Here is a 72,089-nt window from a genome sequence, read left to right as displayed (position 1 = left end):
CATCGACAGATGAATGGATAAAGAAGATGTGGCACATATATACAATGCGATATTACTCAGCCATAAAAAGGAACAAAATTGAGTTATTTGTAGTGAGGTGGATGGACCTAGAGTCTGTCATACAGAGTGAAGTAAGTCTGAAAGAGAAAGACAAATACCATATGCTAACACATATATATGGAATTTAAGAAAAAAAATTGCTTCTGAAGAACCTAGGGGCAGGACAGGAATAAAGACGCAGATGTAGAGAATGGACTTGAGGACACGAAGAGGGGGAAGGGTAAGCTGGGACAAAGTGACAGAGTGGCATGGACATATATACACTACCAAACGTAAAATATATAGCTAGTGGGAAGCAGCTGCATAGCGGGAGATTAGCTCCGTGCTTTGTGACCACCTAGAGGGGTGGGATAGGGAGGGTGGGAGGGAGACGCAAGAGGGAAGAGATATGGGGATATATGTATATGTATAGCTGATTCACTTTGTTATAAAGCAGAAACTAACACACCATTGTAAAGCAATTATACTCCAATAAAGATGTTAAAAAAAATATATATATATATATATATATATATAGAAACAAACTTTCACTGGTTAAATAAACGGTGTTCCAGATTTATGGACTGACACTTTTGTCTGCCCGTGCATGAACGGGGCCGAAAACACTGGTGATCCCAGAGTGGCATTCTAGGTCTAGGAATCCATTGGGTCCTGCCTCCTGATACTTAATGGATGAGTCTGTTGCCTGATCTGACCAGAAGTTTAGGTAAAATGCTACTGCTGGAGAATTGTTAAATGTGCTTCAGGTGAACCTTTCCTGCGTGGGGCTTCATGGATCTTATGAGGACAGGCGGCAGGACTATGTCTAACTGCTAATAAATGTGTGCTTGGCAGAATTGGGCCAAAGTCCTGTTTTCAGTGGAACATACCACCTGGTATGGAGATTGTGAGGGATGAGAACTACAACCCACGGCTATCTCTAGTCATTGGAATCTACTGATATTCACTGAAAAGTACCTGACGGTGTGAGAGACTAAACTGACTCAGATCAGTTTGCAACAGAATTAAACGGCGGCACGTATGGAGGCAGGGAGATGAGTTAGGAGGAGACTGTGGCAAGTGGTTCCATCAATAGAGGATGAACATCTAAACTAGGGCAGTGACAGTGAGGAAGAAGAAAAGGGAATGGAGACAAGACATATTCCAGAAGTAAAATCAGCCGGCCTTGGTGATCCATTGGATGGTAAGGTCCAGCAGCAGTTTGTGATAACCTGCAGGTTTCTTGTTTGAGTAACTGGGTAGACATTGGTGACATTCACTGATGTAGGGGCAGTATAATAACCAGACGAAAAGAAAGTTTGGGGTAGGGGCAGGAGGAAGCATTTTAATTATGCTTTGGATACTCTGGGATTAACACCCACACGGAGATGTCCAGCAAGCATTTGGGTAATATAAGCCTGAAGCTCAGGGGAAAGCCAGGGCTGGAAATGTAGATGGGAAGTCATCAGCACACAAGGGCTGCAGAATACTTCAAAAGTGGATGGATCCTCAGCTACCATAATACAAAGTCAGTAGATGATGTTTAAAAAGTGTTTGACAAGAAATAGTAGAATGTGGAAAACGGCATGGAGGTTCCTCAAAAAAAGCAAACACAGAATTACCATATGATCCAGCAATTCCATTTCTGGGCATATACGCAAAAGAAATGACAGCAGAGACTCAAACAGATATTATACACTTGTGTTCATAGCAGCATGTTTGTAATAGCCAAAGATGGAAATAGCTCAAATGTCCATCAATGAATGAATGGATAAACAAAATATGATGTTGTGTGTGTGTGTATAAAATACAATATCATTCATCCTTAAAAAGGAATGAAATTGTGATATATATATATATAACAACTCAGACAACCCTTGAAGACGTTTGCTAAGTGAAATAAGCCAGACACCAGAGGACAAATATTGTTCGATTCCATTTATATGATGTACCTCGAATAGTCAAGCTCATAGTGACAAGACCTAGAACAGTGGTTACCAGGGGCAGGCGAGGAAGGGAATGAGAAGTTATTGCTTAATGGATACAGAATTTCAGTCTGAGATGATGAAAAACTTCTGTAGATGGACAATGCTGATGATCGTATAACCATGTGAATGTACTTAATGCCACTGTACACTTAAAATTACTTAAAATGGTAAATCTTGTGCAATGTATATTTTACCAAAAGAAGAAGAAATAGCAGGGGCTTCCCTGGTGGCGCGGTGGTTGAGAGTCTGCCTGCCGATGCAGGGGACACAGGTTGGTGGCCCGGTCCGGGAAGATCCCACATGCCGCGGAGCGGCTGGGCCCGTGAGCCATGGCCGCTGAGCCTGCGCGTCCGGAGCCTGTGCTCCGCGATGGGAGAGGTCACAACAGTGAGAGGCCCGCGTACCGCAAAAAAAAAAAAAAAAAAAAAGAAATAGCAGGATAAGCCTATTCTTTTAAATGACTGATGTAAACACCTTAAGAAACACTTCAAAGAGTGACTGCTGGAAAGGGGTGGGCATAGGGTCTTCTACTTATCACTATAAGCCTTTGGTACGCTTTTATTTCTTAACTGCATGCATGTATTACATTGAATAAAAACATTTTAAACTAAAAAGAAGAAGTGGATGAGATCACTGAGGGTGAGGTTGGGGAGTTCGTGGAAGAAGAGGTACCTTAGGGTAAAGGTTGCAAGAAACAATAACCCATTAAAATAAGGTAAGGAAAAGAGAGGGTTATTACAGGGATACGGGGAATCACGCAGAAACGTAGTCCAGTAAGCACAGCAGCACCTCACAGAAACTCCAAAGTCGTCTGGGTGCCGCCTCCTGTGCTCGCTCTCATCACTCCCCTGTCTCCCTCGTATTCCTCTCACGACTCTTCCCCTCTCTCTCCTCCTCTGTCTGCTACACCGCATCTCTCTCCGGCTCATGATCTCTTCCTTGGTTCTCGGGGAGTGTTGCTTTTATCTCCCACACCTGCTCCTCTGCCTGGCAGTATCTTCTAGTCACTCATCCACTCCCACAGCCACAACTGTAGCATCAGCCCCTGAGCCTGTGCGACCTCTCAGCCTGGTTCCCTGCGGTCCGCTTCCTCCATCTCACCGCATTCCTGGGGGAGAGAATGGACTCCCGCAGATACGGTGTCCACTTCCCATTAGATAGCCATCCCTAGGCCCATTGGCTGTGTCCCCGGCTTTACCATCCCTTCCTGAGAGATGACAGGTTGGGAAGTATTGCAGTAGAGGAGATTTAAGCTGGGTGTGAACCCAAGATATAACTACTATCAACTAAGATCCTTGAGGAACAGAGGAGTAGGAGAACCTGGAGAAGAAAAACCAGGGAAAAGAGAGTTTCAAGCAGGTGGATGGTTGAGCTGTGTTAAATGCTGCAGAGCCAGAGCCCTTAAAGACCAAAAGGTGTCCGCTGAGTTTGGCATTGGGGTGAACAAAAAGGAAGGATTGAGAACATCAAGTACGGACCATTCTTTCAAGAGGCTTGGCTGACAAGGGAATAGCTGAGGGGGGGACACAGGTTGAAAAGATTTTTCTTTTTATCAAAACGAAACAGAGGTTTTGTTGTGGTTACAAATGCAGCCGGGCAGAAGGGAAGAGCAAAGAATTGTGAAGAGAGGAACAGGTGAAAAGGCGGGTGTTGAACTGAAGAAGGGATACATTATCTGCTGAGATAGGTAGAACATCCTGAGAACTGCAGTTGTAGCTTTTCAATTCTGAGTCAGTCCTCTATTTGCCATACAGACCAACCCTAACCGTGGAGCTACTCTGAAGAGAAGAAAAGAGGGCCAAGGGCAGAACCCAGAATGCCAACACTTAATGCAAGCGAGGGTCGACTCCAGATCTGATCATCCAGGGTGAAGACTTAGTTTGGGTCTAGCTTTTCCTACTACTGTACGGCTCTGGATCCCTTCTTAACACCTAATTGGCTTCATGCCCCAGGAATGCAACTAATAACTTTTACAAATCATAATTCAAAAGGAAAGTATATAGCAATAAAGTCACATATCACATTCTGGAAAGAGGACAGGAATGGGAATCATGAGAGCTGCTACCTTCCCTCTCTGGGTCTCTGTCTCCCTGTGCGTAAAAGTGAAGGGCCTCAGCTGTTTCTATGGCTCCTCCGGTTGGAACACTCTGATTCTTTGACTTCCGGCTTATCTCTACTTCTCTTGTAGCTGTATTAATGCTCTCCTACATTAACACAAATGGGTGGAAGCTGACCACATTCTTCTTCAAGCTCGTGATAACAGGAAAAAAATCTGAAGAACGTGGACAATCACAAAATATGATAAGTAAAAGAAAAGGAGAGTCAAAAGGAAAAAATATGATTGGCATCTTGCTACTAATGCCAGTGCCCAGGGACTTCCCTGGTGGCGCAGTGGTTAAGAATCTGCCTGCCAGTGCAGGGTACACGGGTTCAAGCCCTGGTCCGGGAAGATCCCATATGCCGTGGACCAACTAAGCCTGTGCGCCACAGCTACTGAGCCTACACTCTAGAGCCTGCGAGCCACAACTACTGAGCCCGTGCACCACAACTACTGAAGCCCGCATGCCCTAGAGCCTGCACACCGCAACTACTGAGCCCACGTGCTCTAGGGCCCTCGTGCTGCAACCACTGAGGCCGCATGCTGCAACTACTGAAGCCTACGCACCTAGAGCCCGTGCTCCGCAACAAGAGAAGCCACCGCAATGAGAAGCCCGCACGCCGCAACGAAGAGTAGCCCCCACTTGCCGCAAGTAGAGAAAGCCCGCTCACAGCAATGAAGACCCAACGCAGCCAAAAATAAATTAAAAAAAAAAAGAATTCACAGTCACTTAAAAATAGATAAATAAAAAATAATGTCAGCACCCAGCTGTGCAACAGTTAAGTCTGTGTTCCCTTGAGATCAAATCAATGGCTCAGAAGTGGAAAACTCAAACCACTTTTTTTCTCTGGTCAAATCAAGATTTCCTACTCCATATAAGATAAAAATTGGAAAATAAAGAAGAAAAAATCAAAATCTACTCCCTATCCCTGTTAACTTTTCAGGAGATAGTGAATATTTTCCTCTCTTCATAACACCCCTCACAGTTGTCATAAGCATTAAGAATATTTTAATACACGTAAAAGAAAGGGTGTTTACTGTTTTCAATTCACCAACTATTCCTACCAAACTTTCAGAACTTCGTGGGGGGGAAATTAGACTAGGGACAGTGTGCCCTGCCCACCTTCTCCCACACTGCCAGCTAGGAACAATTTACCAGTGTCAACGCCTAGGTTCCTCACTCCTATTCTGAAGTTTAAAAATACTTTAAGAGTGGGATTGTGAGGAGAGAGCATGCTGTCGTTTCTACAAAAAGATGGTAGAACTGATTTGTGTGTAAATCATATCCTTTCAGTTCTTTTTCCAGGGTCGAGGATGGGATTATTCATTCTCGTCTACACCCTCTCACCCTCTTGTGACCAAATGGCTTTCATTTGTGCCCAAGTGGCCAGGGATAGAGGTAAAAGCAATGGCCAAGAAAGTAACCTGTTCATTTATATCAGACCCAGGACCATGAATCAATCACACACGCCCGGAACCTCACCACCATGAGATAATTAGCATGCAGCCCCACAGGCGGGCAGGGTATAGAGAATGAACAACGGAAGTGGAAAATCAGACGAACAGAAACGTAGGGGAGGTTGAAAATGTTCATGCCTCAACATGAAAGTCTCCGATTGCACCAGCTCTAAAAGATGCATTTCTTTCCCATTCGCATTCGAGTCTCAAACATTTAACTAGCTTCCTAGGTGCACTTTATTCCTGTTATTTCTCAGAAAGCACTTCCTCTGTGACTATTACTTTGCCAAGGTTTGGACTATCTTACTGCTCAGTTCTCCCACTCCCTGGGCCACACCTCAGCACACCTGCTTGGAGCATGGGGGCCGTGGCCAGAAGCCCTCAGGAAGGCCACTGCGCCTGCCCCAGTGCCTCTGCGGTCCATCTGTTGCTCCCCTTACTTAACCACGGGCTGCTGTCATTATATGGTTTGAATCTGTTACAAACCACGATGATAAACTGCACTTTAGATTATTCCTTTGCTGTTTTAAACATCCTTTTGATGCACTAAGAGCCACTTACATATACATAAAATAAGCTGCTGTCTCTTTTATGAACCATCAGATTGAAAATGCGTCAACTCAAGCACAGTCTACCAATTTACTAATTGTTGGCCTATGGCTAATTAACAGAAATGAGCTATGTTACTGGCAGACACACCGGCCGTTACTTCATTAATTGTACATGTCTGTGTGTGGCGGGAAGCTGTAAAATAACACTGGTGAAGAAGACCAGGGCCCTGGTTCACCCCGGGGCAGAAGGGGCGTTCGCTTCCTAAATGCAGTGTGCAAGGGTTGTCCTACTGCCCTCAGTGCCAGGGTAAGCCCAGCCACTGAGACTGACTCCCCTCCCTCACAGGAACCGGACTCGATTCACCCACCACCTGAAGTCTCCGGTACTTGGCAGTCAAGTTCCCTTTACAGGTAGGACTTCAAGAGTGGCCTGCCTTTGGGGAGAAGGATAAAAGGCTATAAACACAAAAGAAGGGGAAACTGAATAAAAAAGAAAGCTCTCCTTCGATCAGAAGGTGCATTTCTCCTTAGTTAAGTACACTGGATTCATAAACACTTTTATTGAATTGGGTTTCAGAGCTTTTACTTAGTGTTGACTTACTAGGTAGATAAGACAGCAACAAACAAGGCATCCTTAAAACGTTACCTTCTAGGCAATTGTACTCATTCCTGTGCATGGGACTGGTTCTAGAATCACACGGAAGTTCCTGGGCAAGAAGCATATGTCTAGAAGTCCACTGGCCACTGCTGTCCTGGTAGTTTCTCAAGTGGTGAGAGAAGTGATCTGGGAACAGTTCAGGCAGTCAGGGGTGCTGCTTTCTGGTTTCAGACCTCTATGATGCTTGTTTAGAAATTATTACTTACTTCTTGCCTCTCTACTTTTTTTTTTCACCAGAAGAAACAGATTAAGAACTGGATAAGAGAAACATTAATAACTGTCAGTCATTTGACCGAAGGTGATTTCATTGCCCACAGATTACACTGTTGCTACACTATTACAAAGCCTGCTTAGAGAACTAATCAACAAAATCGGAGAGCAATTCTTAAGCAAAAAGGGATCTTAAAATGAACTACCGAGAGATACAACAATGTGATGAATCGCAAAGACAAGATGCTGAGTGAGAGAAGCCAGTTTCAAAGTTACCTACCGTATGATTCCATTTCTACGACTTTCTCAAAAAGACCAAACTACAGTGATGGAGAACACATCAGTGGTTGCCAGGGTTTGGGGGCGGGGGTTGTGTGTGTACCTACAAAGGGGCAGCATGAGGGAGTTTGGGGGGATGAATCCAGATACAGTCTGTATCCTGACTGTGGTGGTGATTACATGAAACTATACATGTGTTAAAATTCATAGAACTGTATACCAATAAAATCAGTTTTTCTATATATTAACTTAAAAACTAGTATTAAGGGAAAATGCACTTTTCCCATTGTTTGTTTAGCCCTCTGTGAAATCAAGTTTCGCCTCTCTAAAATCAAGTGATAAGTTCAAGATGCTCCAGGTCTGAAGAACAGGCATGAAAAGGCCTCTTCGGAAAAGATCATAAAAACCCTCTGAGCTCCTCCTAAGGAAGGTGTTGAATCTAAGAAGGCGGCGGAGCATATGTTTGGAGGTGTTGGCCGAGCAATGGAATGGGGTTTGCAGCCCATCACCCACAGCTTCTCATTCCCCCTCAGAGCTCCTCTTGGGGTTTGAGCCCACTGGCTGACTGACCAGGGTTAGGGGTGGCGACTGTTCACCATACTGAGTTAACAGGCCCATTCAGCCCTCACATATTGGCTCCGTGAACAATCATCAGGCCAGTGATTCCTACTTTAGAAGGGCTAGGGTGGGGACAGGTTGGAGATACCCTATTTTGATTTCCTGGTGTGGCCCTCTGATGTGAAGACATATAGCAAATGCTTGCTTTTTCATGGAAGTGATTTGCAATTAAATTTGGTTACTGAGAATTTCCAGAAGGTGAACAATACCTGTTTGGATTATCAGAGGCTCCCGGAGGGGCTGCATCCCCAGGTTGGGGGAGTCACTGTTCTTTATAACTATCTAGTCTGTAGCCAGATGGCCAACTAGTTCCATGCCCGCGCAACGAGCCACATTCCTTAGCCCAGCTTCTGGCAAAATGTTCAAGGGCTCAATTTTTTGTCTTCATCTTTTTTTTAATTGAACTTTTTATTTTGAGATCATTGTAGAGTCACATGCAATTGTAGGAAATAATGCGGCGAGATACCACATACTCTTTAATCCAGTTTCCCGAAGGGGTAACATCTTGTCAAACTGTAGTATAATATCACAATCAAGGTACTGACACTGCTGTGAACTGTTGATCTTGCCCAGAGTCCCCCAGCTTTACTTTGTAAACATTTGTTTGTATGTGTCTGTGTATTTAGTCGTACGCGATTTTATCGCATGTGTAGGTTCACGTATCCACCAACTCAATCAGAACTGTGCTATCACCAAAAGGATCCTTCCTCTGCAGCCACACCCACCTTCCATCTGCCCCATTCCCTAACCACCGGCACCCCCTAACCTGTTCCCCATCGCTGTGTTTTTTGTCATTTCAATAGTATTATATAAATAATCATATAGTATTGTAACCTTTTAAGACTGGCTTTTTCTCACTCAGGAGGATTCCTGGGAGATTTATTCAAGTTATTACATGAACCGATACCCCATTTCTTTTTCTTGCTGAGTAGCATTCCATGGCACGGATGTCCTACAGTTTATTTAACCATTAATCTGTTGAAGAATACATGTGTGAGTGATTCAGTTTCTCTGCATCCTCACCAGCACTTGGTGTCACCATTTTTTATTTTAGCTATTCTGAGAGGTGTGTAGTAATACCTCACTGTGGTTTTGATTTGCACTTTCCTGATGACTTACGGTGTTGAGCATCCTTTCATGCGTTATTTGCCATCTGTATATCCTCTTTAGTGAAATGTCTGTTCATATCTTTTGCCCATTTTCGAACAGGATTGTTTGAGTTTCCAGAGCTCTTTATGTATTCTAGATAAAAATCTTTTCTCAGATATGTAGTTTGCAAATATTTTCTCCATTCTGTAGCTCATATTAATAGGATCTTTCATAGAACAAAACTTTGTAATTTTGATGAAATCCAAATAATAGTTTTTCCTTTTATGGATCATGCTTATGGTGTCAAGCCTAAGAACACTTTGCTGAGCCCTAGACCATGAAGATTTTCTCCTGTGGGCTTTTTTTCTACAAGTTTTATAGTTTTACACTTTAAGTCTGTGATCCATTTTGAGTTAATCTTTGTATACGGTGTGATGTTTAGGTCAACGTTCACTTATTTTGCCTATGGATGTCAATTGCTCCTGCACTACCTGTTGAAAAGGCTACCCTTCCTCCACTGAACTGCTTTTACACCTTTGTCAAAAATCAGTTGAACAAATTTGTGTGAGTTTATTTCCGGGTTCTCTATTCTGTTCCATTTATCAGTGTGTCTCCCTTCCACTACTACCATACTAGCTTGATTACTGTCGCTATATAGTAAGCCTTTACACTGGTTTATTCTTTTAAAAAGTTTATTCTTTATAAAAATCATTTTAACTAGGTCCTTTGCCTTTCCATATACAAAAATTTGGGGGGTGGGGGGAGCTACACCACGTGGCTTGCGGGATCTCAGTTCCCCGACCAGGGATGAACCCAGGCCATAGCAGGGTCCTAACCACTAGGCCACCAGGGAACTCCCTCCATAGAAATTTTATAAGAAGCCTATCTATATCTACAAAAATCCTTGCTTGGGTTTTGATAGAGATTTCATTAACCTATAAATCAACTTGGGGAGAACTGACATCTTAGTATGTTGATTGAGTTTTCCAGTCTATGAACATGGTCAGTCTCTCAAATTACTAATGTCTTAAGTTCTTTCATCGGTGTTTTGTAATTTTTAGCATACAAATCCTGTACCTGTTTCGTTAAGTTTATACCTAAATATTTCATTTTCTTTGGAGCACTTATAAAAGGTGTTATTGTTTTTTTTAGATTTCCAGTTACTATATAGAAATGTAATGGATTTTTGTGTGTTGCTCTTGTATCACACGGCCTTGCTGAATTCCATTATTAGTTCTAGAAGGGTTTTTTTAAAAAAGATTTCTTGTGATTTTTGTATGCAGATGATCAAGTTTTCTGCAAACAGAGACAGTTTTACTTTGTTCTTTCTAATCTGTATATTTTAAAGTATCTTTTTCTTGCCTTGTTTCACTGTCTAGAACTTCCAGTAAAATGTTGAATAGAAGTGATAAGAGCAGACAAGCTTGCCTTGTTCCAATCTTAAGAGCGAAAGCATTCAGTCTTTCACCATTAAGTATAATGTTAGCTGTATGTTTTTTGTAGGTGTTCTTTACATAGTTAAGGAAGTTCCCCTCTAATTCCTAGTGTACTGAGAGTTTTTATCACGAATAAATGTTGAATTTTATCAAATGTGTTCTTCTGTGCCAATCGATACGGGCATATGATTTTTGTTTAGTCTTTTGATATGGCAGACTATCTTGACTGATTTTTAAAATATTGAACCAGGCTTGTATACCTTGAATAAATCCCACTTGGTCATGGTGTATAATTCTTTCATACATTGTTGGTTTCATTTTGCTAATGTTTTGTTGAAGATTTTTCTAAGTTCATGAGATACTTGTCTATAGTTTTCTCCCTTTTCTGCACTGCCTTTGTCTGGTTTTGCTATCTTTCTGGGACTCTGATATGAATGTTGGATCTTTTGTTATTTCCCACAGGTTTCTGAGGCTCTATTTTTTTCCAGTCTATTTTCTCTCTGCTGCTCAGATTGAGTAAGTTCTATTGGTTTATCCTCAAGCTCACTGATTCTATCATCTGTCATCTCCACTATACTACTGAACCTATATAGCAAGTTTTGAATTTCTATTATTGTATTCTTCAGTTCGATAATTTCTGTTTGGTTCTTCTGTATAACTTGTTTTTCCTTTGCTCAGATTTTCTTTTTCATTTGTTTCAAGAGATGTTGCAATTGCTTACTGAAGCATTTTTGTGATGCTGCATTAAAATCCTTGTCAGATAATTCTAACAACGGATTCATCTCGTTACTAATGTCAGTCGATTGTCTTTTCTCATTCAAGTTGTGATCTTCTGGTTCGTGGTATGATGGGTGATTTTTCATTGTATTCTGGACATTTCGGCTACTATGTTAGGAGACTATTTAAATCTTTTATTTTAGCAGGCAGTCAATGTTTAGGTTTAGCACACAAGTCCTAGCCTACTTTTGTGGGCTGCGATTTCAGTGACGATTTAGTTTTCAGAGCCTCTGTGGTGCAGTTTTGGTCTGATTGGTTAACGTGGTGCTGATGGGGCCCTCACTGGTCCCTGCTGGTGTTGCCTGAGGGAGCAGAAGGTGCTTTACCAGGCTGCGTTGCCTGGATTTCTCTAGGTGGAGGAAGTGAGTCTCTAGTCTGTGGAAACAACAAATCTTCCCTGGCTTTGCTTACTCTGGTGGAACCTCACACACACACTTGCCAGTGCTGTATGCCCTCCTGGTATCTCTTTTGGGGAGAAGGGATCCTTAAGACCATGGGGACAAAGGCTTCCTGAGCCAGACTGCTTGTTGTAGTGGGATTTCCGCTTGGTGGTGCCCTGGCTGCACAGTATCTTTTGGTGGGGTCATGCTCACTTGGTGTTGTCAGCAGGACTCCCATTCAAACCAGAGGGAGAAGGAGCCTATCTGAGCCACTGTTGCTAGGTTGGCAGCTGGGAAATGCTGGGCCTGGGTCGCCTTCTTCTGTTGGGTAGTAAGTCATAAGGCTACCATAGCGTTCCTCCAGTCCTGGAATTCCTAACCATTCTGCCGTCCTCTTTACATCTTCTAGAATTCTCCTTTGGTTGCCTCTTGAATTATTTCTAGGATTCACAATTATACTTAGCTGCGAGGAGCAAGGAGAAATGAGTCTATGCCATCTTGTCCAGACTGGAAGTAGGAGACCAATTTTGCACTGGTTTCTGCTGCTGCTTCTCCTGGGAATGACTCAGGCTTTCATCTGCCACCCTTTCCTTGGCAAAGAGAAGCTCAGGAGGCTTTGCTTTGGTTAATATAACAAGCTCCCAGTTTGGGGGGGTTTGTTTGTGTGTATGTGTGTGTGTTGTTTGTTTTTAAGGAAGGTTGGCAGAGATCAGCCATGAAGGAGCAACTGTGTTACAGTGGGGCAAACACTCTTGATAGGACGCTGAGTCAGCTGTGGATCTGCCTTGCCTATAAGATACTCCTTTGCCACTGTACTCACAGGATCATATTTTGAGGAGTCAGAACAACCAAAGTTTGGTATTTCCAGACAGGATGGAGGCAGAAAATAAGATTTTAAAGTATTCTCCTTCCTTCGCATAAAACCTTGGCGTATCAGTGTGTGGCATACTCTGTGCAGCACTGGTCCTCAAGGAAAACAAGATGCCACTGGAGAACACTGCCTGTTATGGTAGGCTGACTCATGATTCCCCAAAGACGTCCACATCCTAACCCCTGGGATCTGTGGAAATGTTACCTTACATGGTAAAAGGGACTTTGCAGGTGTGATTAAGTTAAGGATTTAAGAGGGGGACATTATCGTGGATTATCCAGGTGGGCCTATTCTAATTACAGAGTCCATATAAGAGACAGACAGGAGGGTCAGAGTTAGAGAAGGCAATGTGAAGCAGAGGTCAGACAGTGAGAGAGAGGTTTGAAGATGCTACGTGCTGGCTTTGAAGATGGAGGAAGGGGCCAGGAGCCAAGGAATGCAGGTGGCTTCTGGAAGCTAAAATACGGCTGATTTTTTTAAGATAAATTTATTTATTTATTTATGGCTGCCTTGGGTTTTTGTTGCTGTGCGCGGGCTTTCTCCAACTGCCTTGAGCAGGGCCTACTCTTTGCTGCAGTGCGCGGGCTTCTCACTGCAGTGGCTTCTCTTGTTGCGGAACGCGGGCTCCATGTGTGCGGGCTTCAGTAGTTGTGGCTCGTGGGCTCTAGAGCGCAGGCTCAGTAGTTGTGGTGCGCGGCCTTAGTTGCTCCGCGGCACGTGGGATCTTCCTGGACCAGGGCTCGAACCTGTGTCCCCTGCACTGGCGGGCGGATTCTTAACCACTGCGCCACCAGGGAAGTCCCAAAATGGCTTATTTTAAACTTCTGATCTCCACAACTGTAAGATACTAAATTTGTGTTGTATTAAGCCATGAAGTTTGTGGTAATTTGTTATAGCAGCAACAGGAACTAATACACTGACAGAGGGCAAGTGACATGATCAGGGTAGGAGGCCAGGGGGTATCGCAGAGTAGTAGGAACATGGCCACTGCACAAGGACATGCTGAAAACATGCGACTTCAATCTGGAAAGGGGAAACCCGAGAGGAGACTGATTTGAAGTCTAGACCACTGCTGAAAAATAGAACTTTCTGTGATGATGGGAATGTGCACCTGCATTCTCCAGTACGGTAGCCACTAGCCACACGTGACTACTGAGAAGTTGAAATGCGGCTAGTACTACTGATTTACTCAATTAATTTCTATTTAAATTGTAAAAGCTTCATGTACCTATTGGCTACTTGTATTGGACAGAGCAGGTCTCTACCATTAAAAAGAGTGTGGATAAGGTAAATACAAACTTATTCATTAAATCCTTCAATGCTAGAAAACTAGCCCCAAATAGCTATATTATATTAAAGAAGCACCGACACTTCTCTGGAGATCAGATTTCTCATAACCTCTGCCATAATATAACCACAAACTGAGAAAAGAAAAAAACACCTAAACAGCATGTCAAATTGCCAACATAAAATCCATGAACTTCACAGGAGGTGTATGGGGTTAGTCCTTGGTCAGACACCTGTACATTAGAAGAACCTAGAATACGCTGATCTCAGCCTCTGACACCAAAAAGAGTAAAGCTGGAAACTAAACGAGATATAGTTTCAAAAGCACAGAAATCTGGGACCCATTTAATAGGGAAAGACATATTCCTACATGCCTCAAAGGTCCAGGGCAAAAGCAGATGGTCATAATGGCCATTCTGAGTCACAAAGGAAGGTTATATTATGTTCTGAATTATCTGTTAAAGAAGACAAACAGTGAATGATGTAATCTTTTTTTTAACATCTATATGGGAGTATAATTGCTTCACAATGGTGTGTTAGTTGCTGCTGTATAACAAAGTGAATCAGCTATACAAATACATATATCCCCATATTCCCTCCCTCTTGCGTCTCCCTCCCACCCTCCCTATCCCACCCCTCTAGGTGGTCACAAAGCACCGAGCTGATCTCCTTGTGCTAGGCAGCTGCTTCCCACTAGCTAGCTATTTTACATTTGGTAGTGTATATGCCCATGCCACTCTCTCACTTTGTCCCAGCTGACCCTTCCCCCTCTCCATATCCTCAAGTCCATTCTCTAGTAGGTCTGTGTCTTTATTCCCGTCTTGTCCCTAGGTTCTTCATGACCATTTTTTTTTTTAGATTCTATATATATGTGTTAGCATACAGCATTTGTTTTTCTCTTTCTGACTTACTTCACTCTGTATGACAGACTCTAGGTCCATTCACCTCACTACAAATAACTCAGTTTCGTTTCTTCTTATGGCTGAGTAATATTCCATTGTATATATGTGCCACATCTTCTTTATCCATTCATCTGTCTATGGACACTTTGGTTGCTTCCATGTCCTGGCTATTGTAAATAGAGCTGCAGTGAACATAGTGGTACATGACTCTTTTTTTTTTTATGTTGGGGGTAGGAGTTTATTAATTTATTTTTGCTGTGTTGGGTCTTTGTTTCTGTGCAAGGGCTTTCTCTAGCTGTGGCAAGCGGGGGCCACTCTTCATCACAGTGCGCGGGCCTCTCACTATCGCGGCCTCTCTTGTTGCGGAGCACAGGCTCCAGACACGCAGGCTCAGTGGCTGTGGCTCACGGGCCTAGTTCCTCCACGGCATGTGGGATCCTCCCAGACCAGGGCTCGAACCCGTGTCCCCTGCATTAGCAGGCAAATTCTCAACCACTGCGCCACCAGGGAAGCCCTACATGACTCTTTTTGAATTATGGTTTTCTCAGGGTATATGCCCAGTAGTGGGATTGCTGGGTCATATGGTACTTCTATTTTTAGTTTTTTTAAGGAACCTCTATACTGTTATTCATAGTGGCTGTATCAATTTACATTCCCACCAACAGTGCAAGAGGGTTCCCTTTTCTCCACACCTTCTCCAGCATTTATTGTTTGTAGATTTTTTAAACACCTTTATTGGAGTATAATTGCTTTACAATGGTGTGTTAGTTTCTGCTTTATAACAAAGTGAATCAGTTATACATATACATATATCTCCATATCTCCTCCCTCTCGTGTCTCCCTCCCTCCCACCCTCCCTATCCCACCCCTCTAGGTGGTCACAAAGCACCGAGCTGATCTCCCTGTGCTAGGCAGCTGTTTCCCACTAGCTATTTTACATTTGGTAGTGTATATATGTCCATGCCACTCTCTCACTTCGTCCCAGCTTACCCTTCCCTCTCCGTGTGTCCTCAAGTCCATTCTCTACATTTGCATCTTTATTCCTGTCCTGCCCCTAGGTTCTTCAGAACCGTTTTTTTTTTAGATTCCAAATATATGCATTAGCATATGGCACTTGTTTTTCTCGTTCTGACTTACTTCACTCTGTATGACAGACTCTAGGTCCATCCACCTCACTATGAATAACTCAATTTCGTTTCTTTTTATGGCTGAGTAATATTCCATTGTATATATGGACCACATCTTCTTTATCCATTCATCTGTCGATGGACACTTAGGTTGCTTCCATGTCCTGGCTATTGTAAATAGAGCTGCAATGAACATTGTGGTACATGACTCTTTTTGAATTATGGTTTTCTCAGGGTATATGCCCAGTAGTGGGATTGCTGGGCCATATGGTAGTTCTATTTGTAGTTTTTTAAGGAACCTCCATACTGTTCTCCATAGTGGCTGTATCAATTTACATTCCCACCAACAGTGCAACAGGGTTCCCTTTTCTCCACACCTTCTCCAGCATTTATTGTTTGTAGATTTTTTTAACATCTTTATTGGAGTATAATTGCTTAACAATGGTGTGTTAGTTTCTGCTTTATAACAAAGTGAATCAGTTATACATATACATATATCCCCATATCTCCTCCCTCTCGCGTCTCCCTTCCTCCCACCCTCCCCATCCCACCCCTCTAGGTGGTCACAAAGCACCGAGCTGGTCTCCCCATGCTATGTGGCTGCTTCCCACTAGCTATCTATTTTACATTCGGTAGTGAATATATGTCCATGCCACTCTCTCACTTCGTCCCAGCTTATCTTAGAAAAAAGAAAGAAAAACTCAACAAAGGAAATGGGTAAATGCAAAACAAAACAAAACTATCTTTCCAGTGTCATGCAAAACCCCTACTTTTAAGGTTCCAGCCACTATGCTATATCATCCACTCCAGCTCCTCTTCACTGTCACTTACACAGGAATGATATGCACCAGCGTTGATAACTCACTTCAAGAACTCTCTCACCATTACCATCAACACCATTCTCACCTCATCCTCCTGCCTTACCTGCCACACAACTTCCAAATTTGGATCAATGCAGTCATCGACCACTGCTGTTTCTATGTCCATTGTGCTGAGCCCTGGGGGAGGAAATAACACAACAGTACAGACAGGATCATCTTGAAAAGCACAGTCTCTGTGGAATATTACATAGCGCTTATATACACAAGAAATCTATATGTGCTGATATGGAACAATATTCAAGGCACCCTAAATTCAAAAGCAAGTGATATCACAACCCTGAGTATGGCAATCACCAAAAAGATAGATTGTAACAAGTGTTGGTGAAGATGTGGAGAAACTGGAACCCTTATAGGCTGCTTGTGGGAATGTAAAATGGTGCAGCCACCTTGCAAAACAGTGTGGCAGTTCCTCAAAATGTCAAACATAGAGCTACCATGTGACCCAGCAATTCCACTCCTTGGTACACACTCAAGAGACATGAAAATATACGTCTACAACAAAACTTGTATTTGAATGTTCAGAACAGTATTATTCATAAGAGCCAAAAAGTGGAAACAACCCGGTGTCCACTAACTGATGAACAGATCAACCAAATGTGGTCTATACGAAAATGGAATATTATTCAGCAACAAAAAGAATGAAGTTCTGATTCATGCTATAACATAGAGGAACCTCAAAAACATGTGCTAAGTGAAACACGCCAGTCACAAAAGACCACCTATTATATACTTCCATTTATATGAAAGTCCAGAATAGGCAAATCTGTAGAGCCTGAAAGGAGATTAGTGGTTGCTTAGGGTTATGGGTGGGGATTGTGGATAAGGGAGTGATAGCTAAAGGGTACAGAGTTTCTTTTTGAGGTGATGAAAATGTTCCAAAAACTGACGATGGTGGTGGTTGCACATATCTGTGAATGTAACTAAAAACCACTGAATTGTACACTTTTAATGTGTGAAGTGTATGGTATGTGAATTATAGCCCAACAAAGCTGTTTCTTTTTTTAAAAAAAAAGCAAGTGCTAGAATAATGCATGTACTATGAGTTCATTTACATAAAACCCCAAACTACATATGCATGTAATATAAACATTTGTGAATGTATGTAAATATACAGAAGATGATTTGGAAGGCTACCCACCCATCTGTTAGCATTGGTTACTTCTGGAGAGGGAAACAGGATTGCCTTCTGTACTATCACACTTTCCTGTTTCTCCTCCTACCACCCTAGTTGTTCCTTCAAGTTGCTTTTGTAAGCGTTCCTTCCCCTGCCCATCTCTTTTTTTGTTTTGTTTTGTTTTGTTTTGTTTTTTGCGGTACGCGGGCCTCTCACTGTTGTGGCCTCCCCCGTTGCGGAGCACAGGCTCCAGACGCACAGGCTCAGCGGCCATGGCTCACGGGCCCAGCCGCTCCGCGGCATGTGGGATCTTCCCGGACCGGGGCACGAACTCGTGTCCCCTGCATCGGCAGGCGGACTCTCAACCACTGCGCCACCAGGGAAGCCCTGCCCATCTCTTTTGAATCTCATTCTACTCTTTAGGCTCTTCCTGAAGTAATCCTAAGATCATACATTTCCTATGGCTTCAACAACCTCCATCCATATCCTGACTCATTCATTCAGCAAATATTCATTGAGCACCTACTAGGTACTGTGCTGGTACCTTTGATTGCTTCCTCTCCCTCATCTCCCATCCCTCATCCAGCAAACTCCACCAGTCCTCTCTCCAATAAACATACTCTGTCTCTCTACTCTCCAAGTCCGTGGCCTCCACTGTAATGCAAGCTACTGTCATCTCTCCCAGATCACTGCAACAGTCTCCTCCCCGGTCTCCCTGCTTGCATAGGCCATTCTCCACACAACAGCCAGAGCCCACTTTTAAATATATAAATCAGCTCATATCAGTCTCCCTGCTCTGAAGCCCTCCAAGGACTTCCGAATACACTTTGCATAACATCTAAGCTCTCTACTTTGACCTAGTAAGATATAGCCCTTGCCTAAATCTCTGATCTCATCCCATCCTTGTTTGCTATGCTCCCAGCTATAATTTGCTCCCTCCTGAGGGTCTCTGAACTTGCCTAAAATGTTCTCTCATCATCCACGTCTCAGCTCCAGTGTCAGCTCCTCAGGGAGGCCTTCCCTGATCATCCCAACTAAGTAGGCCCCGAGCCTGGTCAGTGTCGCATCGCATCTCCTGTTTTACTTTCTCCCAGCACTTACTGTCATCTGCGGTTGTTTCATTTGTTGGTTTGCTTGTTCACTGTATTTCTTCCCTGCCACTTGCATGTAAGCTCCATGAGAGTGGCAACTCTATTTGCCTTGTTCCTGATGAATCTCTAGCACCTAGAAGGTACTCAATGAATATCTGCTGAGTGAGTGAGTCGGGAGATGGATGGAGGTTCCTGAAGCCATGGGAAATGTATGATCTTAGGATTACTTCAAGAAGAGCCTGAAGGGTAGAATGAAATTCAAAAGAGACGGGCAGGGGAAAGAATTCTTACAAAGGCAACCTGAAGGAACAACCAGAGTGTCTGACCCTCAGGTTTTTGGCTGAAGCAACTAGACACATGGTGGGTGCCATTCACTGAGGCTGGAAGACAAGGGGAGGAGCAAGCGGGGTTGGGGATTGCTTCAAGAACTGAGTTCTGGACATGTTAAATTTGAGATGTGTATGAGTCACCCAACTGGAGATCCTAAGTAGATGGCTAGTTAAAGAAGTCTAGGTAGACTTCAGTGAGGTGGTCAGGGCTAGAGATGGAAGTTTAGAAATTGAATTCATCAATACAGATACAGTATTTAAAGCCCTGGGAATAAATAACCTAGGAAGATAGCAGAGAATGAGAAAAAGGGGGCCTGATGCAGAGTTCTAATGTCTCCCATATTTGTATCTCCAGTCCTCACCTCCTTCTTCCAGGAGTTCCAGAACTACTATCAAATGCCTTACATAAACCCAGTGTGTCCCAAAATGACTCCATCGACTTCCTCTTCAAAACTGGTCCTCCTTCTGTATTCACCAGTCAGTTGGACCTCTTCGTAACATCTCCAGTACTGTTCCCCACCTTTCCATCCCCGTGACAGTTACCTTAGGTCATCAATCTCATCATCTCATGCCTGGATGACTACAATAGTTTCTTAGCTGATATCTCTGCCTCCAGTATTGACCCCCGACTGCTGCCAGTAGGGTCCTTCTAAAATCCCTTGATCATGGTACTTCCTTTCTTAAAACCTTTCAATGGTTTCCCATTGTTCAAGATAAAGTACAGGACTTCCCTGGTGGCGCAGTGGTTAAGAATCCGCCTGCCAATGCAGGGGACACGGGTTCGAGCCCTGGTCCAGGAAGATCCCACATGCCGCGGAGCAACTAAGCCCGTGCACCACAACTATTGAGCCCGTGTGCCACAACTACTGAAGCCCACGTGCCTAGAGCCCATGTTCCGCAACAACAGAAGCCACCGCAATGAGAAGCCCGCACACCGCAATGAAGAGCAGCCCCCGTTCACCGCAACTAGAGAAAGCCCACGTGCAGCATCGAAGACCCAATGCAGCCACAAATAAATAAATAAATTAATTTTTTTAAAAAAGATAAAGTACAAATTCTTATACCTAATGTATAAGGTCTTTCAGGACCTGCTTCCTGCTGACCTTTTCAATCCTGTCTTCCGCTTACTCCCTCTCCCTTACATCCTAGGCATACCAATTTATCGACTGCCTTTAGTTCTCTGGATGCATCATCCTTGTTTATTTCTACAAACATGTACCTGCGATGCACCCCACCACTACCTGTTCTCCAGCTCTATGAAAAGTTTTGCCCTCCAACCAAGCCAACTTGCTCTCTTCTCTCTTGATGTCCCCTCAGCATCTTGAGCATCTTCCATCTTTATTTTCTGCAGTATCTTATTGTATTTCTAGGTTCATGTAGCTCTCTCCCTCTACTAGCCTATAAGCTTAATGAGGGCAGGGATGGTACTTCCTTAGCTTTGTTTTACCAGCACCTAATATAGTGCCTAGCATATAGTAATCACATCAGCCAATATTTATCAAGTGCTTATCAGGGCCAAGTAATTCTATAAGTGCTTTACATGTATTGATTCATTTACAACAACCCTATGAGGCAGGTAGTATTATGCCCAATTGACAAATAGGAAATAAAGACAAATAGGAAATTAAGTAACTTTGCTCAGGTTACACAGCTAGTAATGGATACAAGCCCAGTCAGTCTAGCTCCAGAGTCTGCTTGTAATCACTAGTCTCTCAGCAAATGCCTGTTCAATGAATGTGGAATTGGAAATGTGGGACATGTGACTTTTTTTCATGTTATTATTCTGACCTTGACTATTTCATCTTTTCTTTCATTGAAAACTCTCATTTCATTCAGAGCTCAGACACAATAAAGTTACAAAATCAAATAACAGATCCTGTGCTATGGAGCTCAAGGGAGTCAATAAGGGCAAATGTCATTATCCTCACACCTCCAGGCACCTAGCAAGTCAGGTTGATTTACTGATGTTCAGCGACGAGGGCCAAGGCACAGAAAAGTAAGATAGGACGAAACATCATAACATCTTAACATCAAAACATCCTGACAGCAACCATTTACTGAGAGCCTCATAGATGCCAGGCACTTTGTTGAGAGTTTTACATGGATTACCTCATTCAATCTTTCCAACAGCCCTCTGTGATGTCCGTACTGTTAGGCTCCCCATCTTACAGATGAGAAAATAGGCTCAAAGACGTTGGATAACTTGTGCAAGGTTGCAGAGTTAGTAAATGGCAAACCAGGATTTACGCCAGGGCTGCCGGCTGCAGTCCGTGCTTTATTTTTTTTTAACATCTTTATTGGAGTATAATTGCTTTACAATGGTGTGTTAGTTTCTGCTGTATAACAAAGTGAATCAGCTATACATACACATATATCCCCATATCCCCTCCCTCTTGCGTCTCCCTCCCACCCTCCCTATCCCACCCCTCTAGGTGGTCACAAAGCACCGAGCTGAGCTGATCTCCCTGTGCTGTGTGGACCGCCCCACTCACCCTTGTCAACCATGACTCTAGGGCTGCACTGCCCCCATTGGACAAACTAGCCATACACGGCTAGGTCAATTTATTTATTTACTTTTTAAATTTTATTGAAGAAGTATAGCTGATTTACAATGTTGTGCTAATTTCTGCTGTATAGCGAAAGTGACCCAGTTATAGATATATATATATATATATATATTCTTTTTCATATTCTCTTCCATTATGGTTTATCACAGGATACTGAATATAGTTCCCTGTGCTATACAGTAGGACCTTGTTTATCCATCCTATATATACTAGTTTGCATCTGCTAATCCCAAACTCCCCATCCATCCCTCCCCCACCCCCTCTCCCCTTTGGTAACCATAAGTTTGCTTTCTATGTCTGTGAGTCCGTTTCTGTTTTGTAAATAAGCTCATTCATGTCGCATATTAGGTTCCACATATAAGTGATATCATACATATGGTATTTGTCTTTCTCGTTCTGACTTAGTTCACTTAGTTCACTTAGTATGATAATCTCTAGGTCCATCCATGTTGCTGTAAATGCCATTATTTCGTTCTTTTTAATGGCTGAGTAATATTCCATTCCTTCCATATTCCATACCTTCTTTATCGACTCCTCTGTTGATGGACACCTAGGTTGTTTCCATGTCTTGGCTACTGTACATAGTGCTGCTATGAACATTGGGGTGCGTGTATCTTTTCGAATTATGGCTTTCTACAGATAGATGCCCAGGAGTGGGACTGCTGGATCATATGGTAGCTCTATTTTTAGTTTTTTGAGGAACCGCCATACTGTTTTCCATAATGGCTACACCAATTTACATTCCCACCAACAGTGTAGGAGGGTTCCCTTTTCTCCAGACCCTCTCCAGCATTTATTGTTTGTAGATTTTTTGGTGATGGCCATTCTGACCGGTGTGAGGTGATATCTCATTGTAGTTTTGATTTGCATTTCTCTAATAGTTAGCAATGATGAGCATCTTTTCATGTAGCTCAATTTAAATTAATTAAAATTAACTACAACTAAAAATTCAGTTCCTCAGTCACACCAGCCACATTTTAAGTGCTCAAAAGCCACACGTGGCTGATGACTGCCATATTGGGGAGCGCACACAAAGCACATTGCCCTCGCCACACAAGGCTGCGTAGGTCAGCGTGGTACCAGAGTGTGCTGGCTATGACAGGGTAGGTTCGGTGAGCTGCTTCCAACTGCTGCCCCCCTTCTCTCCACCCTGCCAGTCTGGCTCTTCTCACTTCAGTGTCTTGGGGAAACTTTGAGGCATACGTTAAGGTAATAACTTTCATTATCGTCCCCTCCATCGTTCACCTCCTCAGTAATATCACCCTTTCTATCCACTGCCTGCAGTTCACCCTCGTGCCCCATCCCAGTCGCACCCTCCCCTCTCCGGTTCTGGGGAGAAAGAGGTCCCGTTGTTATTCATTCTCATTGTGCCTCCAACCAACCCAGATGACCCAGTGCAGGACAGGCACTTTACAGCCACAAGAAGCAGAGATCCCTGACTGTCGTCCGCAGCCACACCCTGTCTCCCCACCTGCTGCTGGCTCAGCTATCCAGAGGGAGGGCTCACCCTAACCCTGGCCCAGCCGGCTGCTGAGGTGCAGCCTCCCGTGGCCACCACGACTCCAATACGATTTTGGAGCTGGTGAAAAGGACCTGGAACCTTTCTAAGATCACATGTTATCCAACGTCAATGAAATCTAATAGGATGCTAGAAGGCAGGCTGGTTATATATGATCTGCTCTGCACACAGGGACGAGTTGGGAAGAAAGGAGACAAAGCAGCCAGGGATAGAGGAGCTAAATAAGATACACTCAATTACCCACGGTCATGGAGAACAGACATGGCAGCTTATTAAAGCCAGTCAATAATCCCAAAGGCACTCTGGAATCCATCATACGACGCAGCCATAACCTACCTCTGAACCCCAGCGGATTTATCCATCTAATTAATTTTTCTCAGACTGATATTAAAACACGTATATATTTTCCAAGCTGATTCTAACTGATGTCTAGAGAAGTGGGCAATGGCATGCATACGGGGAAGGGTAAAGACAGCCTAAAATGATTAATTTGCCACCGAGAATCTCAATGTATGTATTTGAGAGTCACCTGTACGCACTGTCCAAAGAAGAATTCTGCCTGTCAAAGCAACTAAAGAGTTGAGCCACCTAAGACTCTTCTCGGAGGCCCACATCGAAGATGTAGGAAATGGTCAAGTCAAGCTGGATGTCTCTCAGTCCACAATGCCCCCAGTCACGAAGTCAGAGACACCCTGCTGATTCCCAGAAGGTTCTCATGCAGAAGCAACTTCACTCCAGCGCATGCCACTTAACAGCAGGGGCTATAGTAGGGAAAGGAGGGGTGGGCAGGCTCTGTCCCCATCCCCTTGACGTGTGGGCCACACCACCTCTGAAAACACAGCTGTAGAACAGGGACAGTAAGCGCCACTCAGGGTTCTGCTCCAGTCATGCTTGAAGTGGGTAGAGCAGAGTGATAATGGAGCGTGGAAAGGACAAGGGGGCAGAAGAATCAACATTCCTGAAAGCAAGAGCACTCACGAGACATGTATTGGTTTCTGTTTTCCCTCCGAAGGGGAGAAAGTAGGTCAACACACTCAAAGAACTGTGACCAGGAACAGTGGGTCTGAGAGGGAGCCACTGGCTGAGCCCTGCCAAGGTGAAGCAGTGAGACACATGCCTTTCACTTTCAGGCATTTGTCTGAGGTCACTTGGCCTCGGGAAAAACTCGGGCTGTGAATCCCTTGGTGTGTATTCTCTGCAGGCCCTCGGAGTTGGGTGCAAGGGGAGCCTCGCGTTTTCAGACAGACATCTAAATGATTGGCTGGCGAGAGCTGGCAGGCACAGAATTGTTCACGAGCAGACTGCCTGCTTTGGCTCTCAGACAAGGTGGACGAGGCTCGGGGCAGTGTGGCTAAATATAGACGGCACAGGGGGCCCAGAAAGCAGGAGGGCTCAGTTTCATCCCCAGGTCTCTCGGTTAACCTGAGGCAAACTCCCTGAGTGTCTTTCTTTCATGGACTGACTTGTTCTTGGTAAGGCAGGAGCACTGAGGAAGCTTTCCCAGGCCTAGAGCAGGGGGTCACGCTGAGTCTGCTGCATTTTCTTGCCTCATCTTCCCTCAACGACCCAAGTCTGGGGAAAAGACCGTTTGTGATCAGGTGGCAGGTGGAGTCGCCGATTCACGTATGGAAACAGGACAAGCTGTGATGACCCGCTGGCGGCCACACGAGGCCCCCTCAACAAGGTTGCTGCCCAGTCAGAGCCAGAAGGAGGCTGACTGACCCCCGGTCTAAAGGTAGAGGTGGCAGAGAAGCATACCAGAGGTGCCAAATCAGAACTCTTGCTGCACAGCACACAGCTATGAGGCAAGCAGTGTGAAACCCAGGAATTTAGGTAGGCAATTTTCGGAGGAAGTTCAAAACCCAGGCAGTTCCCGCCCTCTGCCACTGCTCTTATGCCATTCCTTTCCTCAGCAAGACTCTACTTGGACAGGAGCAAGAACCCAGACCAAGGCGGCTGCTTGTCCAGTCCAGTTAGGGGGCAGTGTTCTTAGGAAAAACCATGGAGCAGGGGAGGCCGAGCCCAAGGAAACTCTTCAGTATTTCCCGCCCCAAGGCCCTCGGCCCTACCCTCATTCCTGGACACTTCCGCCAGAAGTCACTATATCCCTGGGTGGCAGGAATACCTGGGAGGAGCTGCTATTTATTTTTCCCATTATAAAACTGATAAGTGATTATTGTATAAAATTGAGAGCATAAAGGAAAATAGAAACTAGAAAATTTTAAAAATCACTATAATCCCATCACCTAAAGATTACTACCGTTAACAGCCTTTATGTAAATTTGGAGTAGTCAGGCCTGGATTCAAGCCCTGGCTCTATTGCTTACTTACAGTGTGACTTTGGGCAAGTTACATAAGCTCTCTGAACCTCAGTTTTCTTATCTGCAAAATGAGAATAATCATAGCACTCACCTTAAAGTGTCGTTTCAAGGATCCGAGAATTCCCGCGAAGAGGCGTAGTCGTCCCTGGCAAATAGTAAGTGATCAATAAGTGCTGGCCATCATCACCACCATCATCATCATCATTCTACGTGCCTGTATTCAAAACCCTCCATAACGACGGCTGCATAATATTTCACCTTGTGATGGTATTATTTCCTGAGTGTTAAACAGCTATCTTGCTTCCAAGATTTCGGTATTACAAAACTGCTGCAAGGAACATTCTTGCACATAATCTCTGATCATTTCCTTAACATGAATCTCCTAGAATTGAGTTTACTGGGAAAAAGAATATGAACATTTTTTAGGCCCTTGTTCCAGACTGTAAAATGGCTTTCTAGAAAGGTTGTACTCACTTACATGTCTACCAGCAGGGCATATAAGTACCTATCTCTTCATACTTTCACCAACACTGAGTAATAACATTTTTAAAAGTCTTTGCCAATTTGATAAGGGAAATGGTGTTTTGTTTTTACTTGTAGGACTTTGACCATAAGGGAGGATACACATTTTAAGCTAACTCTCTGTTAAACTCTCTGGGAACACGTGAGTTCCTGTATGGGAGGAGTCCCTATACTTTAGTTTTGCTTTCTTAAAATATTTTAAGTCTCTTTCCCTCAGTAACTGACATACTTGTAATAAAAGCTATGCTGGTTTATAACAGCATATAACTGAAAGAAGAAAATGCTTGTCTTTTTTTAATGGATCTGTACATACACATAAAAACATACACAGGGCTTCCCTGGTGGCGCAGTGGTTGAGAGTCTGCCTGCCAATGCAGGGGACACGGGTTCGAGCCCTGGTCTGGGAGGATCCCACATGCCGCGGAGCAGCTAGGCCCGTGAGCCACAACTACTGAGCCTGCGCGTCTGGAGCCTGTGCTCCGCAACAAGAGAGGCCGCGACAGTGAGAGGCCCGCGCACCACGATGAACAGTGGCCCCCGCTTGCCACAACTAGAGAAAGCCCTCGCACAGAAACGAAGACCCAACACAGCAAAAATAAATTAATTAATTAATAAACTCCTACCCCCAAGATCTAAAAAAAAAAAAAACACATACACAATTTTCCCCAGGCATGTGAGTAAATAAATTACTCTGCCTCAAACTTAGCGTATCACTTGGATATAGTTACATGTGTTAGTTCAATTTCAAAGTCATGCCCCCAACGTCAGTATAATTTTAACATTTTCCATTCAAGCTTAAGTGTCAGTTATAAGTCAGGATTCTGATTTTCCATCTTTCCCCCCCCCCCTCAACCTGTTAGATAGGTCAGAGTTCTTAGTTGCAAACTACAGAATCCACTCTGACTAGTTTAAGTAGAAAGGAAATTTATTGAAGAATATTAGACAGTTCCAGGATCTCTTGAGACCCATAAAGCCAGGCTCTGAAGAAGCCAGAAGCATGGTGCAAGTACACTGGTAGCACTGCTCTGGCAAAAACACCACTGCCCCTACCCTGCAGAAGACAGCAGTGCCCCATGATCCTTGCCTTCCATTTGGAATTTCCAGGCTGCTGGTATCTCCCTTCCAACAGCCCCTAGAAGCCCATCAAAGAGAGCAATGGGCTGGAGAGATTCGAGCTGCTCGATGGGGCCCCTCTGCAGTCTGCTGGTTTCTGCTGTCCAGGACAGCAGGACTGACATGCCCTATGTTGGATACCGGAAAGCACAGAGAAGTTTTCTGCATGTTTTGCTGGTTCTCACCCAACTTTCCAGTAGAATGTAAACTTTTAAGGGCAGAGACCGGCTCGTCACTTTTAAGTAATCACATACTGATTATTTATTAATTATCTGCTACATGCACCAACAAATATTTCTGAATGCCTACTCTGAATTTGCCATGGTGCTGGGTGCTGGACTAGATAGAAAAGCGTCTTCTCTCACAAGCTTATGTTCCAGCCAGCGCTGAGTGACAGCAAATATATAAACAATCATGATTTCAGGTGAGGCAAGAGGCAAGGCTACCTTCAAGAGGGTGGTCAGAGAAGGTCTCCATGAGGGGCTGATGGTGGGAATAAAATGCTAAGGATGAGAAGGATCCAAGCATTTGAAGAGTTAGGGGAAGAACAGTCCTGGAAGAAGGAATATCACACAAGGAGGAAACAGACTGACTCACTGGCTCTGGGGCTGGAGCATGATGAGCGAGCAGGGGAGTGAAATGTTTGCATTTTAATCTGAGCACATTGAGAAGCCACTGGAGGCTGTGAATGGCAGGGAGTGACAACATCTGGTACACATTTTGAAGGATCACTCTGGGTGGTGAGGGGAGAACACAACGTTAGGGAGATAAACAGAAACATTAAGAAGGTGAGTAACGCAGATGGAAGATGATGGTGGATTGGAGCAGGGTGGTCGAAAGAATGGGAGGTGGGCACATTTGGGATACGCCTCGGAGTTAGACTCAACAGGAATTACAGATTGGCTGTGGGAGGTGAGAGGAAGAGGAGAATCAAGGATGATGCCCAGATTCGCGGGCTTGAGCAATAGAGCAACTGATGCTGACAGTTACTGAGATGGGGAAGAGTGGTTGGGGGTGGGGCGGTTTGAGTTCACATTTTGACAGGTCCACGTGCCAGTGTCTACGGGACTGGATGGGGTGAGTAGATAGTGACGTGTATCTGAGTGGAGCTCGGAGGAGACGCCAGGTCTTGTGTTGCCCCACACTGAGCGCTCTGAGAGGGGACATGAACTGTACCAGACACGGCTTGGAAGAAGGAGTTAAAACAGAAGGTCTTGTCAATCAGTCCTTGTGTGTCTCCAGGGGAGCCTGGCATCATAATTGACTCTTGACCTACCCCGGGGACTACGGCCCTCAGAAGGCTTTTTTTATGTCTCTGATTGACCTTGTTGTTTTACGTATCTGTCCAGAGAAATGGGGAATGTTTGTACCAGTTCAGGAGGACCTCTCAGGAGTGTTTTGAGAAGAGCCATGATGTACCTGCTTTCGATGCTGGAGTCCTGAGTTTTGTTTCATAAACACCTCAGACCCTGAGACTTGGTGGACTTTCCTGGGCACAGACATGTCACAGGTGTCCCTGTAGTTTGCTGTGAGCTGCTCCTGTGTGGCCCTGGGTAGGGAAGAACTTGGAAGCCTCTGCCTGAGCAATGCGTATATTTTTCCCACTGCCTTTCTCTGTATCCTTTGCTGTAAGAAACCTTAGCTGTGACTAAAACCCACTGTTGAATCTCATGAGTCCTTCTAGTGAATCACCCAACTTGAAGTGGCTGTGAGCCCCCCGAAACACAGCCTTTGCCCTCAAGGGGCCTAAGCTTTGGCTGAAGAGGAGAAAGGAAGAAACATGAAGCAACAGTGACCCAAGCAGGACAATATATTTATATAGCATCGTCCGCCCGAGGACAGGGAGTAAGTCTTTATTCATCTTTATATGCCCCAAAGAGGGCTGGGGAACTGCAAGGGCCTCGGTAAAAGTTGGCTGAACTTCACGCAAGAGGTGGAACTTCCTGGATGGTGAGGATTTTCAATAAGCTAAGAAGAGAGGGAAGGCCTGCCAACTGGAGAAAACAACTTGATGGAGGCCCAAAAGCAAGAACAGGCAGGGTTTGTTTGTAGAAAGCTGTCCTCTCAGTCTCCCTGCTCCACAATGCCTGGCTCAGTCACCAAACAGTGGGCATTTAATAAAGTCGGCCACTTGTCAGGTATCCGGGCCCAAGTTTGCTGCCACACCCTCTCCAGCCTCCACCCCTGCTTTTCTGGGCAGCGCTAAGGATGAGAGGTGAGGGCACAGCTTATTCCTCCTGCACCCGCTCAAGTCACTTGCAAGAGAGTAAACTGCGGCTGAGATGTCTAGTTCCAAATCTTACTGCAGCACAGTTAGCTGGGCTGATCTCCCTGTGATTCTGAGATAAAATTCCAGATGGGACTACAATACCTCTATTAATCCTGAATTCCATGTCAGTTCCAAAATCAAAACTCCCAGAACTTAGGCATCTCTAATACAATCTTGCCCAATTCCCTGGGCAGCTTTCAAAAGAAATAGATTCATAACTTCTTCACCACAAGAGAGGCTCAGGTGAAGGGAGATACGGAGACCAAGGAAAAGAGAAGGCACTCTCAAGAATGGACCAAAACATTTCTGTCTGCATGAACAGGAAAGAGAATGGAAGGACGAGCCCTTGGACATTATAGAGATCATCGAATGCAACCGTTGCCCCTCCCCCTCCAACAGATGAAGAAGAGATTTGTCTAGCATGGAAGCAACCTAAGTGTCCACCGACAGATGAATGGATAAAGAAGATGTGGCACATATATACAATGGAGTATTACTCAGCCATAAAAAGAAATGAAATTGAGTTATTTGTAGTGAGGTGGATGGACCTAGAGTCTGTCATACAGAATGAAGTAAGTTAGAAAGAGAAAAACAAATACCATATGCTAACACATATATATGGAATCTAAAAAAAAAATGGTTCTGATGAACCTAGGGGCAGGACAGGAATAAAGACGCAGGCATGGAGAATGGACTTGAGGACACGGGGATGGGGAAAGGTAAGCTGGGACGAAGTGAGAGAGTGGCATGGACTTATATACACTACCAAACGTAAAATAGCTAGTGGGAAGCAGCCGCATAGCACAGGGAGATCAGCTCCGTGCTTTGTGACCACCTAGAGGGGTGGGATAGGGAAGGTGGGAGGGAGGGAGACGCAAGAGGGAGGGGATATGGGGATATATGTATATGCATAGCTGATTCACTTTGTTATAAAGCAGAAACTAACACACGATTGTAAAGCAATTATACTCCAATAAAGACGTTAAAAAAAAAAAAAAAGAGAGGGAGAGAGAGAGATTTGTCTAGGACCACACAACTGATCCAGGACCAGAACCCAGTTTTCCTGATTTCCAGTCCAGTGCTTTACCACATTTTAGTGGTATTCAGCCCTATTCAGTAGTTCTACTGCCATAAGAATCATCCCCAAAGAAGGTGGATGCGTTAAATTTCCAAATTAGCAACCATCCCTTGGTGAAGCACGTTAAGGCCAGCACAGGGGAGGGAGGCAAGAGGCTCAGCCAAGGCAGCACAATTGCAAGGGCTAAGTGAGACATGTTTCTGACTGCTTTACAGGCTCTGCAGCCTCACTGCTTCTTTGCTTTGAGCCAAGTCAATCACGCTCTGTGTCATGGGGTGGGGGGTCAGGCAGGGAGAGGAGTGAACAAAACAGACTTTCCTGCCGGCAGAGGTGCGTGGCCAGACTATTAATCGACCAGCGGAAGGAAGGAGGTAATTGCAGATGCATATGACGGCAGCAGAAAGCTCTGGCCCGACCAGCATCCCTCCCACCCAAGGCCTGCCAGTTCACAGCAGCCGGTCAGAAAGCTCATGGCCATGAGAACGGGATAGGTTGCCAGAGTGGAATATGCACATCAGCCTCTGTGCCCTGCCCAGACTTCTGACTCAGAGGTGGTGACGAAGAGGCTGGGCTGGTCCAGCAGCACAGTGAACCCAGACGACAGGCTGGCAGTGACTTCTTTGAGGACAGAAATCACTTCCTGTTTGGGAACCCCAAACCCTGAGCTGCACTCCCACACAGCTCGGGCCTCCACAGAGGATCACAGGTGGCTTCTAGGCCAATCGCAAAAATGTCAGAAAAAGCCTAGAGGTAGTTAAGGGAGCCTTAGATAAAGTCTGAAATGCGACGCCTCTACTGAGTGCCAAATCCGAGAATGAATGAATTCAGGATTCAAATCACATTCTTATTCAATGCCTGAATCACTCTCACAAAACAAGACTGAGATTCAGCTCCTCTCAGCGCTTCAAATCCTCACTATAAAAAAGCATAATATTGTCATCACAGGAAATACCCCATAATTCTAGCTTAGGTGAGGTATGGCAGAGTTAGAAATAACTGGATTTGTACAGATAAGGGAATCGTATCCTTTAAACACCAAAACATTTAAACAGTATCTTTGATGACATGAAATATACGTGTATATATTACACGCTTCCCATTCCGGCTAACTCAGAGTAATCAGAATCAACATGCTTTATTATGTTATGCCATTTTGTTAGTTTCTGTCTCTTTTCAGGATATCAGGCCTTCAGCCAGCACTTCCTCTGTCAGTATCTCTGAGCTTCTTTCCCCCCATCCCCCACTCCAACATCTCTTCCTGTTGCTTCTAATCTGTACAGCTAGGAACCAGATTACAAAACTCTTTATAGCTACTTTATAAGCAAGGCACTAGAAAATAAAGTGCCTTGGGGAATAAAGTTTGTGACTTTAGTGCTATCTCTGTGTGTTTGAGGGAGTTTGTGGCTATTTCTTCTTTCCAGGTTTGGGGGAAATTTCCAGAGAACAGAAGTTGCCAGAAACCTGGCCTGGGGTTAAGTGCTGTGCTACTGAATATTTGCCTGGGATCAGGCCAGGCCTCAAAATCCTCTGTGCCCACACCAACTCCCTGGCTCAGACAGCTCTGAGTGACAGAAAATTGGGAAGAATAACCAAGAATAAACATGAGGCCGTGCCAGATTCTTCTTTCAGAAAGTGAAGTGCTGACAAAGTAAGGGCTTGGGGAATCTGCTCTAACCTCCAACAGAGGAGCATCCCTGCACTATCCCCAAAACTGTGAAGCACTGAGGAAATTAAAAAGGTGAATTCTCAGAACTAGAACAAAAAAATCTTAAAATTTGTATGGAGACAAAAAAGACCCCGAATAGCCAAAGCAATCTTGAGAAAGAAAAACGGAGCTGGAGGAATCAGGCTCCCTGACTTCAGACTATACTACAAAGCTACAGTAATCAAGACAGTATGGCACTGGCACAAAAACAGAAATATAGATCAATGGAACAGGATAGAAAGCCCAGAGGTAAACCCAGGCACCTATGGTCAAGTAATCTATGACAAAGGAAGCAAGGATATACAATGGAGAAAAGACAGTCTCTTCAATACGTGGTGCTGGGAAAACTGGACAGCTACATGTAAAAGAATGAAATTACAACACTCCCTAACACTATACACAAAAATAAACTCAAAATGGATTAAAGACCTAAATGTAAGACTGGACACTGTAAAACTCTTAGAGGAAAACGTAGGAAGAACACTCTTTGACATAAATCACAGCAACATCTTTTTTGACCCACCTCCTAGAGTAACGAAAATAAAAACAAAAATAAACAAATGGGACCTAATGAAACTTAAAAGCTTTTGCAGAGCAAAGGAAACCATAAACAAGACCAAAAGACAACCCTCAGAATGGGAGAAACTATTTGCAAATGAAGCAATGGACAAGGGATTAATCTCCAAAATATACAGACAGCTCATGCAGCTCAATATCAAAAAAACAAACAACCCAATCCAAAAATGGGCAGAAGACCTAAATACACATTTCTCCAAAGAAGATATACAGATTGTCAACAAACACATGAAAGAATACTCAACATCACTAATCATTAGAGAAATGCACATCAAAACCACAATGAAGTGTCACCTCACACCGGTCAGAATGGCCATCATCAAAAAGTCTACAAACAATAAATGCTGGAGAACATGTGGATAAAAGGGAACCCTCTTGCACTGTTGGTGGGAATGTAAATTGATACAGCCACTATGGAGAACAGTATGCAGTATGGAGGCTCCTTAATAAACTAAAAACAGAACTACCATACCACCCAGCAATCCCACTACTGGGCATATACCCTGAGAAAACCATAATTCAAAAAGACACATGCACCCCAATGTTCATTGCAGCACTCTTTACCATAGCCAGGTCACAGAAGCAACCTAAATGTCCATCGACAGATGAATGGATAAAGAAGACATGGCACATATATACAATGAACTATTACTCAACCATAAAAAGGAATAAAATTGGGTCATTTGTAGAGACGTGGATGGATCTAGAGCCTGTCACACAGAGTGAAGGAAGTCAGAAAGAGTAAAATAAATATCGTATATACATGGAATCTAGAAAAATGGTACAGATGAACCTGTTTGCAAGGCAGAAACAGAGACACAGATGTGAAGAACAAATGTACGGACACCAAGCGGGGAGGGTGGGGTGGGATGAATTGGGAGATTGGGATTGACATATATACACTATTATGTATAAAACAGATAACTAATGAGAACCTGCTGTATAGCACAGGTAACTCCACTTAACGCTCTGTGGTGACCTAAATGGAAAGGAAATCCAAAAAAGAGGGGATATATGTGTACATACAGCTGATTCACTTCTCTGTGCAGCAGAAACTTACACAGCATCGTAAAGCAACTATACTCCAATAAATAAATAAGTAAATAAAACATGTGCATACACAGATTTTACCAGAAAAATAAAAATAAATGAACATAAAAAGGTGAATTCTCATGCTTAGGCAGATCCAGAGAGAAACCCAATGACATAAAAAAAACTGCACTAATCATTTTCTAAGCACATGATACCTTATTGTTAACTACAGGCACTACATTGTACTGCAGACCTCTGGAGCTTTCTCATCTTGTACTATATATCTGTAACTTTACACCTATTGAACACCAACCCCCTCCCCATATCCCCATCCCCCCATCCCCTGGCAACCACCATCCTTACTTCTGACTATTTTAGACGCCTCATATAAGAGGAATCATGCAGTACTTGTCCTTCTGTGACTGACTTAGTTCACTTAGCATAATGTCTTCTAGGTCCATTCACATGTCCAAACTCACCAAATTATACATATATTAATTATTTGCAGTTTTTTTTTTTTTTTTTTTTTTCGGTACGCGGGCCTCTCACTGTTGTGGCCTCTCCCGTTGCTAAGCACAGGCTCCGGACGCGCAGGCTCAGCGGCCATGGCTCACGGGCCCAGCCGCTCCGCGGCATGTGGGATCTTCCCGGACCGGGGCACGAACCCGGTCCCCTGCATCGGCAGGCGGACTCTCAACCACTGCGCCACCAGGGAAGCCCTATTTGCAGTTTTTTTACATACCAATTACACCTCAGTGAAGCTGGAGAAAAACTAACTAAGCCATGGGCTCTACCTTCCAGCAAAACAAAAATGCACTAAACAGAAGTAAGGTAAATAAAGTGAATTTTGAAGTTTCTTAACTATGGTAATACTTGAGACCCTTGAGGTCTTTCTTTAAAATCCTGGGAGAAAAACAACACATGCAATTTATAATGTAGTACCAATAGCCATCATGTGTTCCATGTTTTTACAATTTAGAAACCATTTTCATAGTCAATACTTCATTTGATAAACTGCAGAGAAGGCCATTCTCTCTCGCATCCTCAGCCATCACTTGTTACTTTAAGAAGCAACATTTGAAATTTTCTACTGTCTATATTATTGACAGCTAAATCCCCACTGTGTCCACATCCTCTGTAGACGAGGATTACCACAGGGTCCTGCTGGGAGAGCTGGGTCAGGCCCCAAAGGCCCAGCTACGCATAAGATATAAAAGGAGGATTGCCTAGATGCTGGGGTCCCTGCCTTCTGGGGACCTATAACCTCAGAGTCCTGCCTCTGCCAGACCATTAACACCCACACGATGCAGAGCAGTCTCCTTCAGCCTGTCCCAGTGTCCTTTTTAGCCCAGGATGGAGGTCATAATGCAGAATCCACAGGTCAGCATTTGATTACTTTGGCCTGGACATCAAACAACCAGCAGGATGATGACAAGGTTCATCTCTGAAACTCGATTTGACCATTCTTAAGGTAGAAGGGATAAAACTTGCCTCTACCTAGTTCCCAGATATTTGGAGATGATAAATGAAGTACTACAATGACATATTTTAGTTTTCAAGGTGAATTACTTTGAAGTCCTTGGAAAGATCACAGAAGGCTGAGAGAGTCTAACTGGCTCAAAGTTAAGTATCTTCGATCACTTACCAGTTTTACTAGAAATCATACACAACATCTCAAACTAAAGATATGGAAAAGAGAAAAAAGCTTAGGTTTTGATATTGGGAAGTAGGAGGAAACTTAGTGAGGAAAGTGTCAATCAACAGCAGGAGTATGAAACAGGAATAGGAGGACATGAAAAAGTCAAAGTGAAGAATTAAAATTTTGTTTCTGGGAAAGAAAGGGGGGGAATGTAAACAGCAACCATCGAACGATGTTCTCCCATAAAGAAAACACAAAGAAATTTTTTAAAGTGGTTCAATCTGGAATAACTGATAAACAATTAAAAACACATCATAAAGGACATAATGCTTATATGTGTGAAATAAATTTAAATGGAAAACTCCAACCAAAGTGAATGCTGTACCTGAGTCTTAGAAATCTTTTAACCATAATGAGTTTGGCAGTGATTCTAGAAGGTAAGGGGATGTGATTTGTATCTCAGAACTGTCTATTTGGGTAAGTCTCATCCAGATTCAAGCTAACAAGACCCACACAGAGTATCGCAATGAAGCCAAAGGAGAGAAAGGAAAAACTAATCATCCTGCCCCTCTTTCAGATACAGCCCTGCCTAATCCCGACCTCCTTATGTTGCTGCCCCTTCACACCCTTCTAAACCAACCAGTTAACCAGCCAAGCAGTCACCCTGCGGCTAACTTACTTACATCTGGTCTAGGGCCTACCCTGCAGAAAGACACACACGCCGGAGGCAAGGAAGCTGAGCTGCAATTCTGGCAGATGTGCACTCCCTGGATTGGTGTACACTGATTCCAGCCACCCCCTTCCTCTGGAAGACACTAAAGGCAGTAAGAGTAAACTATTATTTCCTTAGTTTCCTCACGCCTGTGATTCCAAGGGAAAATAACAACAACAGAAGAAAACTGTTGCAAGGGCTGGGCAGCCAAAGTCACCAAGTATCACAGGATCCATTTTTATACACACACACACACACACACACACACACACACACACACACACACACACATACACTCTAGTATACTCTAGTGGTTATGGTTCAGCTAAACACGCTAAGTCAAGACAGGAGAAGGCAACCACTTTTTTACTCTCAGGTCCCTTCTGGGAATTTGGTCCTCACTTCTAGTGAGAAATCTGGAAATGGCTCTACTGGTCATCCTCCTCCTGGGAGAAGGACCGTCTTAACTGCGGAAAACTTGGCTTTGGGAGGGGAGTGAGTTCCCTATCTCAGTGATACTCCTGGACACTGGGGGAATTCTGCTCCCTCAATCTTGTCAGAGGGTTTGCCGTAAATTAATTTATGGTGACTCAACCCTGGGGCAGTAGGACCACTAGAGACATGGACAGCCTGCCCCAACCTTGTGAGAACTTCATAAACACAACTCTTGCACTTTCTCATCAAACACTCCCTCAGTTCCAGTCAGACCTGGAACCTGGGACTAGAGTGACAAAGGTGTCTGACCTGGGGGCAATTCTTCTGTTCATATGAGTGTGACTCTCAGGACAGAGCAGAAGTGAGAATGTGTGTTTCATGGTGAGCGACGAGGGAGGACAAGGAAAAGGACTGTACCTGTCAAACAGGTGAGCGCTGCCCATCCTGTCCCCTTTCCTTAGATAAAACAAGCGCTGTCTGTCAGGTTGGAGAGCTGGTTTGGTCTTCACAGTCCAGGCTGTTACAGAATTAGAAAATCAGCATCACTCATACATTCCCTGAGAGTGGGGTGGGAAGTTAAGGGTCAGTTGGTACCCAGGGGATGTAGCAGAGACTGTTAACAGCCACCAAATACACCAAGTATGCTTCTACGTACCCCTTGCAGTTAGATTGGGGCGAAGTGATTGGTTCCTGCCACTGAAATATGTGAAGTGACGTGTGTCAGGGCTGGGATGAGGCAACTAAGGCATACGGGTTTCCAGCTGTCTCTTCCTCTGCCATGATGCCCCTGGAGGTCACGTGTGCCAGATGGCATTGCAACAAGATTAAAGAGAGCCAACCAGTCTGCATCAAACCTTATTTACGTGAGCAACAAATAATCCTGTGCTGTTTATTTGTTACTGCGTCAGAGTCTACCCTATCCTGACTAATACAGGAGCCAAAGTAGCGGCCCATCCCCAATGCCAGAGACTTTAGTGCACTAAGTTTAACCTAGTCACACTTACTCACAAACTCTAAGAGGATGATTGGATCTCACATGTTTTCCAAGACTTTCTTCAACAAAACATTGTCTCTGAGGGAGGATGGTTCAGCCTAAAACAGTAACTTCAAGTGTAAAGGCCACCTTTCCCAAGACATGTGTCTTCAAAATATCATAAAGCATCCAAAACTCATTCAATGGCTCATGAAATCTCTTCCCAGGCACCTATAACCTCCTGCTGTTTCCCATTTTACTAACACCCCTGGACACAAATGCTGGCTTATAGCCTCTATAAACAGAAGTTCCTCATAAGTTCAGGTTCCCATAAAAATCAAACAAGAGAAAAGTGAAAAAAGAGCCACCAGTAAGTTTCTCTCTGTCGAGACCATCTCAGTTTCGTGAGGGCCCTGGTTCAGTTCACTTTTCAAGTTTGGAATAGGAAAAAAGAGGAGCTTCCCTCACTCATTGTCTCTAAAATGTCTGGATCCCTCTTGGAGAGCCAGCAAGGCCAGCATGAGGTAGGAGGCACATCGCTTTAGAGCTTGAACTCAAAGGGCTGGGGATGCTTCTGGCTGGGCACTATTCACAAGCTGCTGAAAGCCCTACCTTTCAGAGTACCTACCAACTCAGATGACAAGGACCCTGTATATGACTACTTGTACGTGACCAAAACGTGTCTTTAAAAACACGTCTTTCAAAGGCAGGTCACATTATCAGTGTAAGTTTGAGAAATTACACACATATATTTTTCTCGGGCTGGGACTGGATGGAAATGTTCATGTATTCAACCCCTAAGAGAAGGCCTGTCTGGTGGTTAGGGGCTGCACGAAAGCCACGGCCTGGGCCCGTGCTCCGCACCCGGAATCTTCTGGCGGGAGGGGATGGTCAGAGAAGTACTTACTCTCTGACCCAGAAGGCCTCTTCTGAGCATTGCCCAATGCTCCTGTTATACAACATGCAAAATAAATAACCAACCTTAAAAGTCAGGCAGCCAAAACTCTACTCAATAATAAGCCCTTTTACAAGCTGCTTATCACTTGCCAAAATCAGCTCCAGAGGAACACCAGGAACTCTGAATTCTATTGTTCTTATGAACTACTTGGGGAATATAGACAAGCTTCACTGGCTTTATTGGTTTTCTAAGAGACAAAAGACAAAGGTTTTCATCTACCCATACTCTGACCTTGACCTCAAGAATGCAAATACAGCCCCATCCCACCATCTCAGAGAGGTCCCTATCACAAGTGTGAGTTAGAAAGGGGTCCTGATCTTTTCCTAGAAAACACACCGCTCTCTGCTTTCCCTCTCACCTGATTGTTGGGGTGAGGAAGGGAAGATAAATGCCAGCCTTTTCAGAAAATTCACTGGGAGGGAGGGAGAGGGCAAGACAGAGGCACCTGGAATGCGGTCTTCTGCCTGCGAGGGCTCTCTGGCTTAACTACAAAAGGAAAGAGGAGTTTTGCTCAAGGAAAACTGTTCAAAACCATTTTTGGTACACTTAGGTTGGCCTGATGATACGTTGTTGTTGGCCCAGAATGGTTTCTCCGGGTTTCCAAATACACGGTGGAGCCTCTCGTTAAGGGGTCTTGTTAAAGAAATTGATGGCAGAAATCTGTTATAAAACTCATTTCTGATGAACCACAAAAGGGATTTTGATACCCATGTGGCATTCTTATTCCAGGACCCTCAACCCACAGATGCAAAGCTCAGGATGTACCTGCTCTGGAAAACCTTACTGCCCTCCCATTTCCCCTCATTGCTCCCTTCCTCTGCCAGGCTCTATACATACTGACTTTTGCCTTCACTAGCTGAGAGGTTTTCTTAGAGCAGGAACCAAGCCATACTCCCCTCTTCATCTCTATTGTCTAGCACAGTCCACGGAACATGGTACATGTTTATTAAATCATTTAATTAATGATAAGATTAACAATAAATATAGTTAATACCCAAGTGTTCAGTAACCGTGTTTAACTTCCTATATTTTTTCTCATTTTCCAGATGAAGAAGCTGAGGCAATGAGGGGTTAAGAAGCTAGTAAGTGGCTAAGCAATGATACAAACTAGGCCATCAGGCCCTAGAACCTTCATTCTTAACCGCTACATGGAGCAGTACACAGTAATAAATAAGTGAGCTGATGAAAGGGCTATACACATACGAAACCGTTAAACACGAACCTGGTTTGGTCACACAAAAATGTGTTAGGCACCTAGCACTCTGTGCCAAGCCCAGTGCTAACATAAGGGCATCATCTTATTCCTCAAGGAGAAGAGAGACAAATAACGAAAGCTTATTGAGCACTTACTACATGCTGGGCACTGTTCTAAGTACTTCACACATATTCTTTCCTCTTTACAAAATCCCTATGAGGGCACTACTACTACTACTATTTTATATTGAGATAAGACAGGTGAGAAACTGAGGCACAAGGAGAGCAAGCAATTTGCAAGAAGCACTATTTAAACCCAAGCAGCCTAGCTCCAGAGCCCGTGCTCTTATCCACTACACCGCTGCGTTTTCTGTTTGCAACCACACACAACGCAGCGTAACATGTGCGAGAAGAGAGAAAGAGAAAAAGTGGTCTCGAAACTCAGGGAAGGAAATGGTTCATTTTGCCTGAGACGGGGCTCACAGAAGGCTCTGCAGAACAAGTGACACTTGAGCTGGGCCTTGAAGACGTGAGAATCGGAAACAAGTTCAAATAAAAACAGGACATGGAGACCAGTAAAACTTGTATGTGTTTTCCAAGCCATCAGCACCAAAACGCAGAGCTAAGAAGCAAGCCTGGCCCGACAATGGCTTCTGCTGCTGAGGTCACTTCTTGCCAAGGAACAGGGATGTCATTCGTGGAACTGTGACCTGAATTTTCATGTCACTCTTCCCACTTGGTTCAAACTCTACCTAGGGCTTTGTCATGCTCACAGTATCTATAGAAATTTCTTTTCCTCTCCCTTCTCTAGGTAATAAGAGATAATAATGTTTCTGGAAGCGGATCTACGGGCTGTCTTCAGTGTAACTGAGGCCAGATCCTTCAAGGTTGGCAAAGGAGGCTGGAATCACCCAGTGGACAAGGGGGATGGCTAGAGCTCATGGCCCCAACCATTTCCACACGTGGAGACACTCTCCCTTTCTCTAACTGCAGAGGGTCTGAGTCCAGTTTTAGCAAAGGCTGCCCACGGGTTTCCTTAGAGTTTGTTCCAGTCAAACCTACTGGCAACTTCCCCTCCCTCAACATCTAGCTTCTCTGACGGTTACTGGCTACTATGCCCAGAAACGCATGTGACTACGGACTAGTGAACTCCAATGACCAGTGAGTACTCCTGGGGCAAACGTTCCATTATTTCTCCCATTCTGAGTTTACTTTTGTGGATGGTGTGAGGGAGTGTTCTAACTTGATTGGTTTACATGTGGCTGCCCAGCTTTCCCAGCACCACTTGCTGAAGAGACTGTCTTTTCCCCATCGTATATTCTTGTCCCCCTCTGTCGTAGATTAATTGACCATAGGTGCGTGGGTTTACCTCTGGGCTCTATTTCTCCCATTCTGATACCTTCTTTTGACCCCCTCTCCCACACACCATTCCAGTTACTGCCTCATCTCCCTCCTCTTCTTGACAGCAAACCTCTTCAAAAGATTTGTCTATATTCGCCGTGTACAATTTTTCTCTTCCCCTTCTCCCTTGAACCCACTCCAATCAAGCTTTTGTCCACTGAAAAGGCTTTTATCCGGGCCACTACTGGCCTCTATGTTGCTAGAGTCCACTGAATATTCTTGGTCCTCATCTTGCTTGGCCAACCAGAAGCACTTCTCACAGCTGATCATCCCCCCTTCCCAGAAGCACGTGGCTTCTTCACGTGGCTTCTGGGGCACCATTCTCTTCCAGTTTTCCTTCCATCTTCCTGGCCACTCCTTGTCAGTCTCCTTTGCAGGTTCCTCATTGTCTTCCAAACCTCTGGCTGTGGGAGTGCCCCAGGGCGGGGTCCATGGTCCCCTTCTCTTAACTATCCTCACTCCCAGTGATTTCATCCATCTCACAGCTTTAAATACTATCTAGATGCCTATGACTCAAGACTGTTTATCTCCAGCCCTAACCACGCCTGTGAGTGCCAGGCTCATACATCCCACAGCTCACTCCTCATCTGAGTTAGACTTAGATGTCTAACTGGCATCTGAAATTCAACATATCCCAAAGTCAACTTCCAATATACTCCCAACCTTGTCTACCCACAGTCTTTATCACTGCAGTTAGTGGCAACTCCATCGTTCCAGCTGCTCAGGATGAAAACCTTGGCATCGTCTCGAACAGAAACACTGTGTTATACAGCTCCAGGGGGCACAAGCCACATTTTATGCAATGCTATTGGTGTTATGTAACATGGTGACCCTGTTTTCCTTGATTCCTCATTCACATCCCACATCTGATCTGTTAGCAAATCCAATTGGCTCTACCTTCAAGATATACCCCCAAATCCAACAACTTCTCCCAAATTCCAGTGTCACCAGCCTGGCCCAAGCTTATCCCCTTAAACATAACGTATTATCCAAAAAACAAAAGTGATCCTTTTAAAACATGTCAGATCACACCATTCTAACTCAAAATCCCCCACTGCTTACCATCTCACTCATAGTAAAAATCAAAGTTCTTACAATGGCCTTCAAGACCTTGCATTATTTGTTCTTTTTAGCACTTATCCCCATCTAATATACTACATATTATTATCTATCTAACTTACTTCTTATTATCTGTTGCCCACATATGAAATAAGCTCCATGAGGTCAGAGACTTGGTCGGTCTTGTTCACAGATGAAGCCTCAGCATCTATAACAATATCTGACACAAAGCATATGCTCAGTATATATCTGTAGAAGAAATAAAAGATTGGGAAGAGGGAAATCTTTACACATGGGCCAGAATCATACCAGAACCCAATATAACAAGTGAAATGGCATTTGGGTCAACTGGTGCTGAGACCAAGTCAAGTCCCAAGAGATGTATGTGCAGTTCTTACTTCCTATTATTTATTTTCCCATTGCTTTGATATTTTGCCTGATGAAGTCTCCTTTCTTTTGCCTCTAAAGAAAAAAAATTGACCTAGCTATAGTAAGGAGCTCCCCCTGGTGGAAGCAGCTCCATCAAAGGAATGGCAAAGAAAATCATAGAAAACAGGCTTTAAGTTACAAAGGAGATTGCTGGAGACAAAGGAGTGATTCCAGCATTTCACAGGAAAAGTCCTTACTAGAAACAAGAGAAACTAAAGATTAGATTCAAGGTACATGGGGGAACTTATCAACTTATTTTACTGTTGAACCTCTTTTGCATCTGATGATGAGAAAGAAAATAATTCATTTAAAGTTGAACAACCTAAGTACCTTCCCTCAAGGAATTTAAAATCTGGGAGAGGAGGTAAGTCATGAATACAAATAAGTACAGGGGCTTCCCTGGTGGTCCAGTGGTTAAGACTCCACGATTCCACTACAGGAGGCACAGGTTCAATCCCTGGTCAGGGAACTAAGATCCCACATGCCACTCAGCCAAAGCAAACAAACAAACAAAATAAACAAATAAGTACAAAGCAATGAGCGTAACTGTGAAAGAGTGAATGGGGGCTAAATAAAAGGAATAAACTAAGAGCTATGACTTACCTAGGAAAAAGAAGGATTACTTTAGGCTGAGTAAATCCAGGAAGACAACTTGGAGGAGGTGGTTCTTGAGCTGAGCCTTGAAAAACAGACAAATTTTTATTGAGCGTAAATGTAGGGAAGGGCACATCATGTGGAAACCCAAGTTGACCAACGGGACCCTGTAAAGGTCACAATTTGAGTGACAACACAGAATTCAAACTCTTTCGTAAAAAGAGCAGAGAGGGATTCTCAAGAGAAAACTCCTTGGCAGAGGTAGACACAGGAGGGAACCAAAGAAAGTTCCTTTCCTTGTTTTCCCTTGGGTGAGAGGAACACTATTAAAAACTATAGAGGAGGGGCTTCCCTGGTGGCGCAGTGGTTGAGAGTCCGCCTGCCGATGCAGGGGACATGGGTTCGTGCCCCAGTCCGGGAAGATCCCACATGCCATGGAGCGGCTGGGCCCGTGAGCCATGGCCTCTGAGCCTGCGCGTCCGGAGCCTGTGCTCCACAATGGGAGAGGCCACAACAGTGAGAGGCCCGCGTACCGCACAAAAAAAAAAAAAAAAAAAAAAAAAAAAAAAAAAAAAAACTACAGAGGAAAAAAAAGATAAAATACAATCTCCATGCTAAATGGTCCAGCTTCCATACTAGAGGATTTAGAATCCACAAAACTAATGAAAAAGCCCATATAGACATGCAGGGTCTATTCTGTTCTATATTTTATCTGAAGGTAATGTGCAGAGAACATCCTTTTCAAATGAGGCTGGTCTCCCTTCTATTCCCTCCTGTGCAATGTCCTTCCTGTGGAGATGCCAAAATGCATGCTGAATCCATCCACCCCTCTCAATTTCCACTGCCATCCCCCTAGTCTGAGCCACCATCATCTCTCCCCTGGTCTAGTGCCACAGTCTCCTGACTGGTCCCCCCACTTATAGTCTGGCCCCTCTGTAAGCCACGCTGCACACGGCAGTCAGATCAACCTAGGGATATTTGGGGGTGAGGTAAATAACTCATGTTTCATTTTCTTTTTTTTAAATTTATTTTTATTTATTATTTATTAATTTATTTTGCTGTGCCAGGTCTTAGTTGTGGCACGTGGCATCTTCATTGCTGCGTGTGGGATCTGTAGTTGACGCAAGCGAACTCTTAGTTGTGGCCTGGGGGATCTAGTTCCCTGACCAGGGATCAAACCCGGGCCCCCTGCATTGGAAGCGCAGAGTCTTAGCCACTGGACCACCAGGGAAGTCCCTCATGCTTCATTTTCAACTTTTCATTTTGGAAGTACAGACAATGAAAAAAGGGGCACAATAGCGCAAAGAATTCTCATATACCTTTCACTCAGATTCTCCAAATGTTAACATCTTCCATAACCACAGTACAATATTATAAATCAGGAAATGAACATTCATACAGCACTATAACCTAAACGACAGACTATTAGATTTTCTCCAATTGCCCCAACAATGTCCTTTTTCTAGTCTAGGATCACACCTGTCTCCTTCAGCTCCTTTAATCTGGCATAGTTCACTAGTCTTTCTTTTTTTTTGGTTTTTCATTACCATGACACTTTTGAAAAATACTGACTGGTTTCAATTTGGGGTTTGTCTGATGGTTCCTCGTGACTCAATTTAGATTATTTGTTTTGGCAAGAATACTACAGATGTGATGTTGTGTCCTTCTCAGTGCATCCTACCAAGAGGCACATGGTATCAGTTTGTTCCACAACTATTGATCTTAACTCTGATCATTTGGTTAATGTGGTGTCTGCCAGGTTTCTCCCCAGTGAAGTTACTATTTTGCCCTTTGTAACAAATAAGCATTTTGTGGGGAGATACTTTGAGACTATAAACATGTATACTGTTTTTCATCATACTTTTGTCCATTTTGTGGAGAAAAGGGAACCCTCTTGTGCTGTTGAGTGGGATTGTAAACTGGTGCAGTCACTATGGAAACAGTATGGAGGTGCCTAAAAAATTAAAAATAGAACTGCCATATGATCCAGCAATTTCACTTCTGGGTGTTTATGTGAAGAAAACAAAAACTCTAATTTGAAAAGATATATGCACGCCCATGTTCATTGCAGCATTTACAATAGCCAAGATATGGAAGCAGGGCTTCCCTGGTGGCGCAGTGGTTGAGAGTCCACCTGCCGATGCAGGGGACATGGGTTCGTGCCCCGGTCCAGGAAGATCCCACATGCCACGGAGCGGCTAGGCCCGTGAGCCATGGCCGCTGAGCCTGCACGTCCGGAGCCTGCGCGTCCAGAGCCTGTGCTCCGCAATGGGAGAGGCCACAACAGTGAGAGGCCCGCGTACCGCAAAAAAAAAAAAAAAAGATATGGAAGCAATCTAAGTGTCCATCGACAGATGAATGGATAAAGAAGATGTGGTGTATACAAAAACAGACACACACATACACACACACACACACACACACACTGCAGTGTTACTCAGCCATAAAAAAGAATGAAGTTCTGCCATTTGCAGCAACGTGGATGGACCTAGAGAATATTATGCTAAGTGAAATAAATCTGACAGAGAAAGACAAATACTGTATGATCTCACTTACATGTAGAATCTAACAAACAAAACGAAAACAGACTCACAGATACAGAACACAAACAGGTAGTTACCAAAGGGGAGGAGGGTGGTGGGAGCAAAACAGGAGATGGGAATAAAGAGGAACAAGCCTCCGGTTATAAAATAAATAAGTCACAGGGATGTAATATACAGCATAAGGAATATGGCCCATAATACATAATAACTTTGTATGGGGACAGATAGTTACCAGACTTATCATGGTGATCATTTCATAATGTATGCAAATGTCAAATCACTCTACGGTACAACTGAAACTAACATAATACTGCATGTCAACTATATTTCAATTTAAAAAAAGAATTCCAATCTTGTAAGTAACTTAGAGTCATCTGAAATTGGGAATACTGACACATGCTCATAAATCTCAGAAGAGAATGAAGTTTATAAATTACAACATCAATTTATTAATTTAACTGTAAAGTGGGCATTCTTTCCCCACAGGCTTGCCTACTAAGACAGTTTTCTGGTGAGCCTAGAACAGGGATCCACAAACTTTTCCTTTTAAAGGGCCAGCTAGTAAATTTTTTTGATTTTGTGGGTCATATACTCACATCTGTCACAATTACTCAACTCTGCCACTGCGGGGCAAAAGCAATGATAGACAATAAGTAAACAAAGAAGTATGGCTGTGTTCCAATAAGACTTTATTTACAACAATAGACGTCAGGGTTTCTAGAGCCCTGGCCTAAAATAAGAATAAGAGGAGTAGTAGTTACCTGATTCAAATGCTTGATCACATCAGGCTTTTGTAGCCTGATGTGTCCATCAATGGAGGAGATAAACCTGTCTCCGCTATCAGATTAGACATGCTGCTTAGCTGGACACTGCCAACGTTTGCCGCTCTAGTCCTCCTTTTTAAATACCAGCCACCCTTCAAAAATCCCACCCCATCCTAAAGACTTGAGTATAAGAAAGCTCAACTTACCAGTAAAACTCTCAGGGAAATGCCAGCAGCCTCAGTTTACATTCTGCAGCTATTTCACGGAGAAAACCTTGATCCTTTGTTACCTGCGGGGTGGGGCGGGGGGGAAGAGCACCCTCCATTCTTACTTGTGTTCCCCTGGAAAAAAAGTGACTGATTTGGCAATATTAATACTTATAAGAGGCACTAGTGTGTAAGCTCCATGAAGAGAGAGATTACTTTTTAAATTAGAAAGAATCTCTTATTTTTGCAAAAGCAGTGTATGTTTGTTCATTGTGGAAAATTAGAAAACAAAAATTAATAGAAACATTACATTTCTACCACCCAGAAATTACCACTGTTAACAGCTTAGTATATATCCTTCCAGATCTTTTTCTAAGTATATATAATACGTATATGTACTTCCCACCAAAATGAGGTAATGCATGTGTATAATGCTTTTTCTCAACTAACGACCTCCACCATTCCACGTTAAGAAGTTTTCATCTCATCTAAGACCCATCCATATTCATATCCGCTTACTTTTCCCCAAAATGTCCTATAAAGCTAGTCTGTTCAAATTAAGATCCAACCTCAGACCACACATTGCAAGCTAAGTCTCTTTTCATTTAGAACAGTATCCTTTTTTCAGGACAGGAATTTTGTTTCCCAATGTATCCTCAATGCCTTTAACAGTTCTTGGTACACAGGAGTAGATCAAATATTTGCGTAATTAAGTAATTAATAAAAGACTTAGGAGATGGGGGGCTTTCGCCCTCGAGCTTATCTCAACCACCCATACCCTTTATCTTCACTTTATAGATAATAAAAATCAAGGCCAGAGAAGTAAAGGGACTTCCCAAGGTCACCCAGCAAGTACATGGCAATTTCTCGGTTTCTTCTGTTAAACCAGGAGTTGGCAAACTTTTTCTGTGAAGGTCAGATAGTAAATATTTTAGGCTATATGGGCCGAGAAGCAAAATCGAGGATATTATGTAGGTACTTATATAATGACAGAAAAAAATTTCCATAAATTCTTTACTGATGAAACTCAAAATATAATAATAATTGATTATACGGTTTTGTAATACAGGTCTACTAATGAAAAAATGGAATTGAAGAATAATATTTTGTTTTATTGTGGTTGAAACTTAGTGTTCCCTATCATCAAACTGATTGTAAATGTTCATCTGAAAAAACATTCTTAGCTGCCAGGTCATAGTGTGCCAACCTCTGTCCTATACTATGCTGCTTGTCTGTGAATTTGGCTTTCTCTTTGAAAGTTTGAATGAACATAACACTCTTCCTAATTGACAGGTGTAATTGGGTTCCGGCTTATTGAAGTTATATGGTATGAAAATACCAATGAGGAAAACAACTCCTTGGCTGCTCCTTTAAAATGTATATCTTGTCTTACTTCCGTTACTCTGGCACCTAACTGTTGGTAATGACTGTCTCCTTTCATTTAAATGGTAAGGTAGGTTGCACTGTGACTGTGGCTTTCACGATTAACCATGTGATAATATTAAATGGGGCTGGGACTTCCCTGGTGGCGCACTGGTTAAGAAACCGCCTGCCGGGCTTCCCTGGTGGCGCAGTGGTTGAGAGTCTGCCTGCCGATGCAGGGGACACGGGTTCGTGCCCCAGTCCGGGAAGATCCCACATGCAGCGGAGCAGCTGGGCCCGTAAGCCATGGCTGCTGAGCCTGCATGTCCGGAGCCTGTGCTCCGCAACGGGAGAGGCCACAACAGTGAGAGGCCCGCGTGCTGCAAAAGAAAAAAAAAAAAAAAAGAATCCGCCTGCCAATGCAGGGGACACGGGTTCGAGCCCTGGTCTGGGAGGATCCCACATGCCATGGAGCAGCTAAGCCCCTGCGCCACAACTACTGAGCCTGCACTCTAGAGCCAGTGAGCCACAACTGCTGAACCCGCGTGCCACAACTACTGAAGCCTGCGCGCCTAGAGCCCATGCTCCGCAACAAGAGAAGCCACTGCAGTGAGAAGCCCGTGCACTGCAACGAAGAGCAGCCCCCGCTCGCTGCAACCAGAGAAAGCCCGCGCGCAGCAACGAAGACACAATGCAGCCAAAAATAGATAAATAAATAAATAAAAAGATTAAATGGGTCTGACTGAGAAATCGCTGCAAGTGAGGATGGTGATTGTTTGGCCTATGTCAAGGCTGATAATTTTTCTTCTAAAATAAAAATATGCTATGCTATTTAAAGATATAGAGGTAAATATCCAAAGAGTTAAAAGAACAGAAACTATTGGTTTGGGGGAAGCAGGGAATGGGGAGGAAAGCTGGGGACTCCTCTTTTTAAAAATAGCCAACCTTGTAGAAGTATTTGACTTTTTAAAACTATGTACATGTGTAATTTTGATAAAAATACACAAAAGAAAACCAAGGCACATTAAAGCACCTTCTAGAAAAGGCTTTTTTAATACTTTCCTGTACACAAAAACAAACTCAAAATGGCTTAAAGGCTTAAATATAAGATATGACACCATAAACTCCTAGAAGAGAACACAGGCAAAACATTTTCTGACATAAATCATAGCAATATTTTCATAATTCAGTCTCCCAAGGAAAAAGACATAAAAGCAAAAATAAACAAATGGGATCTAATCAAACTTACAAGCTTTTGCACAGCAAAGGAAACCATAACAAAACAAAAAAGACAATCTACGGACTGGGAGAAAATATTTGCAAACAAAGGATTAATTTCCAAAATACACAAACAGCTCATACAACTCAGTATCAAGAAAATAAACAACCCAATCAAAAAAATGGGCAGAAGACCTAAATAGACATTTCTCCAAAGAAGACATACAGATGGCCAACAGGCACATGAAAAGATGCTCCACATCGCTAATTGTCAGAGAAACACAAATCAAAATTACAAAGAGCTATCACCTCACACCGGTCAGAATGGCCATCATCAAAAAATCTACAAATAATAAATGCTGGAGAGGGTGTAGAGAAAAGGGAAGCCTCTTGCACTGTTGGTGGGAATGTAAATTGGTGCAGCCACTATGGAAAACAGTCTGGAGGTTCCTTTAAAAACTAAAACTAGATTTACCATATGATCCAGCAATCCCACTCCCGGGCATATATCTGGAAAAAAACATAATTCGAAAAGATACATGCACGTCAATGTTTATAGTAGCACTATTTACAATAGACAATAGCCAAGAAATGGAAGCAACCTAAATGTCCACTGACAGATGAATGGATAAAGAAGATGTGGTACATATATACAATGGAATATTACTCAGCCATAAGAAAGAATGAAACACTGCCATTTGCAGCAACATGAGTGGACCTAGAGAATACCATACTAAGTGAAGTAAGTCAAACAGAGAAAGACGAATATTACATGATATCACATATACGAAATCTAAAAACAATGATACAAATGATACAAAACAGAAACAGACTCACAGACATAGGAAACAAGCTTATGGTTACCAAAGGGGAAAGTGGGGGGAGGGGTAAATTAGGAATATGGCATTAACAGATACCTACTACTACCTATAAAATAAATAAACAATAAGGACTTACTGTATAGAGCAGGGAACTATATTCAGTATCTTGTAATAACCTATATTGGAAAAGAATTTGAAAAATATATAACTGAATCACCTTGCTGTACACCTGAAACTAACATAATATTGTAAATCAACTATACTTCAATTTAGAAAAGAATACTTTCCTCCATCCTCCCCTCCCAGACTAGGTTAGGTGTCCCTCTTCTCTGCTCCCCATAGCATCCCTTGCTCAGCGCCATCAGAACACTTAACACACTGTACTGTAATTATCTGTTTCTCTACCTGTCTCCCTGAAGGGACTATATATGAGCTCCTTGCAAGGAGGGACCATGTATTATTCATTTGAGCTCCTAGATTAAAATATTAAAATAGGTATCCATTAAAGTGAAGTGAAACTAGCTAAATACCACTCAGTCTGGGCAAATCAACATCACAATGAGATACCAAACAAAAAGACAAAACAAGTGTTGGTGAGTATGTGGAGAAATTGGAACCTTCATACATTTACCGACGGGAATATTAAATGGTACAGCCACTTTAGAAAACAGTCTGGATATTCCTAAAGAAGTTAAACATGCAGTCACCTTATGACCCAGAAATCCCACTCCTAGACCAGGGAACAAGTGAACATGGTCCTTGCCCTTTCCAGTGTAGAGACAGAGAATGAACCCAAGCTTATAGGGCAGTGTGTTAAGTGTTATGACAGAGGTCTGCTAAGGGCACTATGGCAGCACCTGAGCAGGGCAGTGAAATCAAGAGAATTGAAAACATATGTCCTCACAAATGTTCACAATAGGATTACCCATGATAACCAAAAAGTGGAAATAAATGTCCATCAACCGATAGATGGATAAATAAATGCGGTACACCCATTCCATGGAATGTTATTCCGCCATGCACACATATATACAATGGAATATTACTCAGCCATAAAAAGAAACGAAATTGAGCTATTTGTAATGAGGTGGATAGACCTAGAGTCTGTCATACAGAGTGAAGTAAGTCAGAAAGAGAAAGACATATACTATATACTAACACGTATATATGGAATTTAAGAAAAAAAATGTCATGAAGAACCTAGGGGTAAGACAGGAATAAAGACACAGACCTACTAGAGAATGGACTTGAGGATATGGGGAGGGGGAAGGGTAAGCTGTGATGAGGAGAGAGAGTGTGGCATGGACATATATACACTACCAAGCATAAGATAGATAGCTAGGGGGAGGCAGCCGCATAGCATAGGGAGATCAGCTCGGTGCTTTGTGACCGCCTGGAGGGGTGGGATAGGGAGGGTGGGAGGGAGGGAGATGCAGGAGGTAGGAGATATGGGAACATATGTATATGTATAACTGATTCACTTTGTTATAAAGCAGAAACTAACACACCATTGTAAAGCAATTATACTCCAATAAAGATGTAAAAACAAAAAAAGCAATGAGGTACTGATACATGCTACAGCATGGATGAACCTGGAAAACATCATGCTAAGTGAAAGAAGCCATTCACAAAAGACCACATATTGTAAAATTCCATTCACATGAACTGTTCAGAAAAAGCAACTATAGAGACACAGGGCAGTTACATGGTTGCTTAGGACTAGAGGTAGGAGGAGAGATTAACTACAAAGAGTCTTGGGAATTTGGAGAGGAGTGATAAAAATGCTCTAAAACTGGATTCTGGTGATGGTTACACAACTCCGTAAGTTTAGTAAAAACAAGTGTACATGTAAAATGATTGAATTTAATGGTATGCAAAGTATAAAGGCTCTTTTTAAAAAAATATCCCTCAATCTATTATTTAGTTTCTCTCTAAATTAACTTTTTTCCTCCATGACACGACCTGGTAAGAACTGTGGTAAATGAAGTTTCTGAGGCATTTTTGTCAGTTGGGGTTTGGGGCTGTGCTGACAGAAACATCAAAGTCAGCCTCTCTGAATATTGCGTGATGAGGTGTACAATGCGTTTCCGGTTGGGTGATCCCAGTGTGTAATCTGGACAATCCGTGGTCTGCCAGTTTAAGTGTGAGTGCGCCAGGCCCCTACTCCAAGCAATAAACTGTAGTCAGGTAACAAATTCACTTCTTGCAACTCTCAAGCCTTGTTCACAACCAGGTGAATTGTTCTATTACAGCATATCTGTGAAAATGTTAGTGGTTTTTGTTTGTGTGTTTGGGGGTTTTTTTGGCAATTCGGTCAGTGCTTACTAGGCAAGGATGTCCTGCCAGAACAGCTGATAGATACTAACTCCACCCCTCCAGACCCGCCCCCTGGGATACTCCAGAGGAAAGCACACCTATCTAAGGGCGATGGGGGAGGTGCCAGGGGATGGACCAGCACCTCTCCGAGCTAGGGGAAAGGCTGGGACCGAGTCCCTCCTTCTTTGCGTTGCGGGATGGGCAAAAACTGCCACAAAGTAAGGGTGAGGTGTCTCCTCCCAGGGCCTCCTGGTGCCCGGGAAACTCACGCGTCTTCTTGCAGGGTCGCCAGGAGGTTACAGTTAACTGCGCCCAGACCTCAGTCGCTTTCGCCGCTACGGTCCCACCGTGTGGTCCGCGCACAGCGAAAGAAGGCGATGGAGGAAGACAAGCAGCCTGAGCAGGCTTGCAGCCGTCCGGAGTCCCAAGCCGCGGTCCCCTATGCCCCAGCGCTCGGCTCCCTGACCACGTGACCGCCACCCCTCCCCGCACGCGCGATTATGTCTTGGCGCCCCCTGGTAGCCGGAAGCGGGCAAAACCGGCGCTGTTATCACCAGCTGGTCGGAGCATGCGTGGACTGGCGAGTGGCTTCCGGTCCGCGGGGCAGCCCAAGCAGAGGCGGAGGCATCTGCGGCGGGAGTGGCCGTGCCGCTGCCCAGGGCGAAGCCGCGATTCCGAGGGGAGCTGACCCAGATCCAAAGTGGAATAGGTGGAGGCGGCCTCCACCCCTTCCTCCTTTCTCCCCAAAGGGAGAAGGACCCCGAAGAGGACAGAATGGTCAAATAATTATCTCGAACCTGGATGCCAGCTCTCTTCCGCAAAAACGGAACAGAATAAGGCAGCTTTGTTGAAGATGGTTTTTGTTGACGTTCCGAAAAAATGCATTTGTAGCCGCATCGATATGAGCTAATTATTACCTCCCTGAGCCTCAGTTTCCTCCTCTTATAAAATAGGGATAATAATAGTACCAACTTCACAAGGTGTTTGTGAGGATTAAATAAAATAATCCACCCAAAGGGTTTACCAGACTGTTAAAGCTAGCTATTTAGTTGTTTCTCAGGATAAGAGTAGGTATTATCTTTCCTCGAGATTCAGAGAAACGAAAATATTTTGACACTACCAAATAAACGTATACCTAAGGTGAATTATTCATAAAAATGTTTTATATATGAGGAAACAGTCCATCCGTACACTCAGCCTGGACACAGAAACAAAAGCACGCCATACTATGTACATAAATGTGTCTTGCTAGTCCACTGTCTTCGTTGGCATTACTTTTCCAGGACTCCTCTGTCCAGGCAAATAGTTTCTTCACTACAGCAACGTCCCCAAAGATCCATCAACTCTTCAATGGAAAGCAGCAACAGTTTGCTCTCTGAAACTCTTTAAGTCCCTCTCCTCAAAATCCTCCCCTTGCAGCTTCCACCAGTCCCAGACTGTTGGTATCATGATCCTTACCCAATCCTAATCAAGCCCCAGAGTTGAAAGACCCTCTGCCTTAAACCATGCTTTCATTTCTCAATGAATTCTGCCCTTTCCTTCCTCCCTGAAACACTGGCAAAGCTTTGCGAGGTGAGGGTTCTCCCTTACAGAGGTAAGTGATAAATTCAGCATTGTCATATCAACAGGTGCATTGGTGATATTTGGAGAGCCAGCACTTGACGGTTTTGAAGTCCCCACTGACATCCAGTGCCCCTGAGACCTCAGCGCCACAGCTCAAGACCTTCACCTTGGAAACAGCGTGCTCCTCCCGCCTCTTGGACCTCCAGCTTGGGGCTCTCTGACCACAATGGTAAGGTACGTAGGTTTCACATTGGTTAGAGCTCTGATCCCTTGGAGCTCCCAGTTGCTGAGGATGCTAGTCCTGCAGCCTGCACATGACCCCCTGTGAGAAGCCTGACCCCGCGGATTATAGGGCCCTCCTCTGTGTTCTGACTGTCCCCTGGCTCACCCCTGCCGTGGCTCTCACCACTCTTGTTTTATTCTGATGAGCTACTGCACTTAATAGTAAGCCAAGTGGGGCAGAGGATCCCTGCATTGTAATTGTGAGGTCAGCCTGTGATGTGGCTGGGGCCTGGGTGATTTTATGATAATGTCTTCCTCTACATCCACCACGCTCACCCACCATCCTCTAGCTGAGCTTCAGTTCTCTCCTTTCATTCGTATCTTCTAATGGTAAAAAGAGTTTTATCATTTTCTTTTCCTAAGCCTTTCAGGTTTTATATTAACGTCCCTCATTTTATTTTCAGAAACGTTTCCACCAATTCTTTTGCTTTGTCTATGAAAATAATCATACTTACTACAATTAATGATCATTATTTGTCAGCCAGTAGCAGCACAGTGTTTATTTCTTGTATTTGGCGGGGGGAGTGTTTTTATATTTGCTCAGGCTTTACCACCCCCTTACTTCTCTTTTTGCCAATCTTTATTTTCTACTTTTGAAATTATTAACAGAAAAAGAACAAAATTTACTCAATAAATTGCACATATATCTACACTCACAAAGTTAGAAAAAGGATTTAAAAGAAATATGCCACAATGTTCAGTATTCACCTATGGTTTATTTTTTCTTCCTGTATACTTTTATGGCTATTTAAATATTAACCATGTAAAATATTTTGTATAGTTTTGTGACATTCTAAATACTTTTATAACAACTCTAAAATTATTTGGTGAATAAAATAGTTTTACCAAGCATTCTGGCAGACAGAGAAGGAAAAAGTTTATGTGTCATTTCTTGAGTTTCAGAGATCAGTGATACTGAAGACATTCTATTTTCAATTATGTTTCCCTGAGCTAAATTAGATCTTGGTCCATTCAGGATATTTAAAATCAACCTCCATCATGTTCCCTCTAGTAAAATTTAAGTTCTTTTACTTACAGATTTTCAAACAGCTTTAACCTGTGCTTGATGAACAGGAAATTGATCAGATGTTCATATCTGCCTGGTACCCCTGCCCCAATAACTGATCTTCCACTGTGATACAGTTTTTCTCATTAATGTCAACACTTCTACTTCAGATATATGATGGAAAGTTCATAGGCTTTGGTGCCAGACTTACCATCTGTTTACTGGCATATAACACCTTAATCCTGTTGCTGTCTCTTGCTGAGACCCATTTATCGCCTCTAAAATGGGGTTAATGATTCTTACTATATTATTGACATGTTCAACACATAGCGAATGAAAATAATATTCATTATTTTACTCTTTTTTTACATCTTAGGTTATTTATTTATTATGCATGCAAGTCTTACATACTTTTATTGAAGTATAGTTGATTTACAATATTGTGTTAGTTTCAAGTGTACAGCAAAGTGGCTCAGTTATGTATATTTTTTTCCGATTATTTTCCATTATAGGTTATCACCAGATATTGAATATAGTTCCCTGTGTTACACAGTAAATCCTTGTTGCTTATCTATTTTATGTATAGTAGTTTGTATCTGTTGATCCCATACTCCTAATTTATTCCTCCCCCCTCCCTTTCCCCTTTGGTAACCATAAGTTTGTTTTTATGTCGGTGAGTCTGTTTCCATTTTGTAAATAAGTACTATTTGTACTATTTTTTAGATTCCACATATAAGTGAGATCGTGTAGTATTTGTCTTTGTCTGACCTCACTTCGTATGATATTCTCTAGGTCCATCCATGTTGCTGCAAATGGCAATATTTCATCTGTTTTTATGGCTGAGTAATATCCCATTGTATGTGTATATATATATATACCACATCTTCTTAAATCAGTCATCTGTTGATGGGCACTTGGGTTGTTTCCATGTCTTGACTATTGTAAACAGTGCTACTATAAACATTGGGGTGCATGTAGCTTTTTGAATTCGAGTTTTCCTCTTTTCTGGATACATGCCCAGGAGTGGGATTGCTGGATCATATGGTAGCTCTATTTTTAGTTTTTTAAGGAACCTCCATACTGTTTTCCATAGTGGCTGTACCACATAATTATTATTCTTAATTATCCTTTAATAAAAGGGAAAGAGCAAACACTACCCAAAACATTCATATTTCACAGGGCAGTTATCTTTAATATTTACAAATGCACATGGAGTGATTGGGACATTGAAACACCTAAACCTAAGGTCTGATGATGTGACATGTATGTAGCCACAAAGAAACCCATCTCTCACTTTCTGCCATGCTAGGAGTGAATGGTCCAACTAATAAGTGACAACCTGGGAGAGTGAGAAACAAGCAATTGATCTAGAAAGTCTCCCAGGTTTCTGATCTCAACTAGATGGATGGTGGTTCAGCAGTGTACACTGTTCTCTCCTTGAATGAGTCTCCTCCAGTAAAATTTGTTCCAGGAAAGGAGCAATAACAAAGGTTGCCATTCGCTGAGTACCTACTGTGTGACAGGCACTTCATTCATTCTAGCCACAAACATTTATTGAGATCCAGCTTATGTTCCAGGCAGTGTTCTAGGAGCTGAGGATACACCAGTGAACTAAGCAGACTAAAATGTTTATAGTCTAGTGGGGAGAGGCGGGAATAAACAATTAACATAATAAATCGGTAAATTATGCAGTATGCTAGAAGAGAGGCATGTGATGGACGAACAGCAGGGAAAGGGAAATGAGAATGCTGGTCCAGGTGCGCAGTTCTATTTATTTTTTTTAATTGAAGTATAGTTGATTTACAGTGTTGTGTTAATTTCTGCTATACAGCAAAGTGACTCAGTTATATACAATTCTTTTTTATATATTCTTTTCCATTATGGTTTATCACAGGATACTAAATATAGTTCCCTGGGCTATACATTAGGACCTTGTTGTTGATCCATTCCCTATATAATAGCTTACATCCGCTAACCCCAACCTCCCACTCCATCCCTCCCCAAACACCTCCCTCTTGGCAACCATCAGTCTGTTCTCTATGTCCATGCATCTCTTTCTGTTTCATAGATAGGTTCATTTGTGTCATATTTAGATTCCACATATAAGTGATATCATATGGTATTTGTCTTTCTCTTTCTGACTTACTTCACTTAGTATGATAATCTCTAGTTGCATCCATGTTGCTTCAAATGGCAATATTTAATTCTTTTTTATGACTGAGTAATATTTCACTGTATATATATACCACATCTTCTTTATCCATTCATCATCATGTCGATGAACATTTACGTTGTTTCCATGTCTTGGCTATTGGATTAGAGTTTTGTCTGGATATACGCCCAGGAGTGGGATTGCTGGACCATACGGTAATTCTATTTTTAGTTTTCTGAGGAATCTTCATACTGTTTTCCATAGTGGCTGTACCAACTTACATTCCCACCAACAATGTAGAAGGGTTCCCTTTTTGCCACACTCTCCCCAGCATTTGTTATTTGTAGCGTTCTTAATGATGACCATTCTGAGTGGTGTGAGGTGGTACCTCACTGTGGTTTTGATTTGCATTTCTCTAATGATTAGTGATGTTGAGCAGCTTTTCATGTGCCTATTGGCCATTTGTATTTTTTCTTTGGAGAAATGTCTATTTAGGTCTTCTGCCCATTTTTTTGTTTGTTTTTTTGTTTTTGTTGAGTTGTATGAGCTGTTTGTATACTTTGGAAATTAAGCCCTCATCGGTTGCATCATTTGCAAATATTTTTTTCCCATTCTGTAGGTTGTCTTTTTGTTTTGCTTATGGTTTCCTTTGCTGTGCAGAGCTTGTAAGTTTGATTAGGTCCCATTTGTTTATTTTTGTTTTTATTTCTATTGCCTTGGGAGACTGACCTAAGGAAACATTGGTACGATTTATGTCAGAGAATGTTTTGCCTATGATCTCTTCTAGGAATTTTATTTTTTAATTTTTTAACATCTTTATTGGAGTATAATTGCTTTACAATGGTGTGTTAGTTTCTGCTTTATAACAAAGTGAATCAGTTATGCATATACATATGTTCCCATATCTCTTCCCTCTTGCGTCTCCCTCCCTCCCACCCTCCCTATCCCACCCCTCTAGGTGGACACAAAGCACGGAGCTGATTTCCCTGTGCTATGCGGCTGCTTCCCCCTAGCTATCTATTTTACGTTTGGTAGTGTATATATATCCATGCCACTCTCTCACTTTGTCACAGCTTACCCTTCCCCCTCCCCATATCCTCAAGTCCATTCTCTAGTAGGTCTGTGTCTTTATTCCCGTCTTACCCCTAGGTTCTTCATGACCTTTTTTTTTTCTTAGATTCCATATATATGCATTAGCATACGGTATTTGTTTTTCCCTTTCTGACTTACTTCACTCTGTATGACAGACTCTAGGTCCATCCACCTCACTACAAATCACTCAATTTCGTTCCTTTTTATGGCTGAGTAATATTCCATTGTATATATGTGCCACATCTTCTTTATCCATTCATCTGTTGATGGACACTTAGGTCATGTCTTATGTAGTCTTTAAGCCATTTTGAGTGTATTTTTGTGTATGATGAGAGGGTGTGTTCTAACTTCATTGATTTACATGTGGCTGTCCAGCTTTCCCAACACCACTTGCTGAAGAGACTGTCTTTTTCCCATTGTATATTCTTGCCTTCTTTGTCAAAAGGTTAATTGACTGTAGGTGTGTGGGTTTATTTCTGAGCTCTCTATTCTGTTCCATTGATCCATATGTCTGTTTTTGTGCCAGTACCACAGTGTTTTGATTACTGTAGCTTTGTAGTATTGTCTGAAGTCTGGGAGGGTTATGCCTCCTGCTTTATTCTTTTCCTTCAGGATTGCTTTGGCAATTCTGGGTCTTTTGTGGTTCCATATAAATTTTAGGATTACTTGTCTTACTTCTGTGGAGAATGTCATGGGTAATTTTATAGGGCTTGCATTAAATCTGTAGATTGCTTTGGGTAGTATGGCCTTTTTAACAATATTCATTCTTCCAGTCCAAGAGCATGAGATATCTTTCCATTTCTTTGAATCATCTTCAGTTTCCTTTATTAATGTTTTATAGTTCTCAACGTATGTCTTTCACCTCCTTGGTCAGGTTTATTCCTAAGTATTTTATTTTGGGGGGGGTGCAGGTGCACAGTTTTAAATGGGCTGTTCAGGAGGAGGTGCCATTTGAGCAAATACTTGAACATGGTGGGGAGTCAAGGCACAGGGATATCTAGAGGAAGAGTTACAATAGCCAGGGCAAACACGTGTGGTGAGAGTGTGCCTGGATTCTGTACCAAGGTATTGAAAACTTCCTGTGCTCTGCACAGGGGTTATAAGCCTCCTGGGGAGGACAGATAATTAGACAAGCAGTTACAATGCAAAGTACTACCTAAGCTGTAAGGAATGACCTTTAGTGGAGTCAGAGAAAGCTGTCCCGAAGGAGTGCCAGGGGAGATGATACTAGAAATTTGACAAGAGTTTTGCCAGATGAAGGGGAGGGCCAGGCTGATAGACACAGCACATTGGGAGTCACAGATAACGCATAAGCCCTGGTGGACTGGTGGTCTTCTAAGTCCCTTTCTAGAGGGACCACTCTTCATTTGTCTGGTTGGGCCCAATGATCTAAAAGCACTCCCAGAGTTTTAAAAGCGTAGCATTCCATTCCAAGTGCGGAGCCTAATTTATTCAGCCAAACTTTACTCGTGGTCTTTCAAGTTGTTTCCAGTTTTCCACTATTACAAAAAAATTAAAAAGCTAGAATAAACATCTTTGTTCATAAGAATTTTTACACTTGTTCAGTTACTTTCTTAGCCTCAATTTCGGGAAGTTAAACTGCTGCATTCAGGGTTTTCACATTCAACCTTTGATACATTTTCCCCTTGGCCTTGTAGAAAGAATGTGTCAATTCTCAGTCCTGCCAGCAGTGTGGGAGAGAGACTCTTGCCCACGTCCTCACCAACAATTTGTTATTTTTAGTATCTTATCCCAGAAATTGGATATAAAAATAAATATGAGGAGAAGATGGTTTCAGGCTCTGAGATGGAAGTTTCCTAAAATGATAACTTTTTCTGCCTTGTTCAATAAAAGAAATGAGACCAAGGCCATCCTACTATGCTTAGGGTGTGAGTGTGACAATTCAGAATCCATACCCAGGATGCAGCCAATAGAATGATCAGATGTCTTGTACCTGTTACCTTAGGAATGACTTTACAACACAGTGGTAAAGACTACAGTCTCTGGGGAGGGGCAAATCTGATGTTCAGTTCCAGCTCCAACTTTTACTAGCTGTCTGATCTTAGGCAAGGTCCTATAACCATGTGTGCATCAACATCCTGGTCTGTAAAGTGGGGATGGTGAGTGTGGTACATATCTGAAAGAGCAGTTGTGAGAGGCCATGATAAACTGTGACCTCTGATCTGAGATGAGATGCTGCAGCTGGAGATCCATACACCCTGTCAGGATGCAGTGGGAAACCCAGCCCCACTCCCTGTGCCCCCTTTTATCCTGTCCCTGAGATCCCTGGTAGTGACAGGATTGGCGGGTTACCTGGATCGTAAAGAACTCCTCAGACCTCAGTCATGTCTCCTTCCAGCCACGCACTGGGGAGCCTGTGTGACCCTCTGGGATCAGCTCCCCTGGCCCCTAGCTCCCATCTGCTGCTCAGGGGAGTTGTTTGAGTGGGGGAAGACTTGGCTGGTCTTGACCTGTCTGAAAGGATAGGAGTGCCTCTGACATGTGGGGGAAGGAGACCTCCTCTGGGGACACCAAAAGTAGGAGAAATCCACCTCGGCATTCAGTAAGTGTTCCCTTATCACCTCATCATCAATCATCATCATCATTACCACCATCATCACCATCACTAAAACACTCAGGCATTTCTGAATCCACTCTTGTACCTGTCAGGGGCCAGGTTCGGCGTAGCTCCTGGAGCCCAACTGTCATGGTGTCAGATTAACACTGAATCAGCACTGCCTGCGTAGCATGGACTGCATTTAATTTTCCCCGTCCTTCCTTCTGTAGCAGAATAATGCATTCTAGCCGAGTAATAATAGCTACCATTTCTTGAGAGCCTACAATGGACCAGCCCTATGCCAATCACTCATACACTGGGCACCTGGGGAAGACAGGTCTTATTATCCTGAATTTACAAACCTCAGTTTCCTCATACTTCATATGCAGATAATAACACCTACATCGTAGGGTGCTGTGAACACAGGCGAGCTAAGACGTGTAAGAAGCATAGCCTTCTCACCTGGGAGAGTGACCTCTGGCTCCACCACTAACTAGCTGCATGCCCCTAGGCAAGTTTCTTAACTTTGCAGAGTGTTTCCTCATCTGAAACATGTGCTAATAGTAATACCTATTTTATGGAGTTGATATGAGGCTTAAAGGAGCTAATGTGTCTAAAGGACTTGGTACAGGGTGCCTGGTACTCAATAGGCTCTTAACAAATCACAGTTGTAATGATTTTGATTACTATTATGGAAGGATCAGGAAGAAGAAGAAGATTCAGCAAAGGAGACTCAGAACTGGGCACCAAGAAGGTCAGGGAGGGGGGAACCGTGAGAGAGGGGTCTCATGGAAACCAAGGGAAAAGAGTGCCAGGAAGGAGAGAGACATAATGCAGAAGGGTACTCAGAGGCCAGTTCCTTCTGACAAGACAAAAGGGTGATTTTCATCTCCTAGCGACCAATGAGAAATGAAGGCAGAAAGGAAGAAAAGAAGCCTATAGTTTGAAGTGAAGTCTTTTTAAGGCTAACCCCATTAGTCTGATCTGAATGCCCAGGTCTTGGTTCCATGTCTCCTAATTAGTGAGAATACATATTTCTTGAGTAAAGGAAAAGCCAGTGTCACACAAAGTGGAAAAAGAAATGTCAGATTACATCAGGTTGGCGAAATAAAAATTTAGACAATCTCAAGTTCATACAATAGAGAGGAGGATGGAGGAGGGAAGAAAAGGGGGGTGAATCACAGAACAAATTTTCAAGGCAGTGGTCTATACTGAACTCGCAAGCTAACTCCAGTGAAAAGGAGGGTAGTGATACGGGCAGAATTTATTTATCTATCACTTCAGGTTTCTCTTCTACCTGGTGCCAGAAAGAAATTATGGCAACATAAAGTGGGTCTTTGGGCAAATATTCAACACGTATTTATAAAGTAAAATTAAGACGAGCAGAAAGGGAGAGGTATGAGGAATTAAGGGTTAAAAATCTATGTGAGCTGGGAAATGGTGGTGGTCGCTGTGGCTTTGGGGGCCTGAGTGGAGCTGCCTCTTGCCTGAAGGTGATGGGGGGGGTCCTCTTTGGCTCTGGAGAGATGGAGGTGGCTACCAAGGTCCCAGAAGTGCCATGGATGGATGCGAGGAGAGGGCCTCTAGAGTCTGCACTCCTGGCCGGTTCTCAGCTAAAGGGTCCGAGGCAGAGAGGCCCTTCCAGTCTCCCTCTGGCCAGGAGGGTTAAGGAGGCTGAGGCTTAAGGCAAACCTGGGATGCTAGGGGTGGGGGAGGAGTAATGGCAGAGCTAGGGAGGCTGAGCCCCCAAACCCCTGCACCGAGAGAGAGAGTGTGTGGCGGTGGGGGGGGCGGCTGGGGGTGTCTTTAAAGGCAGGTTCAAGGCGTGGCAGCCCAGGGAAGGCTGCACTGGCTTCTTACAGCGCCTGGCATCTCCCCCTCCCTCCCCCCTCAACTGCTAACATAATTAGAAGCCCACTATCTCTCCCTGGGCGCCTCAAGCTGTGCCATTCCTGGTACACACAGCCCAGAGTTCTGTATGAAACCCTGGAGTCTGTGATTCCCACTGGGCTTCCTGTCCCTGTCAGGTTCCATGTGAGTGTCCCTGGTCATCGGGCCCTCAGCCGCTCTCCTCTTGCTCTGTGCTTAGCCCCTGACACACCATCTCCCGCTGCTGCGAGCGCTGTCCTCTCGGCTCTGTGGAGCACCGATTTCCTGCAGGACAGCTGCTTCAGGTCCCCAGCTGTGCGCGTTCGTTTCGCTCCACCCCCTGGCTTAAATGCAGTCATCCCCCTCCACCACCCACCCCCAGCCCTGTCCTGCTCACAGAGGTAGGAACTTATACACCTACAAGAAACATAGGGATCCTCAGGGTCTGAGGTCAGATACGTCCTCTTTTACCACCCTCCGATATGAGATCAGGAGAGGGGACAGGGCAGGTTCCTGGGAAGGTTCTCCGCCCCCCCCCAACCCCATCCCGCCTCTCCAGGCCATGAATGCCCACCACTCCACTAAAATAACGTGGAGGGCTTCCAGGCTTTCTGATCCCCATGTTCCTTCATGCGTCCTGGCAACTATATTGCTTTTCGCTCCTCCCCAGCTATTCTCAGTTCCTGGGGTGAGTGGGGTTGGGCTTGGAGTCCTCGGGCTGCACGTGTCCTCTAACATGTAGCTTCAGGGCTTCCAGGCTGAGGCTCAGGGCACTGTGAGGAGCTGAGCCTCCTGGTGCTGGGCTCCCTTTCCTTAACTGGAGAGTGGGAAGAGGGCCATGTCAGCCCCCAGGAGAGATTCCCGGTTGTGACCAGGATGCGGTGAAGCAGCGGCAGCAGCTATCTCAGAAGTCCACCCAGAGGAGGGAGGGATGCCCCTCCCCAAAGTGGTCAGGAACGGAGCCGCTGGGATCCTCATTTTGGGCTATTCAGCACCAGACTCCCCCGCTGTCAGAATCCTCTGGATACATTAGAGAAGAAAGCATTAGCGTGTCGTCAGCTAGTGGGTGCCATAGTTTGGCTCTGTGACCTAAGGGACAGGTCAGTTGTGATAAAGGGGCTCTGTCCATTTACCTCTGGGGAATATGTCAGCCCATTTCTTCTTCCTTTTTCCCCATCTGCAAAGGGAAGTTAATAAAAACCCCACCTCAGGGTATAACCCCACCGTTTATAGCTTTTTACTATATTTTTCTTATTCCTTTTTCCTTTACTTCTTCCTAAAATAATATCAGAGACATTAAGATAGATGCTGATATATATTTATTGACATAGAAAGACGCCCACAACATATATTATTTGGTGAAAAAATACACTTTAGAACGGCACTTATATTTGATCACTTTTTTCTATACATATATCTGTCTGGGTACATAGGTATAGGGAACTATCTAGAAGGACATTCATCACAGGGTTGACAATGGTTATATGAGGGTTGGAGGGTTTGGGGTTACTTGTACTTTTTGTACTTTCCTTTATTGTTTTAATATTTAACAATGAATTATACCAGTTTCACAAAGAGAATAAAGCCATCAAGGAAAGGGGCACACACAGAAGGCAGACCCTTGGGCAGCAGGGGATTGGAAGCAAGGACGGAGGTCAGGCCATCTCCCTCCACTGTGCTAATATTCAAGACCCTTTGTCTTCCACCCCAAAAGAAAGCCACCTTGTGGATTAATTCATGCAATCAGAACCACCACCCGCCATTTTTCCCATTGCTGGACTCTGTATGTAGGTTAGGGTTCATTTAAAGCTGGGGGCTAGCACCTCACTGTGGCTCAGAAGGGTCACTGGGTTGGCCAGGGGCCTCTCTTGACCCCTCCTCCTCGGTATGTGTCAGCTCCTGCAGGGTGATAATCAGGTTCTCAAACATCTGGGCCTTGTTGCTCTCATTGTCACAGGTTTCCTTTGAGTGGCCCTCCTGTCCACAGTACGAACAGTGGATTGTGTTTTTTCGCTTCCTGGTCCTACGCATATCCCCAGGACCATCATTCTTATACCCAGAACCCCCGCTGGTACAAGGAGATTGAGCCCTGGAATTGCTGGGGGAATCAATGACTAGCACTTGATTCCGAGGTCTGGCCCTGCGTCTGGGGAGAGGAGAACTCGAGAATGAAAGTGGAGGGTCCTGAGACTCCACCAGGATCACATCCTCATCTGAGTCATCATCGGGGGTATCATCTATCTCTATCACGTTGCAGTCGGCATTACCGATCACTATGGGTCGGGAGCCCCCAAATGCCACTGGGCTAGTTGCCCTCTCCACCATTGACTCAGATCTCTTGGCCCGCTTCCGTTTAATAAAAGTGTCATCCCAATCCTCTTCCTCCCTTATCATTCTGATTAACTCCAGGAAACTGGGGAGACGTTCCTGCTCATTTGCATACATCCTGAGAAGATTCTTCAGCCTGAAGCGCAGGTCCCCATTCAGCTCAGCCCCTAAAAGGAGCTGGTGCAGGCGACTCTGGTTTGCATCTTTCTGAGCTATGATCCCTGCCTGAATAGCATTCTGGAGCTGCACCTCTAAACGGATCACGTAAAGGGAGGCTTTCTCCCCTTGTGCCTGCAGGGTGTTAAAAAATCTACCATGAGCGGTCACACTGCTTTCAGACTCCCCAAACACCAATTTCATGGCGTGCAAGAAATCTGCCACACTTAGATTGGGGTTGGCCGCCTGCAGCAAACGCATGACCTCCCGCGCGGGGCCCCTCAGGGTTTTCATCAAGCGCTTCAGTTTTTCCTCCTCAGACATATTCCAATCTGGTAGGACCCCATTGACTTGGGTCAGCCAGTTTTCAAAGGTTTCTTCCCCCTGGGCTGGCACCACCCTCCCCGAGAACAACTTCATGTTTCTCTCTGCCATGTTGGCCATTAAAGGACCAAGACTTCTCTCCAGGGACCTTAGCATAGAATGGGCCCAAGGCGGCAAGGGTGCGTTCTGCCGCCGGCTGTTACCCACGCGCGCAATGATGCTAGCCATGACGGACGATGACCGGGTTTCTGAATGTAACAAGATGCTCAGGCTTTTTAGAAGAGCCTAATCTGCAGGCGTGCTGGGGGGCTCTGCCTTCCTCTTATCTCGGTAGGAACTGTAAAAAAAAGAAAACAAAACAAAAAGCGGGAGGAGGAGTTAATAAGGGACGGGCTGCAGCTGTATTATCTCCCTTCCTGAATATCCTGCAGTACATTTTATATCTGCCCACTGCCCTAAAAATATCCTCCAGAAGACTGGCAATTACAACCTCACGGAGCCAGCCGGTGTCTCCGTGTTAGCAGGGTGCTTTTTACAGCCTCATCCATCCCCTCCCGCCAGTCCTTCAAGAGGGACGGCAACTGTTGCTTCTAATTCTAAGTGTAACAGTGTATGGAGCTGATATTGGGCTCTCAAAATAGAGCACAGCGGTCACAGATTTGTGGGAATAAATAAGATCTCATTAACCTCTTGGTCTCCGGTCTCAACCACACCCCTTTCTTAAAGTCCCCTCTCCCCCGCCCCATTATTTTTCAGATTCTTACAGGAGCTCAGGAGCAAGCGCGCGTCTTTATTTCACTTCCAGCTTCTGCAACCGGTGGCCTCCGTGAGAAAGCTCGCCTCTGGGGTACGGTCGATCGCTGTCCCCCGGGGGTCGCCGATCCGGGACCTTAGGGCGTCAAGACTGCGCCGCCGCAGAGGGCAGGGCAGGGAGGGAAGGGTCAGAAGCAGCCTCATCCCTCATCCCGCTCCCACCCCGCGCCCGCCCCCGCCCCCTCCTCTCCCCTCCCCCCTCCTCCAGCGGCCTCCGTAGTACCCAGACGGAAAATTCCTTCTCCCACGTCTGAATACAAGCCAAAGCAAGCCCCCCTCCCATTACATTTCCCCCGGGAAATCGTCGCCCTACCAGCTCTGCAATCAGCCGCACAGAATTCAAGTTCGGATTCGGCTTTGGTCGCCTGCCAAGGAGAAAGGGAATAGGAGTTGGACGCTCCTCCCCCAAGAAGGGATGAGGAGATGCAAAGGGGTGCAAGGCAGACACTTGGCGATTCTCCCCCAATACCAACGCGCCCCTTGCCACCTCCCCCCGAAAACGCCCGCCCTCTCAATCCAGGCAAATCCTACCCGTTCGGCAGCAGCCAGTGGAACCCCACCTCCTCCCTCAGCGCAGCCGGGCCGCGGGAGTGCTCCTCCCCCTGCCGCACAGTCCTCGATTTCCCAAACGGGGAGCCGCCCAGTCCTGGTAGGGCTTCCCCCTCCTCTCTCCTCGCGGGGCAATCGCGCCCCCTTGCTTTACCTGTGTTCGGCTGGTGGGCAGCGGACGCTCCGGCGTTGACAGCTGTGATTCCGCCTCCAGTCTCCGCGGCCCTGCAGGGCGAAAAGGACGGACGCCTCCTCGGCCGCTGAGCGACCCGGGACCGCCCGACGGAGCTGCTTCGCACGGCCACCCAGCAAGTGGTAGCCGAGTCGAGGCAGCACGGTTCCCACGGCAGCCGTGGCTGCTTTTATCTTCTGCCACCCCCCCACACCCCCCCCCCCCGAGACAAAAGAGCGCGACGAGCTGGCAGGCGGGGCCAATCAACGGAGCGCGGGGGCGGACTCCCCGCGGCGCCTCGGGCAGGATGCAAACGTGCGCCGGCGGCCGAGGGGCTGGGGCGGTGACCCGCAGGTCCCCGGGACGTCAAGTGCAGCTTGGCTGCGGGGACCGGAGGAGTTTTCGAGTCTTCCCCTCTCCCTCTCTTCCTCGCCTCAACCCTGGGCCTTGAAGCCAGGTGCATTAAACATGAGGCGGAATGGATTTCAAATAAGCAATAAAAGTTCTTCACCTTCGTAGAGGCGGAGTGGAGAAAAGAGCGTTAGCGCTTTCTTTGTGCAAACAGCTCGCACAGACTTTTTTTTTTTTTTTTTTTTACTGTGAAGGAGGTGGCAGTACCACGTCCATTTAACAGTGAGGGGACTTGGGCACTCAGGCTCTTAACCAGTACTCACTAAAGTATGCGTGCAAGGCTGGCTGCCTCAATCATTTGGGGGAGCTTGTTGGAAATGCAGATTCCTGGGCCCGGCCTCTGGGAGATTCTGACTGACGAGGGCTAGAGCTGCGGGTGGGATTTTGTACTTTTAACCAGCACTGTGGTTGATTCTGAGGTGTCAGGAGGATGGTGGATAATAGACCTGCCTCCAGCGTATCTGTTCACAGCGTACCTATGGTGAAATGCAACGCCAGGGCAGATGTTCCTCTTGGAGTCCATGATCTTCCTGAAATTGTATGCAAAGATTTTGGACTCTGTAGGAGGCTGAATAATGTCCACCCCAACATATCAAGTCCTAATCCCTGGAACCTGTAAATGTTACCTTGTCAAGTAAAAGAGTTTTTGCAGGTGCGGTTAAAGTAAGAATCTTGATGTGGCGGAGACCATCTGGGATCATCTGAGCGGGCCCCACAACTGACCACAAGCTTTCTTATAAGAGAGAGAGGAAGAGAGAGGGCTGATGCACACAGAGTAGGAGAATGTGACGTGAAGACTGCGGCGGACATTGGGGTGGCGTGGTCACAGCAAAGGAATGCTGGTAGCCACCAGAAACTGGAAGAGGCAACAAGGAAGAGAGTACAGCTCTGCCCAGAGACACTGATGTAGAACTTCTGGCCTCCAGAACTAGGAAAGAATAAACTCTTTTTTTAAACCACCAAGTTTGTGGTGATTAACTACAGCAGCCATAGGCAACTAATACAGACTCCTGTATTTTGCCGAGTCCATAGCTTTGTAGATGTTTTTGAAAATATCTATTTATTTATTTTGGTTGTGCCAGGTCTCAGTTGCAGCAGGGGGACTCTTAGTTGCGGCATGCGGGCTCCAGTTCCCCGACCAGGGATCGAACCCAGGTCCCCTGCACTGGGAGCACAGTCTTACCCACTGGACCACCAGGGAAGTCCTGGAGCTATTTAACTAGTGGTTAAAAACCATTCCCCTACAGTCTTTCTTCATTCATATCTTCCTCCTTCCATTTGTACTTGAGGATGAAGTGCAAGAAACGAAACACAATTTGCTTACACACAGCTCTCTGCTACTGATACAACTCTTCCATTTCTCAACTTGAAGACAGGTTGCTAGGCTGCTCTTCTGTGAGCTAAGGACAGGTTGAGGGGACCTGTCCTTCGCTGGATTTGGCATCACTGGCCTCAGAGGAGTAACTCCATGGAAATGGCATCCAGGGCAGCCCGGAGTGAATCAGCGGTGAAGCCAGTGGCTCCATGTATTAGGGTGCTAGGCCTGCCATAACAAAGTATCACAGACTTGGTGGCTTAAACATAAGAAATTTATTTATTTTCTCACAGTTCTGGAGGCTGGAAGACCAAGATCAAGGTGCCCACAGGGATTGGTTTCTCCTGCCGCCTCTCTCCTTGGCTTGCAGATGGCCGCTTTCTTGTTGCCTCTTCACAGGGTCATCCCTCTGTGTGCTCTAGTCCCTGATGTTCAAATTTCCTCTTCTTATAAGGACCCCAGTCAGTTTGGATTAAGACCCACCCTATCAGCCTCATTTTAACTTAATCACCTTTTTAAAGTCCCTATCTCCAAATACAGGAGAAGTATTGGGGGCTAGGGCTTCCACATATGAATTTTGGGGGGATGCATTTCAGCTCACAGCACTCTATTTTCCCTTACTTCTGGTTCTGGGAAACATGTCTCCTTTCCTTCATGTAGAGTGTGACTAGGAGGTCCCTGTGGGGCTTTTGGGGGTCAGGGTGGTGGCAGCATATGCACTGCACAAGTGCAAAGTCGTTGCTGCTGCTTGCTTTTGACTGCTGACATTTGGTGCTTTTTTTCTTTATTATTATTTTATTTTTGGCTGCGTAGGGTCTTAGTTGCCGCATGCGGGATCTTTCACCGTGGCCCGCGGGCTTCTCTCTAGTTGTGGCATGCGGGCTCCAGGGCACGTGGGCTCTGTAGTTGCGCGTGGGCTTTGCTGCCCCGCGGCATGTGGGATCTTAGTTCCCCGACCAGGGATCGAACCCGAGACCCCTGCATTGGAAGGCGGATTCTTTACCACTGGACCACCGGGGAAGTCCCTCGACTGCTGACATTTGGAAGCAAGTGAACAATCTGATGTCCTTCGGCTGCTGTTGGGTTCCTCTTTAGCCTGCTAACGTACGTCACCTGCTCCTTTCTGCTTTCTTATTTCCAACCCCAATACTTAGAATGCCTTGGAGTAGACAATCCCAATTTGGAGATGAAGCCCCCTGCATCTCAGGAGTGTGGCCTTTCTCTCATGGACGGAACAGTGGGGGTGGTGGTGGCAGAGGGTAGGGGGTGGTGGTGGCAGAGTGTAGAGGGTGGTGGAGGTAGAGAGAAGGCAGGTTGGTCACCCGGAAGAGTCAAGGGTGATGCTGGCGGTAGCTAGCTCATGGGTTACCCTCAGACTCCTCCTTCGGCTCACCAGTGCTGTGAAATCTGACCCTAGCCTCTCAGCACACTCTTGTTCTGAATTTAAATAGCTTCATCACCAAATCAGGTGATCTGCAGTTGGACATGGTGGCATCATAAAAGACAAAGACTAGATCTCAGAGCTCTGACAAAATGGTGGAAGGAAATGGATTGTGTATCAGGTGCCTGGGTGGGGTCATTAGAACAAAGACAGGGTCGCTCCATGTAGGGCTAGAGGAAGAATGTTGGATAGTGAGCATGCCTTATCTCTGGTCTCATGTTGCCAGGTGTCGGGGGACACTTCCAATTGCAAAGATTCAGCTCTGGTCGCTCTAAGGAGGTCACATTTTATTTTCCAATTGCAAAAACATAAAGCTTAAAAACCTGTAGGTTAGGAGCTAAGGCTTTCAGTTGAAACAGTATTAGCTACCTTCGGCTGCCTCCTCTGTGCCAGGAATTTTCCCTCTGTTATCTCATTTAAGCATCTCCGGCAACTTTGTTGAGATAGACATCGTTCTTTCATCGGAGGAGCTGAGGGCATGCAGGCACTTCACACTAGGGCTTTGGCTAATCAGAAGTCAAAGCTGGGATGGGGATGCTTACAGGAGACCCTGACCATAATAAACTGGGACCCTGAGGGCAGCATCTTTCATGAAAATCTTCAACAAGAGGGTGAAATAAGGATATCTTTAAACAAACAAAAAGTAGGAGAGTTTGTCGCCAGCAGATTGCACTAACGGAAATTCTAAAGGATGTACTTCAGGAAGAAAATGATTTTAGAAGAGCTAAATGCAGGAAAGAATGAAAAGCCAGAAAAGTGATAGTATGTGGACAATGTTAAGTGAACATTGACGACAGAAGGAATCATAAAAACGTCTATTCTGCTTTTAAAAAATAAACTTAAAGTACCGTACAATAAGAAAAGACGGGGCTTCCCTAGGGGCGCAGTGGTTGAGAGTCTGCCTGCCAGTGCAGGGGACACGGGTTCGTGCCCCGGTCCGGGAAAATCCCACATGCCGTGGAGCGGCTGGGCCTGTGAGCCATGGCCACTGAGCCTGCACGTCTGGAGCCTGTGCTCCACAACAGGAGAGGCCACAACAGTGAGAGGCCCGCGTACGGTTAAAAAAAAAAGAAAAAGAAAAGACATCAGAGGGGCATAAATGGAGTTCAACTTTCCTAAGGGCCTTGTATCATATCGAAAGTGATTTAGGTATTTATTAAATTTATACTTTGATAAGGTAATTACATGTGTAGGAATTGATAGGATGTAACTATTAAAATAATAGCAACAGAATATAAAATTCCAAACTAGTAGAGAGGGAAAATAATTGAATAAAAAAATTCCGAGTCAATTTTTTAAGTCAAGAAAGAAGAGGTTAAAAACACATAGGTGGAGGTTAGAGGGGAAGATGGCGGAAGAGTAAGATGCGGAGATCACCTTCCTCCCCACAGATACACCAGAAATACATCTACATGTGGAACAACACCTACAGAACACCTACTGAACGCTGGCAGAAGATCTCAGACCTTCCAAAAGGCAAGAAACTCCCCACGTACCTGGGAGAGGGGATTAAGAGCGCTGCTTAAAGGAGCTCCAGAGACGGGCGCGAG

General features: G+C 44.4%; 1 protein-coding gene and 1 long non-coding RNA gene across 2 annotated transcripts; both read right to left on the bottom strand.

The window, feature by feature from the left end:
• Positions 1 to 16,442: 16,442 nt before the first annotated feature.
• LOC116746956 lies at positions 16,443 to 52,854 on the bottom strand. Its single transcript, XR_004347931.1, has 6 exons — positions 52,779 to 52,854; positions 46,793 to 46,927; positions 43,289 to 43,364; positions 37,089 to 37,188; positions 25,682 to 25,735; positions 16,443 to 16,766 (listed from the first exon to the last, which is right to left on the bottom strand). It is a non-coding gene; the product is annotated as an uncharacterized LOC116746956 (long non-coding RNA).
• An 11,478-nt stretch (positions 52,855 to 64,332) lies between these two features.
• ZCCHC12 (zinc finger CCHC-type containing 12) lies at positions 64,333 to 67,468 on the bottom strand. The gene is made up of 4 exons (XM_032620100.1): positions 67,355 to 67,468; positions 66,965 to 67,016; positions 66,603 to 66,742; positions 64,333 to 66,175 (listed from the first exon to the last, which is right to left on the bottom strand). The coding sequence occupies exon 4, from the start codon at positions 66,064 to 66,066 to the stop codon at positions 64,855 to 64,857; it is 1,212 nt and encodes a 403-aa protein (XP_032475991.1). The 5' UTR covers positions 66,067 to 66,175; positions 66,603 to 66,742; positions 66,965 to 67,016; positions 67,355 to 67,468; the 3' UTR covers positions 64,333 to 64,854.
• Between the last annotated feature and the right edge of the window lie 4,621 nt (positions 67,469 to 72,089).

The sequence above is a fragment of the Phocoena sinus genome, chromosome X (genome assembly GCF_008692025.1).
Source record: "Phocoena sinus isolate mPhoSin1 chromosome X, mPhoSin1.pri, whole genome shotgun sequence".
NCBI classification, from domain to species: domain Eukaryota; kingdom Metazoa; phylum Chordata; class Mammalia; order Artiodactyla; family Phocoenidae; genus Phocoena; species Phocoena sinus.
Note: the sequence above shows the minus strand (reverse complement) of the source record. Positions and strands in the feature narration are given on the sequence as shown.

Coding starts and splice junctions, on each gene's coding strand:
- ZCCHC12 (XM_032620100.1), bottom strand. CDS start 66,066: ATGGCTAGCATCATTGCGCGCGTGGGTAACAGCCGGCGGCAGAACGCA.